Source organism: Centruroides vittatus, unplaced genomic scaffold (assembly GCF_030686945.1).
Source record: "Centruroides vittatus isolate TY-2023 unplaced genomic scaffold, ASM3068694v2 contig_391, whole genome shotgun sequence".
NCBI classification, from domain to species: Eukaryota; Metazoa; Arthropoda; class Arachnida; order Scorpiones; family Buthidae; genus Centruroides; species Centruroides vittatus.
The window spans coordinates 3631031-3700053 of NW_027122207.1; the positions used below are offsets into that span (position 1 = coordinate 3631031).

The window sequence follows — 69023 nt, forward strand, 5'->3', positions numbered from 1 at the left end:
ATTCTGGACAGGTCGGTAGTCTGTCAAGCCCCGTCTCCGTTGTGAGCCTGGCCAAACCATCAATAGGCTGAACTAAAAGGTCCTCTTAGTTCCCACAGGACAATCAAAAAAGATAAATATCTGGGCCAGACAGAAATTCAAATGGAAAAAGTCAACTCAACAAAAAGAAAATCGGGCAGACAAAAGCCCATGTATACATAATGTTATCGAACATAATATGTTTATCATTAACATTATAACAATTGTTTTATAACCTTTCATTTAATTGTGTACACTCATTGCCATAAAAATTAGTGCACCAAGAAGTTGTATCGCAGCAAAGCTTGGTATGCAGATAAGTCTCAAGCAGATATGGAAATAATTAGATATAGCATGATGGATCATGGCTTAAGGCCAGCAGAGAACGCGCAAGTGCGTTCCTCTTGACCTATTAAAAAAAAAACAAAAAAACAAAGGTATCCTGTCTGTAGTTTTCCTGTTGCAGAGGGATTAACTGTATCACTCGAGGTGCCTTTATGTCTCAAAGATTATAACGAGTTTGATAAACTGCTTGGAAAGCTGTTATTCTCACCCTTCGTTTTTGTTCTAAGGAAAACTGCTCCCGATAGGTCGTCCGTCAGGCTAAATTGGCGAGAGTTCCGTTAGCGCACATTTTTAAAGGGGTTTTTGTATCGTTTTTATTTATTTCAGTTTTATTTTCTGAGTTTATTTGTAACACGATTGTTGCTTCGGCTTCAGATCGTCTGTTTTTAAAGAGACGAGGCTAAAATCGTCGGTTTTACAAAGAGGCGTGTGAATTTAAAATCGGGGGATTTCTATCAAGTGGAATGTGTAATATAAAGAGACAAAGACGTTACCTTAACAAAAGGTTTTATTCGTGTCTAAAACGCACGACTGTTACAATTCAAATGCAGCGAGAAACAGTGCTGCCAGTCCAAGAGACTAGCTACTGTGGGAGAAGTGTTGCCACACTGTGACACTACTACAGAATGAAAATGCCAGGCACAGATTTGCTGTAACAGCAAAAAATGCACATTTTTACATCACTTGCAGACCTTATAACTTTTTATGTTTTTAATCATTATCGGATGGCCGAGCAGTTAAGATGGCAGCCTACCGCTCTGCGGGACCCGTGATCGAATCCAAACGTCGAAAAACCCACAGGAATTTTTCGAGGGTCGATCGTCCGGATATGTCGTGGTCCTGTCTCTCATCACCCGGCCGTCCCATTGTGGGCATGGCCGAATCCATAATCAGCTTGCTAAAAGACGCCCTCTTAATGCCCACAAGGCGGAAAGAGTTAAAAAAAATTATTATCGAATGGCAAAAAGCTTAATTTTGTGGGAGGCGATGAGTTTTATAAAAGTATTGTAAATGTTAATAACGAATAACATTATTAAGTCTACCCTTTTTCGAGATATGACACGATACCCCTCTATTTCCCACCCCTTTAATCACGACGGCCGGATGGCCGAGCGGTAAAGGTGGCAGCCTACCGCTCTGGGGGACCCGGGATCGAATCCGAACGGGTCGAATAATCCCCAGGAATTTTTCGGGGTGGTCCGTTCGGATATGTCGGGCCCCGTCCCTCACCACCCGGTCGCCCCATTGTGGGCCTGGCCGAACCCATAATGGGCCTACTAAAAGAGGCCCTCTTAGTGCCCACAGGGCGGAAAGAGTTAAAAAAAAAAAAAAAAAAAAAAAAAAAAAAAACCCCTTTAATCACCAAAATTTAATAGCATCAATGATCCTTGTACACAACCTATCATGCTAAATTTCGTTTCTTATAGACGTCAACACATACACGGAATATTTTTTTGAGTTCAGGAGGTGTCAAAACGTGAAAATCTGTAAAAAAAAAAAAAAAAAAAAAAACTCTGAGGGCAAATTTGACATGATTCCAATGCTCTGTCTTGTCACCTATACATAACAACTGAGAAAGTAAAATTAAGTATGTTTAGAAATGCATTTAACTTGTTGTTGCCTTTTGTTTGTTTATAAACGTGTAAATAAAGGATTAAAGAAAGAAATGTCTTGTTATTTATTTTCAAAATTAAAAAAGAATCTAAGAAGGGTCATTTTGACTCGCACCATCTCAGCTAAAAGAAAAACGCTTTCTTTCCTTGGTACACTTACAGAACAAGTTAGCATATTCTAACTCGTTGCCTTTACATAATACAAATGACACGCACTTTTGACTAAAAGGAAAATGGCGGACGCGTATTCAATTTTTTAAACATGGCGTTGCTACAGCCACTCTATGAAATACATTCTGGCTCATTGAGTACAACAGACTAGCAATTCTAACGGAAACGTCTAGCCAATGTTGCTAACCAGAGCATATCATTATGAGCAGGGCCGGATTTACATAAGGGCATTTGGGACTAGTGCCCAGGGCCCCCACAAAACTATGTTTAAACATAATTTTTTTCTATTACCGCGACAGCCTAGTGTGGCCTAATCATGAGGGCCACAGGCAGAGAAAATCAACCCTGGGAAAAAACCTATGAAACATATCGGAAAATTCCGGGAAAAAATTTTACATAGGTATTTTTTATTTAAATCAAAATAATTAGTTTTACATAATAAAATATTCATATGTTTACAATAACCTTATTTTTAAATGAAATTTACAACTTCCTAGTTGAAATCTTGTTGAAAGTACAGTATTTTGTGTAAATTTTCTAAATCATCAAATTTGCCTACTCTTAAAGGGGGCCTTCACCGTATTTGTGCCCACGGGCCTCTAATTGTTAAATCCGGCCCTGATTAAGAGCATATTGTTATGTACACTCTTGCTTATCTATGTGGCCGCATCACACTGTTGAGTGAGAATTGTAATACAGGTACTCCTCACTTTACGACCTATCTGCTTAACGACCACTCGTACTTACGACCTATCTGCTTAACGACAATAACGACCACTCGCACTTACGACCAATCGAGTTTCGACCTGCAATTCGGGGAATCCCCTTTCTCAGCTTGAGGGTCGGTCAGTGGTGAATGGTGACATGCGCACTAAGCAGTGGCGTAGCGTGGGTGTCAGCCGCCCGGGGCGGAGGAAAATTTCGCCCCCTTAAATAAAATACGGGGAATCCCTACAACTCAGTACAGACGGTGTTGTCAGTCGCTACGATGAGCAAGATGTCATTATTATACATTTATTTAAAGAAAGGGAATTCCCCAGTTTCGTCACAGAATAAGTAATGAAAAATTCCGTGCTCATTTCAATCGGTCCGAATCGTAGGTGCGACAAAAAATATGAAATGAAATGGTTCAAATTTTTACAATTTTTACAGCTATTTATTGTGAAAAAATGCCGCCCCCTAAAATATCCGCCCGGGGCGGGCCGCCCCTGCCGCCCCCACTACGCTACGCCACTGGCACTAAGCGTACTATAATAGGCTTGCGCGTACTATAATAGTCTCATAGTACTATAATAGTCTCATAGTACTATAATAGGCTAATAGCGTACTATAATAGTCTTTTTATGAATAAATTTAAAGTTTGTTGCATAATTTGTATAATTTTACAACGATCCCATATTCCCAGCGCAAGCGCTTCGCTTATCGACCAATTCGCTTAACGACGTAGTCGTCGGAACGGAACTCGGTCGTAAAGTGAGGAGTACCTGTAAATATGCCTGCCGCTTTGGGGTACAAGGATCAAGAACGTCAAAGTTTTTTATGGTAGCTTTTTCACGGACATTTCCATCTTTCACTACACGGCCTCACTCATTTTAAGTTTGATAGAACTTATGAGAGGCTTAGATAAAAGGCCCACATGGCGGCAACAGATAAAAAATTCTTCATTGCGAAAATATACAGTAATTTTTTTATTCAAAAATTGTTTCTATAAACTTTTTGTTTTAATAATTAAAATTAAATAATTTAAGATGTTTCTAGCAGAATTATTAATAATAATTTGTAATATGAAATTAAATTTAAGTATCTTTAATTGTATCATTTTTGATTGATTTAAAAAAAGAATTATCTGGCAACACGTTTGTGGCGCGCACTTTTTCTCAATTTAAAATGGCGAATACAGGAAGTATAATAGAAGAAACGGTTGACGTTTATACTCAGTTTCCTTACGAATTATTAGAAGACGATTGGGTTAAAGATCAGTGGGACAATGGATTTTTAAACAGTACTATTGAACTAACATCAACAATCGACCACGACCAACTGGATAACTTGTTAAAAGAAGCCGTTAACTTATGCCATTCGTGGATTAAGCGTTCTGAATGTTCGGATCAGAATCAAAGCAGTGATTTAAATGTAACTCTGTGGTCTACCCTTTTAGATAATAATATACAGTGGAAGAAACTGCTTGCTCTTATTTGTATGTTAACGCAGAGATCATCCTCGCATGGTTTTAATATTTCGGATAAAATCACCAGTTTAAATGCTTCTGGACTATATTTTGCTCTCTTAGCGATACCTGGTAGTAAAGCATTTAGAATTTATCATCCGAATCTATTTTCTTTGGCATTAACAGCTTTGCGTTTACCAAGAGCAAAAATATTATGTAGAAAAAGAGGTGTTCCAAAAGGAAAAACTAATCCTTCGAAAAAATCAAAACAAGATAATTCTGATTCGCAGTCTAAGGGACGCAGAAGAGAAAAAACAAATAATTTAGCCAATGAAGTTTTTACTCCCGAAGAATCCGACGATGGAAGTTCGGATAGGCAAAGCGATAAATTAGAAAATGATTTTGATGTTGAAGATGTTGATTATTTCGTTAACGTTCTTACTTCTGTTATGAAAGATTTTTTATATTTAATGGAAAATTTTTCGCTTAAAGACGATAAAAATTCTGTAGAGCAAATAATTCAAATTATGGTCGAATTTGTTAGATTAGATACAGAAAATTCAGTGATTTTATTTGATCAGAGATTTGAAGATACATATCATAAAAAGAAAAATGATTATCATGCAGTAGCATTTTATGCTTATAAAATTTTGCTAACGTTATGTAATCAATTGCACGGAGATAATATGCAAAATATTATCGGTATTTTTAAATATATAATGCCAAATATTTTAATGTCAGATGCTGGAGGTTTTCAAACAATTCCTCATAACATACAAATAGTGAAAGATCATTCTACATCGTTTATTTGTTACATAATTAAAAATTTTAAAGAAAATGCTATTAAAGGTGCTCGTATTCTTTTACAACAACTCTCTGTTCAAACAATAGATAAAGCTGAATTCAGGGCTAAAGTTTCTCAGGCAATTACTGTTGTTCTTAATTGTTTTCCATTGGAACCCTATGCTCAAATGGTAGAATGGTTTTTTAAATTAGTCAGACATGCAAAAGTTAACTATAGAGTATGTGCTTTGGAAATATTTTCACATTTACTTTCAGAACAGGAAAAAGAAATAATTGATGAGAGTTTACAATCTTTAAAATCTGTCCTATCTCATAAAAATATTATATATTCTATTCTTAGTAAATGTAATGATAAGGCACCATCTGTGAGAGCAAAAGCATTAACAATAGTAGCATCTCAGGCTCAAAAACTTGTGCATATATTAAATTCAAAAAAAAATTTAATACAGAATGATCAGAATCATAATGCAGGTAAAGAGGATCCTATGGATGAACAAGATGATGCTTTTATGCAGCAAGAATACGATGTCAAATCTGTAATGGAAATGCTTTTGAAAAGAGTAAAAGATACAAAAGTTAATGTAAGAAAAACTGCTATTCAAGTGATGGAAAAACTTCTATGTTTGGATAAATCATCTGTTAATGAGAAATATTTGCAGGTAAGAAAGAATATATAATAATAATAATAATTAAAAAATGAATTTGTATGCAAGTTGTATAATAAGTCTACATAGAAATATGTATTGATTTCATTTATGAGATTTGGATAAATTTGCAGTTTTTAGTTAATAGCAAAAGATTTTTAGATGAAATCCTTAGTTTTTACTTTTCCAATGTTATGCATACATAACAAAGAAAAGTATGGGAATCGTTTCAGATTTGACCCTCCAAGTTTTTAGACCTGTGAACCCAAAAATCACAAAAACTTCCATGGATGTGTGTTGCGTCTATTTCACTTAATATCTCAGGATGTGGTGAAGATAAAGAAATGAAATTTTGCATGGTAACTTGTATATAAGGGTCATTTATGCTATTAAATTTTGGTTGTGAAAGGCCAAGTGGATGGAAAGAGAGGGTGGTCATGTATATCATATCTTGTGAGGGGTCAGACTTAATGAAGATTTTACTTGTTAGCATATACAGTGTTTTATAAAATTTCATCTCTACCATCAAAATTAAGTCTTTTGTTATTTTATAATAATTAAAAATATATAAAGTTTTTATAACATTTTGTAACAGATGACACCACTTATAATTTTAGTTATTTATTTTGATTAATAATACAAATGTTATTTTTAAATAAAATCTCATGAAAGCCAGGAAAGTTACAACTTGTTGCTAGATTTTTATACTTTCCTGGCTCTGTTATATATAGCAGAGTATGATGATTGGTCAAAAAATGACCTCCAAGATTTACAATTTTACAGGGAGATTTGTGTATTATGGGGATTGATGCTATTAAATTTTGATGATTAAAGATTGATGGAATGGAATGGGTAGATTGTGTCATATCTTGAGTTGGGTTGGATGTAATGAAGACTTGTTGTTAGCATTTACAATGTTTTATAAAACCTATCCTATATAGCTGACTAATAAAAATGAGAAAATATAGTATATTCTCCTGGTACATATTTGAATTTTATAGATCTAAAATAAACATTGGATTTTATACAAAATTTTTATGACAACATAACATGTTTTGATGGTAATTTTGAATAAAAATAATTTTAATTAAGCTTTTTTTTCTTTTTACTTTTTATTTTTTTTTAAGCAATTAAAAAGATAGAATTATAAATATTTTTGCTCTAATATTTGCTCTTATTTTTTCATTAAATTTATTTTATTATGAAAATTTATGGATAATTTGAGTTATTTTTCACATAAGAAACAAAATTAGTATAAATATGTTTTTCTACTACATTCATTTTAAAATTGTTTATTTTATGTACTTAAGTTAAAAACAATGATTGAATTCAAAATTGAACTTTTTAATGCATATTTCACATGACTTGATTTGCTTTTTGCAGGTAATACAGGAACATTGTCGTGATCCTGCAGTTCTTGTTCGTAAACAAGCTCTTCATTCTTTAACTATTATATTTGAAACATATAAAGATTCTGATGTTACTCAACAATTTTGGATGAAAGGTGTTTTATGTCAGCTATTTGATGCTGAAGCATCTATTCAGGAGAAATGTTTGGATATGATAGATTGTATTTTATTTCAAAATTTGACAGTAACTTCTAATAATGTACTTCAACATGAAGTTGCATGGAAAATTTTAAATTTTATTGCATATGGAAAATATCAAGATTTTCAGCGTTACTTGCAGAAGGCTATTCATTTATTGGTCAAAAAAGGAAAAATAAAGTAAGATTTTTAAAAAAAACTTTTTTCTGTATATTAAATTAGTTTTTGCAATATATATATGTTACCGGCAAAGCCCGATTTTACACCAAACTAGTTTTGCCTAGGCCAAACTAGTTTAGAATTATTATTCAAGTATATTAATGGTTAAATATATTAATGGTTAATTTAAGTTCATTTTTAATTTTAGTTTGATTTTAAAAGTTATTTTTATTATTTTGTTTGAATTTTTGAAAATATTTTTGAAAGTGCATGTCTTAATAAAAAAAAAAAATACAAACTGATAAGTATTGATTATCTTATTTTTATTTTATAGTTTTGTACAAGTGTTGTGCCACTTCTAATCAATACCGTTTTTGGTTAATGTTACCCTAGGTATCGAAGATGGTGGCTTGTTTCCGATTCCAGCGATCAGAAGACAGGGAACAGTGGGGACGCACATTCTAACCTAACCTAACCTATTCTAATAAATTACCATAATTATTAGTAAGCAAATTATTAGAATAGGTTAGGTTAGGTTAGAACGTGCGTCCCCACTGTTCCCTGTCTTCTGATTGCTGAAATCGGAGACGAGCTGCCACCTTCGATACCTAGGGTAACATTAACCTCGCTTTTTATAATTAAGTAGACTATGTTTAAATAAATATTGTTCATCTAATTGATTGCCTTTTAATTTTATTTTAACCATTAATATACTTGAATAATAATTTTAAACTAGTTTGGCCTAGGCAAAACTAGTTTGGCGTAAAATCTGGTTTTGCTGGTAACATATATAATCAATGATTCTTATTACGTGTAAAAATCATTTTAGTATTATATTATTATAAGTAATATGAAAAATTAGTTTTGTGTTTATTTTATCAAAGCTTGAAATATTTAAAAAAAATTTTCATAAATATGTTTAAAAGATGTGGTAGACTATATTGTATCATACTGACATAATGCACTTTTTATTTTATTTGGTAATAAATTTCTAGAAAGTTAATTTAGTAGATGGAGAAGTAAATCGTTATAGTAAAAATGAAAACAAATATTCTTTATGTGATTTGTATGATAGTGATTTAACTTTACCAAAATATTATAAAGAAAAGCATCGTTACAAAAGACTATAAAATTTAGAACTGTCTTAAACATTATTATTGATCAAATGTTGTGTTGTTTCTTATTGAGGATATCAGATAAAAATTTATTGTAAAAAATTTAATACTACTACACTAATAAATAATTTACGAATATTTAATAGTTAATACAATTGCATTAAATTGCTTTTAAATGAATGAAATTCAACTAAAGGTAATTTATAATATAGGAAATATCAAATTTTAGACTAGTTGGTCTTAAAAGATAGAAAAAATTTATAGGCTACTGTCTTTAAAAGCTAGTTTTTTAAACAAATAAATGTTTTCAGCTTTTTTTACAAAGAAAAATTAAGAGATGTAAGATGGTGGAAAGACTGTTGTCTACACATTTCTGGAAGATGAGAGAATCTTTGTAAGAAAAAGTTATCCAGAATTGTATTTAGAGAGTTCATAGCATCTCTCAAACAAATTTTTAGCCAATCAATGACTGATTTTGATGTAGGCACTACCTGTCAAAGATGAGAGATGACTAGAATGTAGCTCTTGGAAGCTTCTGGCAGAAAATACTTTTAAAATTATTTGATGATATATAAAATGAATCATGAATTCAAAGATATTGAGCTGTTTGGAATCAAAAGTACAAAACTTATGTAATTCTCAAAAAGATAAGTAATGAAAGGAAACCTATATTAGTGTAAGATTGAATTTAATTTCTAGCAATAATATTTTTAAGAAATAAATAAAGTAATCTCTTAATGCACAGCAATTTGAAAATTTTTGGTATATTGAATGTTTAAAATTTTAATAACTATGTAAATTGGATCTTTTTTCATGAAACTTGTTTATTTTACTAAATGTTGTGTGTTGTATTTGTTTATGTAATTATGATTTATTTTCTAAATTGTTTTTCTTATGGTTTATGGGAATATGTTTATTTTGGAGAGACCAAATAGCCATTTGATGTTGCTGCCTGCAAAATAAGTATTTTAAAAAATGAAGAGAATTTCGTAACAATTAGACAAATTCCTAGAAATAGCATATGCATCTTAATGTTACAAATATTAGAAAATATATATTAAAAATTAGTGGGAGTCTAGACTTGTAGCAGAAATCCTAAATTGATAAGGTTCTTAATACTTTAATTAATAATTTGACTTATAGCATTAGAACTAGAGATGTTCATTTGTATAGTATAATATTACTGATTATTCTACAAGAGGACATTAGAGGTATCTGTTTTCTGTCTTATTGGGCTTATTGGTAGTTGAATTGTATTCTTCAGTGTACACAAAACTGTTATTAATAATTGAAGCCTCAACAACATTGTAGATGCATATGCAACAATTTAGAAATTAAATCACTATAGCAGACTTTATATTATATAAATGCAGGAAACTTATTGGTGTTCCAATTCAGAATTTGGGATCGTGAAATGCATATTGAATAAAAATTTCTTTTGCCAACTGACCTCTGTTTCCTGATTAAAACAGACTTGGTTACAAGACAAATTTGGATTTACCATTTGATAGTCTGAATTGGAACACCAGTTTTTTGCATTTATATTTTAGATGAGCTTTTTTTGTGACTGCTTGCATAAAAGTCTTTAAAACTTTGACTATCTATAAAGTTCTAGAGAAATTGAATTTAGCTAACAGAATAGAAATTTATGATATGTACGTACAACATTAAAAAGCACATTCAATAAATTCTTAATTTCCAGAAAAATCATAATTAGTTTGAGAATTTAAGCTAAGTAATAGATTTAATTGGTAGGCAGATAATGATTTTATTGAGAAAACGTTGTATGGGAAAGTTTTTTTATTAATGATGATCTTGTTCTTATAATAGTTATCACTTTCATTGCTTTGCAGTTCTCTATTTCATCATACATGACAACTTTTTTAACATATATGGTACTGGAATTTTTAAAAATAAGGAAAATGTTTTGTTATAAATATCAATTGCATCTCATTTTGACAATGATCTTCATTCATTTTATATTAATTATTTTTACAGATATTTTCTGTGACCAGTATATAATGAGATGATGTATGTTCTTTCAGAGGAATATGGATACACTATATATGGATTATATTTTTTTTAAACAAATTGAAAAAACTTTCATAAAAATTGTGCACAGTAAAAACCCCCACTGTCATAAATGTGCATACAGAAATTGCTTACACTGAAAAATGATGGCCGAGTGCTTACACTGAGGTTTCTTTATATGCAAATTTTCAAAACCAGAAATAGAGTTCTAGTGTTTCTTAGTGGTTTGCTTTTGGAACCAACCTTATCAGCAATACAGAATGATAATCAGTTTTAGAGTGATATGAGTGATATGCCTAAAGGAATTGCAGATGCTGCACTAAAACTTGTTTAGAAGTATGAATGTGGATTTTCTCAATGATGTATTGCTAGATTTAAATTTAATACAGTCAACAGTGCAGGGCATTCTTAAAAGATATGAAGAAACAGATAACATCTATCCTGGGACGGCACCAGGTTCTAAAGACGGCAAAAGTTCTAAACACTCTGATATATGACTGATTTAGCAGCATATGTTGAAGAATAGATAAACTTCTGTACAAGAATTCATTCTGTATGTAAGAGAAAGCCTTAATACAGAAATTTCTGAAATTACAATCTGCGGACACACATAAATAAATATAATTATTGATTGTACAGGTCTTGGAGTCACTTTTCTCACTTGTACCCACTTTTTTGAAGTATCCTCACTTTTCTCACCTTTCCTTGTCATTTTCCACTTTTTTGTCATTTCCACGTGCTTAATTAAGATGTGGTACCAATTAAAAATAATTTTAAAGCCAAATGATTTGCCGAATTATCAGACTATTGGACTAGAATTTGCTGGAAGAAAATACTCGGCCCTGAATGGAACTCAAAACCACAACTTCTGCTTAGTGTTGTTAGGTTATAGGAAACAAAAATTCCTTTCACGTATGTTAAAAGTCTTTCATGCACTTAAAAATTGCTCTCATTACAAATTCAGAAGCCAGTATTGAGTAAAGTTATGTACTCATGCCAAATTGTTGTTATTAGCCAAAATCTAGTTTTTCAGAGTTCCATTTCTGTCTATGGGGGATTAAAAATAAGTACAGTGGGTGATCGGTTAACAAACACAATCTGTTCCAAGACTGTTTAACCGATTATCAATTTACCATAGGTTTTTATGGGAACTTGATTAATTCATTCTGGAGACTCCAAAAAATAAAAAATATATACTTTTTTACTATGTTTATTAATATGTAATAGTAAAAATACATATATATGCAGTCTTGCATTTTTATTAGTCATGGAACTTCATTTTTTCCATTTGTGGGAGTTAAAGAATCTATCCAATGTCAATTGCTTTTCTCTTTTCTTCAGGATTTTTCAGAAGTAATTAATAGTATTGTAATTGTAGAGATGCCCAATCCCATTAACCTTATTCTGGTTTGGATGCCACTTGGATGACTGTTGTTCTGACATCCTCCCACTTCTTCAAAAGATCTTTAGTAGCAGATGTCAACATTGGTCCTCTGTTGTCTTCATCTTTTTCAAAAGAAAACACATCTTGCTGAGTTTCTTGGTATTCTTCATTTGAGAGTTCTTGGAGTTCTGTCATCAGATCAGTTTCAGTTTCCATTATGAGTTCTAAAATGCTCTTTATTTCTCAGATGTGATTTTCATTACTCCATTAGCAGCTTGAGACGTCTTGATATATCTTTCATTGCTAAGATTGTGTCTACTGTAGACCTGTTCAAGCCATACTGCCTAGCAACATCAGACATCTTGTACCCACTCTCTACCTTGGCTATTATCTCTTACTTGATTTCTACGGTGAGCACAATTCTTGACTCTCCTCTTTTTAGGCTTCATAATATTATCAGTTTTTTTTTTAAAATAAAAAGTTCAGAAAAGCACTTACAAAAATTCAGAGAACAGAAATCAACTAGCCCACAAAAAATTATTTAAATGAAAGGCCTGGATGAAATTCAAAATTTTTGGTATTAAAGCATTAACAAATATCTGATGGGACAGTTAAACTTTCACCTTTTGTAAATAAACCCCAACGAAAAACTTAACAAGTGCTTTTCAGACAGTCTTGCGAAGACTATAAAAAAATTATTTGTCAGAAAGGTAAACAAAAAGCTGGAATTACAGGGGAAAGTTTCAAAATTCAGAGGGATTCTATCTGATCGGTACTGGGTTGAGCATCGATGTTGACGTCTCCCGCACTCCAAAAGGTTTCGAATTGTTACCCAAAGACAAGGGAAAATCAATCTGTATTCGTTATTTTCCGTCGCTTCTTTTTATGTTTGTTCAGTAAAGTGTTTGTTGTCTGATCATAAAAATCTTTCGCGAAAGTGTTCGTTATCCAATTTGTTCACTATCCAAACTGTTCGTTAACTGATCACCTACTGTATTTTAAGCATTCCTATATTTTTGGCCGTTTTCTAAGAAAATCCCTAAAATCCCTTTGTAGGGGAAAACACACTATGCCGAGGGATTAATCTCTCAAGCTTGACAACACTGCTGCTGCTTCTAAATTTAAACTATATTATAATTTTTAAAATTAATACGAGATAGTGGCATAACCTCTCACCTCTAGACAAATTATTTCATTTCTGACCATTTAATTATTATTGTTATAGCCCAAGGCAGATCATTTGGTTTTAATTAACAATTGGTTTATGGAGTTGTTGTTTATAAGAATATTTTTACTTTATTTATCTTTAAATAATTTCATAAATGTGAGTTAAATAGAATAAAGTTATTTTAATGATTTCATAGCATATTGTTAACGTTTAAACCAGAAGAAAGTGAAATACATGCAACAGGTCAAGTTTTCTTAAAAGCAGCAAACAAAAAAAAACTGGAGAAGCCCATTAACAGCAAGAACATGAAAGAAGTATGGGCAGCACATGTAATGCTTGTTAGTGTTAAGTGTTCAAAAGCAAGAGGAATGAAAAAAAGAAGGAAGCTGAAATTATGCAGTGAATTTGAAATTTCACAGAAACTTGTAAATGAGGAGATGGTACTTAAAACTAATAAATAAACAATATTTAATATCAAAAGGAAACAAATGACAATTGATATATCCACCTGTTTTGCATATTTAGATCTTGATGAATTTATTGTTTCACCTTCAGTGCTAGTTTCAAGGACAATGGTAGAAATAAAATACTATATTTCATTGCAAATAGAAATTCACTGGCAATTGGTAATTTAAAATTTATTGACGCGAGTGCTTTTAAAATTTGGAGGACCAAAAAAGCATGATATATTCGAATCTGCGATATAACTAGTGGCTACTGTATTACAGTACAGTAGAGCATTGATTATCCGACCTCCAATTAACCAACTTATCGGTTAACCGACTGCGTTCTAGTCAGCAAATTCAAATGTTTGCTAGTGATGCGGCGCTACAACATTTGGTCATGTCTTGGCTATTTTAATATTATTTTTGTTAAATTTTTGCATGTTTAGCTGGCAGCACTGGCTCGACCATGAAAGAGAGGCTAGTATTTAAACCAGGCCTAATACACTATACTAATAATGTATTTTTTCATACTTTTCGGTTATCCAACTTTTCAGTTATCCAACCAACCCCAGTCCCCAATTAAGTTGGATAATCGATGCTCTACTGTATATACAGAAATTTTTAAAATGTATTTAACCATAACAGAATAAAAAGAAAAAACTTGTGCTGCTATTTTGCTGAGTTTTCCTTCCGTGTTTTCACTTTGTTTTGTCACTATTGCACTCACTTTTTACTCACTATTTCTGTATTTCAACTCACTTTACTCGCTTTTTTTGGAGGGAAAATGGCACTCTGTTGCCTGATTGTACAAAGTGAACAGAAAGCCATTCATCAGTGTATTTAATAAATGCAGACATGTTGCTTGGGCTAGGGATTGCTTAAAGTGGAGTACAACTGCACATTTTAAGAAAATTCTGAGGTCAGATGAACTTACATTTAAATTAAACACTGGGAAAAATTGAAGAAAAGTTATATGTATGAAAGAAGAAAGTAACAATTCATCTTATTATGCATGAAAGGTACAAAAATCTTTATCTTTCATGGTATGGGACTGCATGGCCATAGGTGAGGTATGAAAATTACATTTTAGTGAGGAAAATATTACCATATTTTCATGGATTGTCTGGCAGGTTTGTCTGTCTGGAGGAGACCACAAAATGAGATATTTCCCTATGTTTAAAAATTGGTGCTCTCCAGAAGGCGTGTAAAAAAAATGAAAGAAGTTATGTCATTTGGCATCTCACAGATGCCAGTTTTTATTCTAAAATTGTGAAACTTACAGCATTACATCAAAAACTATGATTATGTGTTTAATTTCTGCATTAATGAAAGCATCAATCCACTTAGAGCCTTTTTCTTATTTCTCATATTGTTAAACTACAAAAAGATGAATGTTTTCGATCAAAACGAGATTTTCAGGTCTACTTAAAAAATGGAATGTTAAAATGTTTAAAAATGCTTTTTAGAATGTTAATAAAATTTCAAAAGTAACAAATCTTTTGAACATATAAAATACAAAAAACAGTGAAGTACCAAAGTAACTACAGGAAAATTACAAGAAAATGTATAAAAAATAAACATTAAAAATCGATGTATCTGGAATATTATTTACGATGTCGCGATCCCTCCATGTGCTTGCATCATCGTTATTTCTATGTACCGGTGCATATAGTGTTTTCCGAGCCTGCAACATGCATTGATCTTCTTTAAAGTTAATATAGGCTAATGGCCTTTATTTTCAAAGTGGATTGATGATTTCATTAATAAGTTACTTTCCAGTCTATGTGAAGATATTTCTCTGTTGATTTCTGTATTTTATCATCAATCTAATGATGTGAAATACTTGTGGAATGTTGAAAGTGGTTTTTTTTAATGTTTGTTTTATTATAATTTGATCCAAAAATGCAAAAATAAACATCAAATTTTAGAAACTTGCTGTAAATTATCTCAACTTACACAGATAACATCTGTTATGTGTGAAATTTGAAAGAAAGGTATTATGTTTCAGGCTAGTACAGGTAAAACTTTATTACTTTTGTGGCTGATTGTCAGTATAGCCCACACTAACTACTACTACTACTACTACTACTACTACTACTACCACTACCACCACCACCACCACCACCAATAAGCTGCGAATTACCCTGTAAACAAAAACTCTTTTTGGTTGTAAGTCAGACAAATTACAATGTTACAATTTTATTGTACTTAAAAAAATGTTTTCTTTAACATTTATTTAACAATTTAGTTTTGTTAGATCTGATTAATTTTACTTTTTGTAGTTTGTTGCAGTTTAACTAGTATGTCTGTAATCCCAGGGTTTCCAGTGTGCTGGTGTCTCCTGGTTATGTGGCATGCTGGTCAATTTGTGAAAATACAGTAAGGCATGTGATTATATAGCAGTTCTTGAGCAGTATCTTTGCCCATCACGGAAAACTTTTCAGTAGCCAAGCTAGTGTGTTCCAACAAGACAATATGAGACTACATACTGCCAAGGAAATCAAAGTTTGCTTGAAATGAAGGTGTGTTTATGTAGTTTCTTGTCAGCAGTAAGCCCTGACCTTTCTCCATAGAAAATCTGAGAATATTAAGTGTAAAATCACTCAATGATGTCCCTCACTTTGACTTGTTTGTACACTATTCTGATCCAGGAATAGGAAAAAATTTGTGTAGAAATATTGGAAAAATTTGTTACTTCAATGTCCCAGCAACTTGCTTCTGATATTAAGCAAAAAGATGTTACAATTCCATGAAGTGTTGGAAAATAAATGTGAACAAACTTCAATGGTGTATATTGCAGGTTGGATTATTGATTTCACTCTTTTTTCTAATTTTGTTTTTTAAGCATAGTAAAAGTTTTAATACCAACATTGTATAATCATAATTTGTTTGAATAAATGTTATTTTCTTAATGATTTAACTTTATTTGTGTATATTTCTGCAGGTTTTTGTAACTGAATGAACTTCATTGATAATGGGTTTTTAATAGAAATTAAAAGATGATATAAACAAAATAAATATTCTGAAAAAATAATTAAATGTCAAGATCTCATTTAATCTCCCATTACTATTAGTTACAGTATGTTGCAATTCTATGGAATCATGGTAGTAGAACCTTCAACTAGGTCCTTTATATCTTTACAAGGATTCAAAAATATTTTTTGGAGGAAAACTAGTGAGATTTTTTAAAAATGAGATTAAATCCTTAAAAAGTATTAACTTTTTTAGTGAAATTAAATTTAAAGTATTTAATTTGTCAATCTTTTTAATGTCAATATGAAGTGATTTTTAAAATAAAGACAAAACAATATTATCTTAAAATTAAGTGTAAACTGTCTAGTATACACAACTTTTTAACAAATTTATGGCTTAAAATTCTTCAAAAACTTAATATTATTTATTGATTTCATTATAAAAAATTTAAAACAATAACATTTAAAACTATTAATATACTTTGCAATTTTGTAGTTTGATTTCTTTGTACTCGTATGAGAATCTTATCAATTATCTATATGGGAATTTTTTGTGCATGCATTTTTTTCTTGTGTATATGTGTATGAATGTGATTTTTCTGTGTAATTTTTAAGTGCTTTTTTCATGTGTTTTTATTAGTAATATATGTATTTAGATCATTTTATTAAAATATAATCATCTTTCATTTTTATTTCTCATTAGACTATCTGTTTTCTGAAGATCTTATTTTTACCATATCTCACAAAATATGATTAACCTCAATTACCGTATTTTATGGACTATATGACGCATTTTTGTCTTTGAAAAATTGCCTCCAAAATTCAGGTGCGTCTTATAGTCCGTAAAATATGGTATATACCAGGGGTGGCCAACAAGTCGATTGCGATCGACCGGTCGATCGCGATGCCAATTTTGGTCGATCACTCGCGATGTCTTGACTTAATGTGTTACACTTGTAACTGAATGCAACGCGTGAACGTAACGTGCAAAAGCAACAATATGCATGCAGTTGTGACTGGACTCGTAGAAAACACAGCCATTTAGCTTGAATATTTGATACTGTCATGCGGTAGCTTCTCTTCTTTAGTATTAACAATATTATTATTATTAATCAATATTGTTTATCCACGGTGACAACGTTGAGTTTCAATTTTTCATTTGTTTAAAATGTAAGTACCTGTTCTTTATGTTTTAAATTAAATTATGGCTTTTCTTACCTATCTATTTACTTGATAAGTGAGCGTTTTCGGCAACAGACCTCTATATTTTTGGATTTTTGGAAACACGTCAATTGAGAAAAATATCCCAGTATCACCAAATGTAGCAAATATATTTATTCCTGTTTCGGAACTACATACCTGTGTGAATTGGCATTTTCATACTTAAAGTTAACGAAGACTAAACATTCTGTCCGGACTGATTTCCATACTGAAGAATCATTATTATTATCTTTGTCAGGATATACACCTAATTATGTTTCCTTGGTAAAAGACGTGCAAACTCAGTCCTCTCATTAATGTAACGTAATAAAATAAATTCTAAATCTGCCTTTATCAGTAGCTAATTTGAATTAATAAATATTGTTAATAATTACTCATGTTGTTTTAATTTTCCCGGACGTGAGTATTTTGGCCCGTTAAATAATTACGTTGTGTTTTACGTAGGTAGATAAACAGGGTGTTTCAGTACAAAGAGCACTCCCCCGAGCTAATGATAGATTAGCAAAAAATAAGTCTAAAAGTCTTATATCATTCTTCCATGATAAATTTTCCTCGCCAAAAAAAAAATTGCGAAAGTAAAATCTTATAATCAAATTATCAGCCGTACTGTGCAGTTTTATAACAACTTTTTCAAGTTTAGGAACAAATAGTACCACAATTTATACATTGTAATTGATAAAAAAAATTAAATTATATTTTAAGTTAATAAAAATCTATCTTGAAAGTGTCGAAAAATCGATTTTTTTAGGTGCCGCCTGTACGGAATGAACTCGTAACTGCAAATATCAAAAGTTGGGTCTGAAAATTTAATTTCTTTATGAGCCTATATCTTGAAAACTTAATAAGTGATTTAAAAAATAAAAAATAGTTTTGAACATATATTTTCCTTATCTACCCATAGCTCGCGGGAGTGCACCTCGTACTGAAGCACAGTGTATAAACATAGTATGTATTTCACACCCCCCTCGCCACTTAGACTATGCCTACGACAAGTCGATCGCGACACATTTTTACGATAAAAAGTAGATCTTATGCACACAAAAGTTGGCCACCCCTGGTATATACTTTGAGGTTAATGTTACTCTTGGTGCCAAGATGGCGGCTTGTCTCTGATTCCAGCAAGGAAACAGTGGGACACACATTCTAACCTAACTTAACCTATTCTAATAAATTACCATAATTATTAGCAACCAAATTATTAGAATAGGTTAGGTTAGGTTAGAATGTGTGTCCCACTGTTTCCTTGCTGGAATCAGAGATGAGCCGCAATCTTGTCACCAAGGGTAACATTAATCCTTTATGAAAACTTGTTTTAAAAGTTTCATATTTGTGATTGTTTTATTGTGTTAATGTGTTCTAATGTTTTTCTCATTTCATCTTTTTAGCTCTTTTTATTTCTTATTGTTATGTGAGGTATAGAAATCTTTAGTCTGACTTTTCCTAATGTAACTGAAACAAATAAAAATAAATTAATTTAGTTTTTCAAATTTATAATTTCAGAGAATCCATGATAACTCATTTGAAATGTCATGTTGGAGGTTCTAATGATCCTGCTGTATGGTTACTTCTTGCATCATTTGCTCTTTATTTAGATTTTCATGACACACATTTTATTTTAAATTATTGGGAAGAATGTAAAGAGAATAAGAAAACCATTTGTACTTCAACATTACAAAGAATAATAAAAGTAATTGGATATCTTGCTAATACATTTCATAAGGAAAAACTAGAAATAATTAAAGGTAATTTAATAAATTTGATGTGATAATTTAATTAAATTTTAATAATAGTTTATAATTATTATTTAATAGATTGCATTTTAAATATAGTAGCCCCTAGTTATATCAGGCTTGTCAGGAGACAAAGAGAAAGTGTGACATATTCAGTGGTGTGATATAATTGAGTATTAAAAGTTCTTGGGCTTTTACTGAACAGATTATACATGCTATGGAATCTCTATTCTCTATTCTTTCATTAGCATGTGTTTGATATAAAATAAGTTTAGTTTTTCAATACTGAATTTTATTTGTGGTTATATCATATTGACATTTAAATGAACATCGATACTATGAACACCCATTTAGCAATATTGTTTATTTAACAATGACATTTAAAGACAAATACTGTTGATATAAAAATAAAATATCAGTTGCAATTTTATTATACAGTACTATATTTCATAATAAATCCCTTATATTATCATCTCTGTGCAATTTATATTTTGCAATAAAAATTATAACTATAGTAATTCAAAATTTAAAAAGTAAATATTGAACATATAATAGAACATCAAAACTTCTAAAATTACAAAGAGTGAAAATTCTCTAAAAAGCAAAGTTACTACTGTATAAAAATTTTAGAACTTCAGAAATAAAGACATCTTTTCCCTACACATTACTCTGTCAGTTTGAAATTTCACGTTATATGAATTGAGGCAATAGGGTCAATTACGAAATTTTGAATTGACAGAAAGTTGTAAATGAGGAGACAGTACTTAAAACTAATAAATAAACAACTTTTAATATCAAAAAGAAACATAAATGATAATTGATCTGTCCATCTGTTTTGCTTATTTAGATCTTGACAAATTTATTATTTACCGCAGTGGTAGTTTCAAAGACAATGGTAGGAATAAAGTACTATATTTCGTTGCAAAAAGAAATTCAATGGAAATTGATATTTTAAAATTTATTAATTCAAGTGCTTTTAAAATTTGGGGAACCAAAAAAAAAAAAAAAAAGCACAATATATCCAAATTTGCAATATAATGAGTGATTACTGTAATATAATTTTTAATGTTGCATGTTAATTTAAAAATAAATTACATATTTAAATGGAAATTCACTAAATAAAATAATAATAAAAGATTAACCTTTTAACATTATTTGTTATAGTGAATCTCTTAAAAATCTGATTGATTATAAATTAATTTATCATATTCAATATGTCATAAATTTACTTTTAACTTACTTATGTGTTTAAAAGTCTTTTGGACTTTGGCAACTCTAGACATATTTTACTCAAAGATAAAAACTGTTAAAGATGTCTTTTGAAAATAATCAAGGATACTTGTTTGTTTCCTGTTGATGATTTGACATATCTTCATCACTGAAGTTTCTAAGTTTAAAACATAAAGAAATATATTTTCATCAATATCATCATTGCTATTGTGCATTAAGTATTTTGTGTTTTGTACTTGTTATTGTAATCAACGTTTGTATCTGCACAGGAATACTGCATATGGACCACAGTGAATTATAGTGAACTTCAAAAACTGATGTTCTATCATTTTACTTTAGATGCTATGCCAATTTCTGGGTCTGCAGTGGCTGCCAAGATTATACAATGATGTGGATTATCTGCCAAATTTAACTAAAAACTGTGAACTCATCAAACATTTCCTCTGTCTAAACTTACCAAGAGTCACTAAAAACTTAAAAAATCTTTTCTGCACCACAGACATATTCATCTGCTATCATGATTTTTCTTGAAACTATCCATCAGTCCTTGGCCAAATTATTAGAACCACTAAAGAAATCAGTAAAATGACAATTTAGACGAAAATTTAAATTTTTAATTGTAAAAAAAATTAAATTCAAACTATAGCAGGCATGGGCAAATGTGGCTCTTTTTGAGTTACATGTGGCTCTTGCTGAAAGTGTTAATTTCTGTTTTTTATTATTATTTTTACAATTTTATTTTTATAATTTTGTGAAAATATGTTTATTAAAAAAATTCAATATTTGTTTTATATTATATTTATGTTATATAATAAAATCGCGTGCCTTACCATACTATCTGCCACGACAGTACAGAACTGCAGCTCCCATGCATTTTGCAAAACCTACATTTTGGCTTCCACTGAACTCTTGCTTGCCCACCCCTACTCTATAGAGTAGTAAAATATTTCAATTGTAATGACACAAAAAATAACAAACATATAACGAAACATAAATATAATGTAAAACATTATTTTGCTGCACTTCTTTTTGTACTGATTACAGCTTTGATGATTTAGGCAGATTCTTAATGAAACTCTTATTGAGAAATTAATTTTTCTCAATAAGAGTTTATTTGTTACATTTTCTTTTGCTTTTGGAATGTGCAGAATAAAGAAAATGAATAGGAAAGAAGCATATGCACAGTTCTTTTTCATTCATTTTCTGCACATTCATTCATAAAGATGGGGCTATACATACACATACAGTACAGTACTATACATGGCCAATTATTACAACCAATGAGGAAATCAGAGTAAAATGACAATTTTGACAAAAATTTTGTATTGTATTGATTTTTAATTTGAATTTTATTTTTTGTACATCTCAATAGTATATCTTTTATCAAAACTTTTTTTAACAGCCACTTAGACTGTTAAAAAAAGTCACTTAAAAGTTTTAATAAAAAAATTTTTTAGAACATTTTTAAAATATTTTACATAATTTTATTTTTACTTTGAGAATGGGAAGTCTTGTAATCAATAAGAAATTATATTGCTCAGACTACTTTTATGTTCTCTTTGCATGCTTGTCCACTGGGCTTTGCCACTTATTTCAAGTGTAGACTATTCATAACAAAAATTTGATTCATCAATTTGTAGTGTTGCTATTTCTAGTTTTTGATGGAAAAAAGTGTTGTGAGGATTTTAAGCTAAATATTTTATATATACAGAGTAGATTTGAAATGAAATTAAAAATAATAGAGTTTGATGATAGAAATTTACAATGGAATTAGGAGAGTTTTCCCGTAATAGTTTTAATGAAGTTTTAAATTGTAATTATTTTCATTTATAAAACAATTTTAAGTCAATTTTCCATTTTATAAAATTTAATCAATTCAATATTAATAATTCTAATATAATTTTATTTGATTTTATTATTTTTCTTTTTTTAGATATTGACTTTGATAACTGTGTTAGTTTTCTAATACACTATATTTTTTAAATGATTTTTCAGAGATCACTTCCTCTGAAGCACTGAATATTTATAATTTTTGTATTGTATTATTTATTGTAATAAAAAATTTTTATGCATAATGAGTCATAGTTTAGATTTGAAAATTACTGAATTATAATGAGCATAAAAGTATTATTTAAACCTATAAACAAAATATTTTTGAAAAATGCATTTTATTTGGAAAAAAAAATGTTTCTAAATCTTATTCTGAAAGTCAGAATATGTCATTAATTTTTTAATGGGTAAATTATCAAATGTAAGAGTAGAAAAATATTTTAGTGTTATCAATATTTTTATTATAAGTAAATGAAATCTTCATTAAAATATTTTCTCATTTAGATATAACTTTTTTCCAGATGATCTTGAATTACAGATAAAAAAATTTCTATGTATACCAGAATTAATTGCTTCAAGTGTTGAAACATTATGTAATATTTACATTGCATTATATAGTCAGAGCACAGAAAATCAAAAAAAAATAAAATCATTCAGTAAGGAAGTTATTACGGTAAGTAAATTTATATAATTTTTTATATTATATTTGAATGTTAATACAGTTTAATCCGTTTATAACGTCATCCATGGGACCGGCAATTTTTTGATGTTATAACCGAGTGTCGTTATCTGCGGGGTCATAATTTCAGTCTGATAAAACGTACCAAGTGTGTTTAAGAATCTATTATAAACTCCATTCTAATTTTACATTGTATGTTTTACCGTAAAATTATTTCTTAATGATAATACAGTATACTGTATCTATTATGATGTATCTATTATGAATAATTTATTATCGTATGTATAAAAATGCAAACTACATGTTTAAATAAACTTTATTTACATTGATGTAATTAAAAATTTCAAAAATTACATTTTATAAGAAATTTCTATTTGTCTTAAGTTTCAATAATGGCGGAACTTCCAGTTTTGAGAATAATGTTGAATCAAAAGGCAACAAAAGGTTAAATTAATGTATGCCAGTTAAAAAGAATTCAATTATTTATTTATAAACTATTTGATATTATATGTTATATTAAAAATATTAGAATATTTAACAATTTAGCATGAAGTAATTTAAAAATGATAATAACCAATCGTCACGTCATTTAAAAGTGGCGAATTTCACCCCACCGAAGTCATGTGGAAAGAGCACCACCCACAGTCCTTCTAGGAAAGTGAACTCTGACCCTAGGACTGAACACATAGTATTTTTTTTGTTAAATAAAATTTGGAAGTGCTTCAAATATGACATTAAAACAGGATTTAATGTCGTTACAAGTGGGTTTTTTAACATTATCTAGTATAGTAAAATCATGGGACCGATAAAAGTTTGACATTATATTAGGGTTGTTGTTATATTCGATGACGTTATAATCAGGTTAAACTGTATTATATATATCTTTGAGATATATCTTCAGATATGATATATCAGTTATGTATTTCATAATTTTGTGCAAGTATAAACATCTAAAACCCAATAGTTATATATTAAAGTCAAACAATTGTTGGATTATGTTGGGCTATATATTACTGCTATTATTATTAATAATACTAGTAGTAATTAGTAATTCACAATATTATTCAAACAATAATGAAACACAACATACTCACACTTTATTTTAAGATAAGGTAAGAGTGACAACACTGGAGAGAATTTGATTTTTCAGTGACAATAAGCCTTACTTCTTCCAATAGACGGTGTGCTCACTATTAGAGGGCATCTATAATATTTTTCCTCTTGCAACTGCACTGTTTATTAGAGGATGTTTACTGTTAAAGGATGTCATTTCTTCAAATAAATGTGGTATTTTTACATATTTATAATAATAATATATTTGGAAAATTGCCAAATAATTTTATTTAAGTTATCAGACTTTATTTTTTAATTACTAATTACAGTAGAGCATCGATTATCCGACTCAATTGGGGACTGGGGTTGGTCGGATAACTGAAAAAACGGATAACCAAAAAGTATGAAAAAATACATTATTAGTATAGTATATTAGTATATCCCATGTAATTATTATATTATTGATAGTATATCGTTATTAACCTACTTCACGAAGTTTCATCGATGTTAAGCCTAACAAAATTTTTTTAAAATAATAATCGTTGCTATTGTATCCTTAAAAATTATTTGTTTTGCAAAAATAAATACAAAAAGAAAAATAGAAAATTAAGCCTGGTTTAAGTACTGGCTTCCCTTTTATGGTCGAGCCAGTGTTGCCAGCTAAAATACGCAAAAATTTAACAAAAATAATATTAAAGTAGCCAAGACATAGCCAAATATTGTAGCAACACATCACTAGCGGACATTTGAATTTGCCGACTAGAACGCGGTCGGTTAACCGATGTGACGGTTGATCAGGGGTCGGATAATCGATGCTCTACTGTATTAAAGTTTAGATGATATACAAAATGTATATCTTGCATTTTTAACTTTTTTTGATTAATTTGAAGATGTCATATATTGGGTCAAGAACAATGAAAAAAGAATAAAAAAAGCTTTTGCATTTATCATATATTTCATACTCTGTGTGCATATTTGGTTAAATATTGCATACAGATGCACATTTCTTCAAATTATCAAATTTCAGGAATGTTTGGTAAATTTCTCAGAAATTTTATTACAAGATTACATTGCATGCCTGTAAAGTACTCAACTGTATAGTTGCCCTAATTTGAAATGTTTGCAATACTCTATTATCTGGATATTGTAAACATTTCAATGAAGTAATGATTTTTCTTAATGCAGTGTTTTGTGTCACTATAATTTACAAGTTACAACTTAGATGAAAGTAGTGTCAAATAAAAGTGCTTTAGCTACACATTCTCTACCAAATTTATTCATTTTCCTTAAAATGTTAACAAAAAAATTAAAAACTTTTATATAGATTTTTTTATTAAGTAAAATAACAAATTTTGATCTTAAACATTTTAGATAAATATTTGTGTAGAGAGATTGATGTCTGATTATTCATTTCTTCTGTAGTTTCTGAAGTGATCATATTGATAATGAATTTACAGTAGAACCTCGATTATCTGGACCTCTATTATCTGGATTTTCGATTATCTGGATTGTTCAAAATAAACAAAAATTGTATGAATTTGCTGATTTGCACTTGGCGAATTGCGACACTATTTATGTACTTACGTGATGGAATGCATGGAACAAAATTTTGAAAAGACCATTAGTAAATTCCAGTAACAGTAGAAAGTGGTATAGGAGACATTGCAGAAGCAATAGTACAAATTTCAATATGTGTTGAATGTGACAAAGAAGATGTAACCGAGTGGTTAAATTGCGATGCGAACTGATCCTGGATTCCAAATTTTGAATGATGAGAAAATAATTAAAGAAATATCTGCCTCAGATGAACAAGATCGAGAAGACAAAGAGATTTGCGAAGTAAGAGATATTGGTCCTACATATTCTGAAGCTTTCAGTGCTTAGATGTCGCCATGAAGTGGTTTGAGAGCTAAGAAGAGTGTAACTCAGGACAACTTATATGTCTTAAAAGTATTTGCAATTTAGCAGCTTCAAAAAGAACAGCTAGTTTTAAACAAAAATCGTTAATTGAATTTCTTAATAAAAAATAATTTAATATTGAAGCTATGTGTAAATCTAGACAAATAAAAATTATTCATACTATATGCACTGTCAATTATTATTTTTTCTGATTATCCAGATTTTTCCTTATTCGGACTACCTTCATCCTCAATTAGTCCGGATAATAGAGGTTCTACTGTATTTAAGCTATATTTGAAATAATAATTATTGAAATTACTTCATGAAAAACAACCCTAATGTAATGTGTGTTGATTTCAATGTATAGAGATGTAGTCAACCTTTTATGTAGACTATTCTAGATGGACAGTACCTTATTGCACTTATATAATAATTAACTCTTTCATATGTGTGTTGTGGAGTCTATTTAAAAAGCTTCTAGTTTTATTCTGTTCAAATAAAGATCTTTTGATTAGAAGGATGACATTTTTCATCAGTCTCTATACACATTACTCACTCAAACAATAATAGCTGGTAAAATGGGAGGTGTGCGGATGACTTTTTGTGAAGAGCTAACTTGAGATCTTAACTACTCAATGTTTAACTGGAAAATGTGTTTTATAGATCAGATCACTATGTTGTGATTTGTTCTAATTATACGATTTTACACTCACTACTTTGTGTTTTAATGTTAATGGGAAGTATTGAACCCAATTCTGACCCAATGTCTCAGACTCCACCTTCTTCCCCTCTCTCAAAGTCTTTCACATCCAGTAAGCATCAATGGTTTCCTAGCGAATCTGTATTAAAAATTCAGTCTTGGACTCTTTCCCCTATGTTGAAATCAGCCCCATCAATTCTTCTAAATCTTGTTACATTTCTTGCGGAGTTTTTTGATATTATTTTATTGAAATTATTGAGTTGTTCAGAAAGTAATTTCGTTTTTTTCATAGAAAAATAAATAAATATTTTATTGAATTATATATTGACCATTTTAGTCAAATACCTGTTGTCATTGTTTCTGGTAGTAGCATGATTTAACATTCATAAAAGTTTTGATCATTGTTTACAAAAAACTGATCCAAGTGATTTTTGACATTGTCATTTCAAGTAATACAATGTCTTACAGTTAAAAAAAAATTTGTATAGACCGGAACAAGTAATAATCTGAGTGTGCCAATCTGGCAAATATGGTTGGTGTGGTAACACATCCCATCTAAGCTATAACAGTTTCTGACAAGTTACCAAACTTGTGTGAAATTTGGCATTATCATGGTAAAACAATACACTTTGTTTGTTGATCAATTCTGGCCTTTTCTGTTTGATGATATTACTCAATTTGTTTACTCGATAGCAGTACACTTTCAAGTCAATTGGTTAAATTGTCTGGTAAAAGCTCAAAAAAAAATTTCTTTAAAATCCCACCATAGAGAGCATCTCCCTTTAATAACATGTGGAACCCATATATCGAGCTTTGAAACGAAACCAATTCGTTTTAAGTAATAATAAATGGTTCAATTTAACAGATTTAATCTTGTAGTGATTTCACATGTTGTTATATGGCAGATTGCTTCAATCAGTACCTTTATTTTGTTTTCATTGGCTTCAAATGGCCATCCAGAATGTGGTGTATCTTCGATATTAAAACTGCTAGAACGCAATTTTGTAAACCAGTTTTGGCACTGTCTTTCTCTCAACACATCTTCTCCAAACATGTACCACAATTCTTTTCTTGTTTGAACAGCATTTTGACTTTTTAGTTATAAAAAAGCAAAATATGCCGAAAATGATGCTTTCGATTTTCCATATTTGATTGGTCACCAAAAAAAAAAACAATTGTACAGAGTCAAACAAAACTTTTTACAAATAAGCCTTAAAATGTCAGCTGTAGAAGTATATAATGAAAATGTGGTTTAAAATCAAATTGGCTGATAAAAATACATCTAATTCCTCTAGTAATAAAAAAACGAAATTACTTTCCGAACAACCCAATAGATGAATTATCAATGGAGTTTGACTGGTTGGCTAATTTGCATAGGGAACACAAATACCATAAAACAAATTTATTTATTTTATGATAGATGAAACTGCTGATGTTTGTGGTTGATACATAGCAAATTCGTTAATAGGTATTTTACCTAATAAAACTGTTAGCAAATTATATTTAATATGATATAAAACAACTAGATAAAATTAGTCATGCTATATGTAGATTTACTCAAAAAAATTTGTCAAATTTCTTTTTGTCAGAAGTAATTCCTTTTAATAAAATCATGCTTATGGTCTCTGATGCTGATAGCTATATTATTGAAGCTGGACAAAATTTTAAAATATTTGATCCAAATTTAATTCATTTTACATATCTAGCCTGTGGACTAAACAGAATTGCAAAATAAATCAGTTTCTATTTGTAAGTGAGTTAATAGGCAATATGTAAAAAGCTTTTATAAACCATCTTTTGTGAGTATAGTTATATAAAGAAAGACCTCCTAATGTTTCTTTGCCATCAAAGCCCATACTTATTCATTGGAATATATAGTTAGATGCTATTCTGTTCAAAATATTTTACTGAGATAAAGATCTTAATTTATAATTTTGAGGAGAGTACCCCTTTAGCAATTACCAAATCAAAAATAATTTTGCCAAACCAATGTTAAGACAGTAATTGACCAATATAAGTAGCAATTTTAACTTAGTTTCTGAGACTATTTTAAAATTAGAAAAGCAGTCCATTCTATTAGAAGAATCTATAAAAGTGGTAGAAGATTTATTGAGATATGTAAAAGCAGTCCTAGGTATTATTGGTTATATTATATCAATGAAAGATGATGTTTACAAAAAAAACTGATCCAAGTGATTTTTGACATTGTCATTTCAAGTAAATGTCTTACAGTTAAAAAAAATTTGTATAGACCGGAACAACTAATAATCCGGTCAACAAGTAATTTTATCATTTTCCTTTTGTTTTAAACACAAGTAACAAAAATTTTATCTGGTGAATTTTTTGATAACTGGATATTGCTCCTGAAGCTATAAGCTGTTTAAAAATGCCCTTATTATTTTGGTGGACTTGGAGAGAAGTTTTTCTTTATATAAAAGCATTCTAAGTGACTGAAGACAATCAATTAAGATAGATATTATTGGAAATTATAGCTTATAATAGAAATATAGAATCAGGTAGATATGTCAAAAAATTTATGTGAACAATAATTTTTATATATGTAATTTTCATTAATTTAAATAAAAATATATAAAATTATGTCAACTGAATTACATATTTAGCATCTGTTAGTGGATATTTTGAGGAAAATGTTTGCATATATTTTATTACTATTGATGTATAATAATGACATTATTATAATATATATATCTTAAATTGAGCTTTACTAATTATTGGTTTAAAATTTTTTTACAGGATTGTGATACATATTTATCTAGTGTAATTTTAGAGAAGTTGGATGATATGAATTCTTATACCGAAGAACAAGTAATAAAAAGACTGTTTACCTTGGGTGAATTAGCACAGCTCTCTCCCAATAGCATACCATCACGTTTATTTTTAATAATTCAAAGTGTTGTTGCTTCTGGTTTCAATGATGATATAGGTAAGAATATTTCTATATTTATTTAAATATTTTTAGAAAATTTATTTATTGAAATTATAGGATAAATTAAAATAGTAAACATGACTTTTAAAATTAATTTTAGAATATTTTTAACATGTTTTTATTGTATTAACATCAGGTATAATAAAAATATTGGCTTATATTTTAAACATGTAAAAGCATTGTTTAAATCATTTATTATAAAAAATATGTGAAAACATTCCAATAACAAATAATAGAATGTAAAAAACTTGAAAAATTACAGAAATTGAAGACTAAATATAAAAACATTTTGAAGTTTTTTGTAAGTTTATTCACAACTGTCAGAGCCAATCTACACTAACAGAATTGACATTTCTTTAGAGGCTCTAGAATTTTTTTAATACACACTATTCTGAATTTTTATTTTTACAAAGGAAAATTTTTACCATGGAAGAAAACAAGGTGTTCCAATGAGCATACTTCATGATGTCAAGAATGAACAGAGGGAAAACAATCGTTAACAAATAATCTTTAGATGATGTTTTTTAAATTTAATTTTAAACATTTCTTTAAATATTTGAAAATATTTTTGATATTTTAAAATATTTAATAAATGTTTTAGCAAAATGTGTGTTTTTTTTAAAATTATATCCAACATTGCTTTTAAAATATGTGTTTATTTATTAAAAAAAACATCTTAATCTCACACAATATTTTTTACATAAGAAATCAAGTACAAATGCAAATTAAAACTAATAGACAATTAAAAAGAATTCATACAAAACAATTTTTAAAATGGTTTTCTTTGATTAACATTACATTAAAAAAGACTAAGTATTTATAAATTTTATTTTCCTTTTGTTTTTTTTTTTTTTGTATGTTAATTTCACTGATCTTCATATTAAGGTCATGTACATGTATTAGTGTATTATTTTAACAGGGCTTAAAGTGACTCTCTTTTTTAGCTTTTTCTGAGAAAAACTCACTTTTTTAGCTTTTTTCACTTCCCATGTGAAATTTTTTTTTTCGTAAATGCGCTCAGGAGCGAAATAGCGACCAGCACGTCCCCATATGCCTTATGGACCGTGCGCGACATGATAAGGCACTGTCGTATACACATGTAGTGTACTACATTTATATAAACTAACAAAACGAGGAGCTTCCCAAAGCTTGATACTCTGCACATGCTGTAGGAATTTGCACGTGGGTTCTCCTTGCTTGTATCCTTGTGAAATACCGATCTCCGCGGCACTTTGATATAATCACGCTGCATTAAGACATAAGTACACTTCTAGTTCAGCGTTAAGAGTGATTTTTATACAGCATTATTTTTAGCATTTGTATTTATTTAAGCGCAGTGGACAAAAGAAAGAAATAGATTTTATTTAATACTAACAGTAGAAACTCATGTTTTAGCAACAGAAAATCGTATAGAATCCATTACTTTCTGAAGTAAGTTGCTAAGCAAACTTCTTCCCAACCGCCTGCTATTCTTTAGCTTAAATGATGACATTACTTGTTTTTGACTACCGTAGAAAAACCAAAAATAATAATTGTTGAGCGATAATAAATTTGATTTCTACTGTTATTATTAAATAAAACGTTGTAGGACACTCGTTTCAAAGCTTGTATCTTTCTAGCACTCTGTAAAATTAAAGATCGAGCGAATCTCGTGCCAGGAAATACAAGATTTTAAACTAATATCCTAAATATTAATAACTTCTGTAGAGACAATCTTTAGACAAAGACAAAAGTTTGGTTTTAAGTGGGTGCTTATATATTTGGCATGCACCATGGTTTTCTGCATTCTAACGGTGTCCTTCATTTTCCATTTCGACAGAAACTATAAAACTCGTCATGCGCGTGCGCATTCGAACAGCTGTCGGTCAATCCGGCACCAAATTAAAAAATTAATTTGTAAATATTTAGCATCAAAAAACTGCTATTTTCACTTTAATCTAGCTTTTCAATATGCTTCTAGTCAAACTCAGTCAAAAAATTAATTTAATTATAATTTATTGAAGATTTTAATTTTTTAATATTAGAAAGTAATTAGCACAAATTACATGGTGTCATGTCTCATCTTCGCTCCCGTTCAAGTTTATTGTCCTATATACATTGTGAACATGCGCCGATGTTCGTTTTTACTTCTGCTGGGGTTTTATTTCAACTTCGATTGTTTGGTTACACAAAGTGGGGAGATGGGCGTCACGTGATCGCATACCTGACTTTTTACAAGTTTCCTTACCTCAAAAGAAACTTATATTTTTTCTGGATTTTAATTATTATTAATAACTTTTTTGATGGATTCTTATATCCTTGTATTATCTAAAGTTGCAGATATCAATGCATAAAACTTTATTTAAAAAATTGTTTTTCTTATATTTTAAAATTCAAAAATTAAATTAAATATCGGAAATGCTAAACTATAAGTACAGTGTGTTTTACATTATCATTGCGAACAGATGCAGCCAATTATTTTATAAACGTATTTATTATTTTAATTTTTATAAATTATTTAATTTGATGCAACGTGATCAATTAATTACTGTGGCGCATTAACATGGGTGTAACCAGGAAGGGGCATGGGTGGGCACGTCCCCCCCCAGTTAACCTGGTGCCCCTCCCCAGAAAATTCTTCTTCTTCTTCTTATTTAATTTAATATGGAGATTATAGCCTTTGCGGCTCTTTTTCCGACCGACGTTGCCAGTTGCTAAGCGAAACGGCTAGTGAGGCTAATGTAGCGCTCCAGCGCCGCCACGTGTTGACTAGGAGTGATGGAGGCCGGCAGCCAGTAGATAGGTGTCAGCGTGCGCACCAGAGACATGTTTAGGGTCATCGTGTTGCCTAGGTCCTTGTGGACTATAGTGTATTTGGGGCAATGTAGCCAGTAATGAAGTGTAGTTTCCGCTGCGCCACAATGGGGGGACCCCGGGGAGTCATGTAGATGCCGAGAGTAAAGGAAAGCATGTAACGGGGTTGTCTCGGTCCAGAGCCGGGCCAAAAGCGTCTCCACGTGGCGAGATGACACGCAACTGTACCAACAGGGGGCGAAAGGGCGTAGGTGGTCCTGGCCTTTGTTGTGGAGCACTGCTGATCAGGAATCCGTCAGGATGCCGGCATGATGGTGGTGTCCTGCAAAGCCCGGGTGAGGTCGCGTGGCGTGAGGGGTTTCCAGATGGAGCCACAGAGCGGGTCCCCAGAAAATTACAGCCTCTAGGCCCCCCATAACAAACTCTGGCTACATCAATGCGCGTTAATTAATATGGAGGCGAGACTCGATTTAATTACTTTTTCATTTCAGACGTTAATTACAGTGTTATTTTAATGTAATTTTATACATAATGTATGTTTATTATAATTAATAAATCTATATAAGAATAATATCTGTGTCTAATAAAACAAAGTGATTATAAAAATAAAAAGCGTGCGTTCCATCTCGATCTTTTGTAAGCGAAATTTTATGATTTTAATTTTTAAAAAATGAGATTTTTATTTATAATTTCTGTAATTTGTTCTATAAGAGCAAAAAACTAAACTTATCAAATATCAACTCTCTGTAAATAATTTCATCATTTACTTATTAACGTCAGATTTGTTAAATTTCATGGGATTGTATTATTTTTCAACTTCAGGTAGTAGAAAGCTTTGTATATTTTCTCCCATAAAAGTAATAGACTCTGCCGGTTCCCCACTGTGAAGGACAACAAACTGCTTACATTGTTTTCATAAACTCTCTTCTCATTCAGTTGTGGGTCGAATGACTAACAAATTGTTTTATTGTATTCAGGGGAATAGATTTGTGAGACTAGTATTACCAGTAATGAATTCTGTAATTTTATTTTTAATCATTTAAAAAATATTGATAAAATTACCAAATAAATGATTGGGTCACAATTACTAGTGGTATTGCTATATAACAGACATGGGCAAATGCGACTCCGAGAGCCGCATGTGGTCTCGGAGTCGCATTTTTGAGTTTTATGTGGCTCTTGCTGAAAGTGTTAATTTCTGCCTTTTATTATTATTTTTACAGTTTTATTTCCACAATTTTGTGAAAATATGTTTATTAAAAAAATTCAATACTTGTTTTATATTATATAATAAAATCAAGGTACAGAACTGCAGTACAGAGTAAAAAAGTACAGAACTGCGGCTCCCATGCATTTTGCAAAACCTACATTTCGGCTCCCACTGAACTTTTGCTTGCCCACCCCTGCTATATAATGAACATGCAACCCACTGATTCTGCCAGAAGTTGTTTTTTTTCTTCTTTAATTACATTTTTTTATGAAGAAATCAAAAAATGTACCTTGAAATAAATGGCATTTGAAATTTGGCATGTTATATGGAAACACATTCTGGTAGTTATGTTACTATTCCATTTGCTTTGCTGTGTAATGGTGGGAATTCTGTACGGGGCACATGAAAACTTAATGCGGGCCTGTTCTGGCTTAATGCAGTCTTACTGGTCACTTTTCTGGAGTATAAACTCGGCCTAACTATTTTCATATTTAATCTTATCAGTCCACTTAATAATCAATCTAATATCATATGCAATGTTATTGATACAAAATATGTGTGCGTTTGTGTTTTTTTTTAATAATGCCTGTTTTCGTTCATTTTAACACTATTAGCTTTTTTAGCTTTTTTTCAGTGTGAACTCTCTTTTCTCACTTTTTTTTATTGCCATGACTGCTTTAAGCCCTGTTTTAATTATATATTTTATTACCTTTTTGGATAAAGCACAATTTGGTTTCATTTGGACTCACTAAAAACTTTGTTTCTTACTTTGTAATCTTTTTTAATATTGGACTGATGAAAATCTTCAAATATTGAATTAATATGAATCACTTGGGTATATGAGATTTCCAATAGAAATCATAAATAGTTAATCTGTTGTATCGTTTGGTGGCTCTGGAAGACTATTTGTTGGATTTTCTAAATGGATATACATTTTTAAATTTATAGGTAATGAAACCTGAAAAATATCTTAAAGCTTCTTCTTTCATGCTGTCACCAATAATTTCAGATTCAAATTTATGAAATAACTGTGAATATTCCAAATTGACTTATATAAGTTATTAAATCACATTCAATTATTGGCTCTTTGAATTGTATATTCAACCAATCTTTTCCTACAGATTCCTTAGAATTTGAAATTGAAGGATCACTACTATCAGCATCCAATTTGCCAAATATTTGACAACTTAAAATACTTTCTTCCCCAACATTATCTATTTGGCTGAGACATTTGTTATTTGCTCCTCCTATTCCCATTATAGCTGAGAAAAAATTCTCCAGAATATCTTGATTCAGGATCAATATTATATATTTCTCTCAGATGACAAAATAAACCTTTTACCAAGTCATTTGTAACTGAAATGCCTTTTGAAAGTGGAGGAGTGTTTGTCCACTTTTATACAATGAATGATCATTGACATATTATTTATAATTTGCACCTGGTTATCATAATCTATGCCAAAAGCATTCTTTTTTGGATTTGGATAATATTTCATGCTAGAATTAAGGACATCAAATAAGTCATTTATACTTTCAATTATAAACGAGGCAGTAAAAGCAACATTCTAATTTAATATGGTTTTCAATTCTAAATATTTGACAGCTTTTGCAGTTGTGTTAGAAAATAATTGAACTGTGGGGTGAACTTTTTGTCTCTGAGTGCTTTGAACTTTTAAATGACTATATGTTAATTTGTGCGCAGTCTTCATGTCTGATACAGTAATAAATTTGTGAGAATTTGTTTGATACATTTTCTATCTATTAACACATTCACGGCATTACGAGGCACATGTGACTCGTATGGATATGTCTAGTTAGGGCGACAAACATAATTGCTTGTTTTTCCGTGGGGCGGCGCATATGTTTTGATAACATAATTCTACAAACATCATACTTGATATGTTGATATTATTTTATTAGGTGCAATAAAATACAGTCAAGTTCGCATAAGTCGACACCATCGGTTAAGTAGTCAGTTTCTGTAGTCCCGGACGACTTAAATAGGCATTAATGTTAAAAAAAGTCCGGTTTACTTGACACCGTTTAACTTGTCACCACTGGATAAGTCGACATACTTTTGCTGTCCCACACTCCGATAAGTTGTCACCCCCTCCTGAAAAAATGAATTCACTCTGCACATGTGGTGCGAACTCATTTTTTTCAGGAGGGGGGGGGCGATTTATTTATTAATATATAATTAATATATTTAATAATATATTAATATTATTAATATATATATATATATATATATTAATAAAAAATGCCTTAACATTTTATGTATTTTTATGTATAAAATAATAACAGATAAACAAAAAGAAAATATACAATCTACATCAACGTCACACCAGAATCCAATTTTGCATTTTCTCACGCTAGAGGCATTAAGAATCCCTAGACGTTACTTGCCGACAATTGCAAAGATGATGTTTTTAAGGCGTTCGTGATCGTTGAAAAAGAAAGTCGAGACAGTTTAGTGCTCAAAACCAACAACACTAAACAAATTTTTCAGTTTTTCATCTACAGAGTAATTGTAAATGGAGGACACAATGTATTGTAAGCCTATACTTCTGTATAACGCACTACTGTATTTTCCTAATTGTAGTTTTTGTGTTTTTTTTTTTTTTTTCCAACTTTGCTTTAGTTCAATTTGGCACTAGAGCTTGGCGTTAGGCGCCATCTCTTACTAAACTTAATAATTATAATTAGTTGTCACATCAGATAACTCGACACATTTCCACTCCCCCTTGGGGTGTTGACTTATGCGGCGTAGACTGTATATTAATTTAGTAGTACGAGGAGCACCGGTGACTCGTGCTGCTCGATATTAAAATAGACTACAAGTCACAGGTGACTCGTAACACCCAGCAGCTGCCTAAACATTTATCTACTGACGCCATGAACCTGTTAAAGTGTGTATACCAAAAGCCATGATCCAAGAAATGGTTCTTTGCCAACTTAAGGAGGTACCAAAAAAGTAAACTTTTCTTAGATCATAAGGATGGCTACTGAATATAGTGTCATCTTGGTTTGGTCCAATATTTAGGGCCTTCCACAGTTGGAGATGTTTTGGTCCCAGATCACAGGTGATAGCAACTGTAGAAAACCTACTGAAAATAACTTTTCAATAATAATTATTAAAAATTCTTTAGTTATAATTGAATCAAAATTGTAGTAAATAGGTTGCTTTCACTTCCCCACACAAGGCTTTGACCTTGACAGTCAAACAAGACTTATGGGGGCCCCCATACCTATTCTTTATAAAAATGTATATCTCATCAAAAGAAATAACTAATCTATCAATGTCATTTAATAAATGCTGTTGGTGTGACATTAAAATAAATACTTTATCTAAGAAACCAGGTTCAAAGTTAAGTTTTGCCACCCATCTGCATAATGTGGAAACACAAGATAAAGGAAAGTGAAGTTTGTCTTTCCAGAATCTGTAAGCCTTTCAACTGATGCATCTTAGTGTTATAGCATGTACAGTACAATGTTTTCACATGACCATTGTTTGCTTTTTCTATTATTCATTAGACAGTAAATCTGGCCACAGGTACAAGTTTTTGTTAATTAATTTTTTAATGTTTCCAGTTGCTTTTTCAGAGAGGCAACTTTAATTTCCAGGGCTTTGTTGTTGATTTGTAAAGACTCATTTTCTTTCTTGAGACTTTATTTTATCTTTAGAGTTAACATATGCTTGTCTTGTTGGATGTCTCCTTCAAAGTTCTCGAATGATTTTATGTCGAGTAAATCTAAATAAAGAATTGGTTTGTGTGGCTCCATGTTTATTGGCTATTTTGTTATTATCAAATGATGATTTACTACAAGTTGTTGTCTTCAACCTAAAAGTAAAAATTGGTAATTATAACATTTTCTTCATTGTAAAGGTATTATTAATATCATTATAATAAAAAGATATTAATAATTATGTTCTTTTTCTAACATCTCATCAAGATCTGTTCATTTGTTTTTTAGCTCTCATACTATGTTTTGTTTCCTGGTTTAATTCTTTATCTGTATTCAAATTCAATGTATTCAATGTATTCAAATTCAATGTAGGAACTATTTGTGATTTAAGACAAAGTGATGCATTCATCATTTCCATTTGTAGCCAGTTTTCATAATCACCTGGTTGAAAATGCTTTCAAAAGATAGCAGCTATGAAAAAATAAAAAATTAACATTTAAAATAGATCACATGAATTAATGAGGTTGAAGCAGCTTAACCTCAAAAATAACTAACTGAATTAAGCTAATTTATATTTATTTTTTAACTAGTAAAAATACTAATATTTAATATGAATTTTAGGAAACATTAATCTTTTAAAATTATTTTTATTAACCGTAAATTACTGCTATTAAATATCAGTTTATTATTTTGTTAATTTTGATTATTTTTGGATTAATTACTATTTTAAAATTTCTTTTTGTACACACAAATTAGTTTGTACTTACCATGCTTCAGATTGATTTTGTCTGTATGTTGGCAGTCAAAAATCTACTGGGGGCACATTTTTTTGTCTTGAGAAAAACAATGGAAATGCAATTTTTTCCTTTATTTTGATTTGATTGATTAGAACAACCAAATACTGCAAAAATAACCATTTCCAAAATACAAAACTTGGCTATTCTTACTAATTTTATACCTTATAGCAGGCTAATGCACGAACTGACCATGGGCGGTTGTTCTTATGTGATATGTGCAAATCAGCACTTTTTCTGATTTAGAAATGGAACACCTTGTTTCTTTCCACCATGATATTTACAAGTATCCATTGCCAGAGGACTTTTAAGCAATTTAACTTTTGTAGGTGAAGAACCTCTGAACAAAGCTTAATTCCACTAATAGTAATTGTGTTCTGATGGTTGTGAATGGCCACAGAAAACTGCAAACTGTTTTTTGTATTTAGTTATCAATTTTTGTAATTTTCCTAATACATTATCCTGGATTTTTATTTGTACAAAAGAAAATACTACTTAAAACAGTATAATTTTGTAGCATAAATAATACAATATTTTTTGTTGATTGCAATTTATAATTGATTTTCTATAAACTGAATTTACTAATTGTGGTGAAATTTTCCTGTAGATTGATCTGATAATTTTGCATGGAGATTACTATTTTCTTGTGATTACTAAGACCTGGATTTTTAGGCAGTTAAAACTGCCATTTTATGCATATATATATATGACACAAAAATAATCAAAATATGCACTTAAATATTTTCTAAAAACTAGCTACATATTATTTAATAAACATTTATTTATATAGTATGTACAGTACATTTACATACAGTGAAATATTTTGACAAATTTTCTTCAGTGAAAGAATTGATTGTCTAACAACAGTTTTGTACCTTGAAAATGATCTTGAAAATTACATTGCAAGATATAATTGAGGCACACACGAAAGATACTATTTCCCTTGGACTTAAAATCAGAAGATTTGCTAGATATTGTTTCATCCAAAATCACACCATTTATGCCAATAGTTTCCATCTGGAATTCCTATCTAGCATATTTTTTAACTTCTTTGAAGTGGTTCTTAGATATATACAGGATGTCTCAGTTAAACGCTTCAGAACTTCTAAGAGGGGTAGAGTGCATCCCAATGACTCAGAATCATATAGCAATGTGGGGTCGGAAATGCTTTCCTTACGCAGTAGATGGCATTGCACGAAAGTTCTGAGCATTCTTGCAGGGAATCATTTCGCACAAGGACACAGAATTAGTAGGATGGCTTATTATACGAATGCAGAGTTAGCCGATATGCATTTGGTGTATGGGGCTGCAGATTGTAGTGGGCCAGCTGCACTGCGCTTGTACGTGGAACAATATCTAATGAGGCATATTCCCAGCCATAATTCCTTTGCAAGCCTGCACCAGAGGTTAGCTGAGACATGTTCATTTCAAACAGCTGCCAGGGATCGGGTAAGAACACACAGACTCAGGCTATTGAAGAGAGAGTGCTACAGCAGGTACAGGAGACTCCAAGTGTGAGTACGTGAAGTGTAGTGCACACAGTCGGGGTTTCCTGTTCCAGCATCTGGAGGATTCTTTGAGAACAAGACATGCATCCGTATCACGTGCAGCGTGTCCAGGCACTGCAACCAGATGATTATGCACCTATATTGCTTTTGCACAATGGTATCTTGGAAAGTGTGCTACAGATCCCCGTTTCCCTGCTAAAGTGTTGTTTACTGATGAGGAACCCTTCACAAGGGAAGGAATATTCAACACTCATAACGCCTATTTCTGGGCGAAGGATAACCCGCATGCAATACGTCGTCATGCAGAACAGAGTCAGTTTTTGGTTAATGTTTGGGCTGGTATTTTGGAGGATCACCTCATTGGACCTTACCTGTTGCCGTTTCATCTAACCGAAAGTAACTACTTGATCTTTCTGCAGCAAGTATTGCCACAACTTTTGGTGATGAACAGATTTCTGCATTGACGCAACGGATAATGTGATTTTAACATGATGGAGCCCTTGCCCATTTCAGCTGTAACATTCGTAACCACCTAGACGTCACATTTGGCCAACAGTGGATTGGACGTGGTGGTTCTGTGTGTTGGCCTGCTCAGTCACCAGACCCATCGTGTTTTGATTTTTATTTCTGGGGGCATATGAAAACACTGGTTTATGACATTAGGACACCCCCATTGACAATGCTGAGGAGCTGGTTGCAAGAATCGCAGTAGCTGCTGGAGAAATTCGAGATGAGCCTGGATTATTCCAGAATGTTCGGAATTCCATGCGCCATAGATGTGAGGTCTGCATTGCAGTCAGTGGAAGAAACTTTGAACACTTCTTTGACCCATGTTCCTTTTGTTTTTGTATATTAATTATTAAAACAAATATTCACTTATGGTCTTGTTCTTTATGATGTTTCTGTGTACATCACTGCTTCAGGAAAGCATTTCCGACCCTGCATTGCTATACGATTCCTAGTCGTCAGGATGTCCCCTACCTCTCTTAGAAGTTCTGAAACGTTTAACTGAGACACCCTGTATATATCACACTAACCTTATGAAGCTTTTCAATGCTTCGTAAGGTTAGTGTGATATATATATATTTGTCCAACACTTTGTTTTTAAGATGGTTGGTTCCTAGGTAGACTAGATTTTATTAATTGTCAAGTTGACTACATGGATTGATTCATTGAGATATCTTCCTTCCAATTTCATAATTATGTCTTTAAGAAAATTTGAATTGGTGTTAATGTAGTCAAGTTCATGGTTGATGCTGTTACTTTCAAGGCCTTCTAGAGTTTCTGAAATATATACAGCATCTTCAGGATTAAAAGTTTTGACAACTTGATGTACATTGTGAATATTGTCAGCATAATAGGTGACAGCAGATAGCCATGTACCCCGTGTATAGATACAATCTCTGGCAGAATAGGCACATTTGGAAGCAACTTTAAAAATTCCTGTTGTCATTTTGAACACTTCTTTGCAGTTGGCAATCAATTTATCACCAGGAAACTTGATGTAAACAGCTTCACAAATTCTGCTAAATGCATGTGCAAAACAGCCTACATAGCTCATTTTGGTATAAAAGACTTTCAGCACATTGGTTGTTTTAAGCATATAGCTAGCAGTATTAGACATGAAAAGGAGCATTCTACCACAATGTATTCCGTTTAACCATAAAATTTGTCACCATCAAGCATGCCAACTATTACATTATTAACAAGTGCATCTGTGGTTTTTATCAATAGATAACTACAAATTTTTCTTCAGTGTTCTGATTGTATTAATGATTTCATTGCACTGTTCACCAACATAGTTTTTTTGAGGAGTCAATTTGTCTGGTATGTTTTCATTTTTGTATATGTCAAGGATATTCTTAAACACATCATTGGTGAGCTTGTGAAATGGAATTTTAGTGGCAACCAGTGTTTTGCATAAGTTTTAAGAAAACTGTGGTCTTAAAACTTGATGGTCTTATCCTGATGGTCTTCTTCTTTATCTTTGCCTTTTCCCATGTTTATATGGGGTCTGCGTTTCTTTCTCTAATGTATTTCCTCCATTTCTTCCTATTAAGGGCAGCGTTTTTTTCTCTTAACTCCTCTCTGGTTCAAGTCTTCCTCCATCTTATCTTTCCAATGCAGCCTTGGTCTTCCTCTCTTCCTCCTTCCTTTCACTAACAGTTTTCCAACCCTCTTTCCAACATAATCTTCACTACTTCACTCTATGTGGCCAAACCACCTCAACCTACATTCTTGCATCTTCCTGCTCAAGGGACCCACTTTAACAGAACCTTATTTCTTATTTCTTTATACACTTATTCCTTATTTTATCTTTCCTTGACACTCCACATATCCATCTCAACATTCTCATCTCTGCCACCTTCATCTTTCTTTCTTGTGCTCTTGTGATTGCCCGTGCCTCAGCCCCATACAACATTGCAGGTCTAACAACTGATTTGTACAATTTACCTTTCAGTTTGCAGTGAACTTTCTTGTCATATAACACACTGCTTAACTTTCTCCAGTTCAACTGTCCACATTGAATTCTATGTTGCACTTCTGAGTTCAATCCTCCCCCATCTTGACAGAGGCCCCTAGATATTAAAACTCAGAACCACAGGAAGCGGCACATTTTGGATTTTAATATTTCATTCGTCCTTGCCATTCAGAATCATATAAGCTGTTTTAATTCTGCTAATCCTCATGCCCCTTTGTTCCAAAACTTTCCTCCACTCTTTTAGTTTCTTCTCAGCCTTTGTTTGGGAAGGTTTACACAGCATGATATCATTCGTAAACAGCATACTCTATGGAGACTCCACTTCACGTCACAAACCAACACGTCCATTATCAGATCAAACAGATAAGGGCTAAGGACCAATCCCTGATTAAACCAACGTTAATGGAGAACCCTTCTGTAGTGCCCATGCTTCTCTTAACTTGAGTCTCCGCTCCCTTGTATATTTTCTTGATGGGCCTTACATATTTTTCTGGAACATCATTTTCCCTCAAACATCTCCATATTTTTTGCCTTGGTCTGCAGAACATGGGTGCTCTGTGAAGCCACTTCAAGTGTTCTGTGAAAAAACTAATATACAATTAAAAATTGTTGCAAAAGAAAAATCAATACAATGTAAAGTAATTTTTGTATGGGAATGTCATTAGCAAATGCCAATGTCGTCGTCTACTAACAGAGTGTGCTTTATTTCAAAAAGATTTGCCACCACTGTTTTAAAGCTGATGTATTGTAAGTGTTCCACAGAAAAATTGTGAAAGTTTAGTGTTTTCCGACTTCAAAAAGGTTGAGAACCACTGCCCTATTATACGCCTTTTCCAGATCTATGAACATCATGTGCAAATTTTCCTGCATTTCCCTGTGCTTTTCCATCAGCTGTTTTAGAGCAAGATAGCATCAGTCAGACCCCTTTCTGGCATAAAGCCAAACTGTCCCTCTCCAATCAAAGATTCCTGCCTAATCCTTCTTTCTACAATTTTCTCCCAAATCTTCATAGTATGGGACAATAACTTTATACCTCTGTAGTTTCCACAATCCTGTACATTCCCTTTACCTTTAAAGATTGGCACAAGAATACTCTTCCTCCATTCTTCTGGGGTCTTCTCCTGCCACCAGAATTTCTTCGTAAGGTCCCAAAGGATATCAATCTCCTCCTTACCCAAACCTCTCCAAGCCTCAACTAGAATATGATCAGTGCCTACTGCTTTCCCCATCTTCATTTCCCTAAGCATCCTTTCCACTTCTTCTCTGCTAATATCTTGCACCACTCCTTCATTTGCCTCTCCATCCTCATATAAAGTTCTGGAGTTTTCTCATTCAATAAATTCCTGAAATATACTTTCCTTTTTCCTTGACCTTTTTGTAATCTCGTAATACCTTTCTTTTATCATCTTTAATCAGTTTAATAGAGGTAAAATCTTTTGATGCCTTATATCTTGCTTTTGCAATTCTCAATAACTGTCTTTCTCCATCTTTCCTTTTGAAAACTTTATAAGCCTCTTCTAAAGCCGTTTGCTTTCGCAATAGCCACTGCCTTTTTAGTCATTTTATTTGCCAAATGGTAAGTTTCTTTATCTTCAGGCCTTCCCATCAAATTTTGCCTTTTCTTTCCCTCTTTCTTTTGTTTAACTGCAGATTGTACCTCAGCATTCCACCATCAAAGTTCCTTTCCTTCTGGTGACTTCTTCCCTGAAGTTTTTCCCAAAACCTCTTCTCCAACTTTCAAAATGCAATTACTATTCGTCAGCCAGCATGCTTGCACATCATCCGGGAATTGAATTTCTTTTAATGCTTTTACCTTAAACTTTTAATTCCTCCTCTTTCAATCTCCGCCATTTAATCCTTTGTTCAATCTGGTTAACACTGTTCTTACAATGGCCCATAAAAAAGTCACAATCCATTAGAACTCTGTGTTGTTCAGCAATACTTTCTCCATTTAACACCTTACTGTTTCTTACTTCACTCAGATGTCTCCTGTGGCACAAGAAAAATCAATCTGGCTGGATCTACCTCCACTCATGTATGTAACCAGTTGATTCACTTTCTTCTGAAAGTAGATGTTAACTAATGCAAGGTCAAAAGCCACAGCATGATCGACTAGTCTTTCTTCTACACTCCAACTCCCAAGAACTCTTCTTTCTGCATTCTTCCTCTTCCCAACATGCTCATTTAAATCACTCCACAGATTAACCTCTTGTTCACAGGAACACACATTATATCTTCGTAAAGATTTGTCCAAAAGTTTGTCTTCTCTTCTTCTCCACTACCTGGCTGAGGAGCATACACACACAATTGTAATGAAAATTCCACCAAAATCCAACTTAATGCTCATAATTCTATCACACCTTCATTAAACTTTACAAACTCTGTCTTTTAGAACTTTATCAACTACAGTATCCTACATATAATGCTCTTGCAGCACTATTAAACTGCAAGGGCATTATACAGCATCATGACAATGCAAGACTGTGTGTTGCCAAAGTAACCGAAGAAAAAATAAGAGAATTGCAGTGGGAAGTTTTGCCTCATTTGCCATATTCTCCAGATTTGGCACCCTTAGATTTGTTTAGATCTTTATGGAATTATTTAGATAGAAAAAGTTGGTTGAATTGATGAAGTCAAAAATGCTATTGTAGAATATATTGTCACAAAATCAGGAATGAGGAATTTTTCAGAAGAGGAATTGAGAAATTGATAGAAGGAATTAGTGATAGAACAAAGTGGATCATATACAGTTTAACCCAATTATAACATCATTGGATGTAACAACAACCCTAATATAACATCAAACTTTTATTGGTCCCATGATTTTACTATACTAGATAATGTTAAAAAAAAACCAGTTGTAACAACATAAAATCCTGTTTTAACATCATATTTGAAGCACTCCCAAATTTACAAAATTAGATTACAAATTTTATTTAAAGAAAATACTACACGTTCAATCCTAGGGTCAGAGTCCACTTCCTAAAACGACTATGGGTGGTACTCTCACCACCTGACTTTGGTGGGGTGAGATTCACCACACTTTTAAATGACATGACGATCAGTTATTATGGTATTATGTACTCATGACAATTGGTTATTATCAGTTATTATGTACTCATTTTTAAATTACTTTATGTTAAATTGTTAAATATTCTATTATTTTTAATATAACATATATCAAATAGTTTATAAAGAAATAAAAATTGAACCATTTTTAATTGGCATACATTAGTTTAACCTTTTGTTGCTTTTTGATTCGACATTATTCTCAAAACCAGAAGTTCCGCCATTATTGAAACTTAAGACAAATACAAATTTCTTATAAAAGGTAATTTTAGAAATTTTTAATTACATTGATGTAAACTTAGACATAATAATGTAAATAAAGTTGATTTAAACATGTAGTTTGCATTTTTATACATATGATAATAAATTATCATCATCATAATAGATACAGTATTACCATTACATATTACCATTAAGAAATAATTTTACAGTAATACATATGATGTTAAATTAGAATGGATTTTATAATAGATTTTAAACACACATGGTACTTTTTATGGGATTGAAATTATGACCCTGCAGATAATGATACTCGGTTATAACGTCAAAAAATTGCCAGTCCCATGAATGACATTATAATCGGGTGAATTGTATATACAGGGTATGGTGCCAAAATCTGGAAAATTACAAGTTTTTTCCAAACCTATTTTTTATTGCAAAAACAAAAAGGTTACAAATTTTTTTTAACCACATTTTTGTAAGGCCATAAAGAATACATTTACTCAATATATCCCCCTCCTGCTTGAATGACCACCTCCATTCTTGGTCTGGAGCATGCACAGGTGCACTTTAAAGTGTCACGGTCCGTATTGGTGAATGCTGCTTCAATAGTGGCTCTGAATGATGCAACGTTTGGATGTCTGGACTTGTTCGTGACCCTTTCAACTATCCTCCATACATAGAAGTCCTCCATACATAGAAGGGTTAAATCTGGGCTGTTGGGAGGCCAGAATTCTTTTGACCAAAACATGTTGACGTTGTTTAGTGACCAATTTTGCACCAAATGACTTGTGTGGGTGGGCGCACTATCCTGCTGGAAAACATACGGCATTCCAGATGACACAGTTTCCATCCATAGCTTTACTACATTTGTCAGAACACACAAATAAACTTCTTTTGTGACATTTTCCCCTTTGTTAAAGAAATACAGTGGCATGACATTACCCTCACTGGACACAACACCTAGCATGTGAACATTTGCTAGAAATTTCATTCTTGCAATAATGTGGGACATCTTCAGGGTCATGGGTGGTGCAGTGGTCATTCCTTCAATTGATTTTTGCGTTGACAGTAAAAATTTTCTTGTCAGTAAAAAATCTGAGTCGTCCTGCAGCATTGTTTCCGAAGGAACACAAAAGCAGGTTACAGCATTCAACTCACTTTGTCCTAGCGGCTTCAGAAAGCATCTGTTTCACTTTAAATGTGTAAGACTTGTAGCAGAGGTCCTTCTTGATGATTCTATGCATAGTTTTCTCACTCACTCCAACAACCGACAACAATTTTCAGATCGAATGACCCAGATCCTCAAAAATCAGCTCCTGAGCCCATTGAATGATTTCGAGTGTCCTGGCAATGCGCTCCTTTGAGTGAGTTTTCCTCACCGATGTTGTAAAACCTTCATTGGACTTCTCCGACTCATTGTACTTTGCGATGACATCATACACAGTCGATCTCAGGTGCCCGAAGAACCAAATGATTTCTGTCGCCAAGTGCCCAGCACAAATCGTTGCTCTTCAGTTATACTCCGTACTTGGTTTCAACATTGTGACTGTTTCGAGGTTATGATGGTTTAGTACATGTGTCAAGCTATTTGAACACCAAACACATGGTATAGAATGGCAGAAATTTGAAATTGAATTTTTGTCCAGATTTTGGCACCACAAATTTTTTTGTTTTCTATCCACTCCTAGGCCATTTGACCAATTGCTACAAAACTCGGCAGTTACATTTACATACTTCTAACTTAGATAATGTTGTACATCCCAACCCAAAATATTTATTGAATTTCTATAAATCAGTTAATTTCTATCTGTATTTGATTTGCTGGTTTACATGTAGTGCCATCTACTGCCAAAAAATTTAACAAAATAATAAACTAAATATGAATTCTTATAAAAAAAAGGATATAATTTTAAAAAATATATATTATATTCACTTAATTACTGCATCAATGATATAATGCGAAATAGCCACACCATTGTCACAGTTATCAAGTGAATATAATATATCATTACTGAGACAGGTAGCACATAGCATTTGCCTGCATGGAATCATATGTTACTCTGTGAAAAGTTTGTAGTAATTATATAAGTATTTAATTTTCCAAATCTAACGACTCGGGTTTTTTTGTTTCTAAACGATGCTTTTTTAATTCTAAAAAGTGCCCTCTAGTAGCTGAGTGGATAAAACCACTCTCTGAACTCTGATATTTGGCTAATAGATTAATTGTTTGTTTATATAAGGTCCAATAGAAAAATGGACACTTATAAATAGACTGCTACCAACTTTTGAATATTTTTAAACATACAGTGGACCCTCATTATAGCGCTGCTCACTATACCGCACACTCGGTTATAGCGCGGGCAATGTTCATGATGCAATAAGCTCAAACACATTTATACAGGTCTGTGCGGCGTTAGTGAGTAGCGCATTTTACTGTTACTGCATATTGAATAATTGTGTATGTATTGAGTTCCTGCATGTATTTTGAATAGTGTTTAATTATTGTATGCATTGATGAAAAGCTTACAGTGTGAAAGGAAAGCTTGAATTATTACTAAAGTAAAGAGGTGAACCGTGTTACAGCACGTCGCTTGGTATAACGCGGGTGCTGTTTCCCGCCCGACGTGTGCATTATATTGGGGGTCACTGTATTTTCATTTCCAAGATTTCAGACACTCTTCACATATTTAAAATATGTCATACATAAAGCAGTGCACCATATTCTCAGGCATGTTAATTACATGACAAATTTTTTGCCTTAGGAATTTCAATAGTTTCTGAACAATCTTCATATACCACATTCAAAGAAATCTTGTACATGAATATTTATTTTAAAATATTCAAAAGTTAATAACTGTCTGTTTATAATTTCCCATTCTTCTGCCAGATGCTGATTTATTTTTCATTGAATTTGCAGATTTTTATTTTACTTATTTATATTTAATTTTGACTGTATATGTTGTTACTCATTGATTATTTTAGATAATACAATACTTTCTTTGATATATTTTTTCTATGATTAGATATTTATATAATAATTAATTTAAAACAAAAAGAAATAAAATTGTTTTGTTTTAATGAAAACTTTTAATGAACTTTTTTGTTTACCAAAACTTTTATCATAATTAATTATCTGATATTAAAACATAGTTCTTTATTACAATCAAAATATTTCATTATTTCAGATTCTAACCAAAACAACCAAGCAAATACTCAACCTAATACTATAGTTCCATCTCAATATAATGGAAACAAAATTACGTCTAAGGTACGAGCACATGCCTTCATTGCTCTTGGTAAGCTGTGCTTGCAGAATGAAAATTTTGCAAAAAAGTCAATTGCAGCTCTTGCAAAAGAATTAGTTTCTTCTTCTGATCCTATTATCAGAAATAATATTGTCATCATTATGGCAGATCTTAGTGTCAGATATACATTACTTGTTGATCCTTATATATCTTCAGTAACAGCATGTCTGAAGGATTCTTCACCCTTTGTACGAAAGCAAACTTTGATTCTTTTAACCCAGCTTTTACAAGAAGATTACATAAAATGGAAAGGTACTTTATTTTTTCGTATGCTAATTACTTTAATAGATGAAAACAATGAAATTCAGAATTTTGTCAGATATAGTTTGGGCCATTTGTTATTACAAAGACATCCTCATATGTTTTTTCAACATTTTGTAGAATCTATATTTTTTTATAATTGCTATACTTCTCATTCTTCCTACAACAAATTCACACAGAGGAAGGAAGAAGCAGAGTTATTTGCATTGAATGGTTCTAAAAATAAATGCAACAGGATGATATTATATAAATTTATGTTAGAAAATATGAATGATGAAGAGAGATTTAAATTGAATTTGAAATTATGTCAAGATATTTTAAGTGCTGTACCAGAGACAATTCCTTTAAATCAGGAGAGTGCAGGTCTTCTTCAGGATGCACTTTCAATTTTATGTTGCGATGAAATCAAATTAACAACACTCACATCATCTGTCCAGGATGAAGTGGAAGATGGTGATGTAGCTGCAGCTATTGTAGCTACTGCAAAAAAGACAATTATTTCACATATGGTAAAGAAGAATGTTATTGAAAATATTGTCCCTATTGTGATAGCATTAAAACATGTATTTGAAAAAGTTAAATCTCCTTTACTGAAAGATCTCATGTTGTTTTTGAGAGAATTACTGAAAGATTATAAAAATGAACTTAAAGAGATTATGGCAGCAGATAAGCAATTAGCCAAAGAAATAGAATTTGATCTTCGTAGATTTGAACAAGAAGAAGTTACTAATGTGCAACAAGAAGACAAGAACAAAGGAGAAAAATCAATAAAAGAAAAAGTTCCTCAAAAAGAATTAGGAACTGTAAAAACACCACAAAAAAATTCAGGCACACAACAGGATTATCCTGATAAAACACCTGTAAATGAAGTAATGAATAGAAGGAATAGTTCTGCATCAATTTTAAATTCTGTTAGAATAGCAAAAAAATTAGTTGAAGAAGTAGCTAAAAGAAAAAATGCAACAACAGTAATTCCTCATCAAAATGAGAAATCCAATATATTACAAAAGAGATTTCGTTCAGAATTATGTATTAAAAATCCAGTAATATCTTTGGAAAGGATAGATAAAAAAGTACTAGAACTGTCAAATTTAACCCCACGAATTTGTTTACAAAGAAATATTTTATGTCAGACACCTAAAGCTTTTAGTAAAATCAATACAAAACCAAAAACTTTATTTCAAGTTACAAGCACACCTGCAGGTGAAAAAAACAAAACCCTTCAAATGCAAAATGACATTAGTGCCATATGTGCCTCACCAAATACAACAGCTCAAGATATAAACTGTAATGATTTGTCTCACATAGATTTTACACTTTAAGAATTATCAGAAAATGTGAATGTGTTATCCAATAAAATATGTATAATAGCACTTGTATTTATACAAATTTTTTTTATTCATTTTTGTTACTCAGTTCTCTTATTTTAGTCATTTGACTTTTGTCTTTTTATATTGTGAAAATTCAAAATTTATATTTAAAGAGTTGGATAATAAGTTGGGGTTTTGTTAAAAGTGTATTAAAACATAATTTTTTATTTGTATTATAAATTGAATTTTTTCATGTAAGTCCAATAATAATTTATTTTTTAATACAATAAATGACATTTAATTTTAAAATTTATTATTTATATCTTTAAAATAAAATTTAATTCATAAAAATTACATTTAAAAATGTTTTTCAAATTAATGTTTATATCACATTTGTTTGTTAAAAAATACTTTCAAACATTAAAAAATTTTTATGGTCTAACTGATGATTTATTATTCTGATAAAAGAAGCGTTAATAACATCATCAATACACCTGTCAAACCTGTCTATAACGGAATCTGTATATAGCGAAAACCTGTCATTAATAGAAAATTTCTTCAGTTCCTTGAATTTTTTCCAAAAATTAATGTAAATAAAAATATTTGTTATTAACCGAAAATTTGTTTTAACCTATGGTGACTGCTGGGTTGAGTACTGAGGTTCCACTGTATTTGATTAGCGTGATTTCGATATACAGTACGCGGTACACATCGAGAAATTTATTAATCGCATTAATCAAGGGATACATAGAGTAGGTAACGTGTATATAGCGGAAACCTGTTTACTACGGAACAGTTGTTTGGTCCCTTGGGGTTCCGTTATAGATAGGTTTGTGTTAATATTTAAATATTATTTTAGATTCTTTTCATATTGATTTATCCACCATAGCACCGTAATAGGTTGTCAGATTATGGCACAAACTGACGTAATTATCAATATACTACGTATTTAAAATTTATATGTATATAATGTTTTATATTTTGTAAAATTAATGCTCTTAAATATGATTGTTTAGCTTAACATGATTTTCATTTATTTTTATTTAGCTATGAATTTTAAAATAAATTTTTCTATGTAACTATATATGTATGACAATTATTTATTTTGGTGAATAAATGTAGAGAATTTTTCATTAAATGTTATGATGTGTAAATTATTTTTACCATTTGAAAGTATTTGATTCTTCAGAAAAATAATAGAAAATTTTCAAATGAAATAAAGATTTTGGTAATGATTGAAGAGATAAAGTTATCAATACTAAATCATTACAGAAATATTCTGGTAGAGAGAAAAAAGGGTGAAGTTGGAAAAGATATTTCCCCAGAAAATGGACTGTATTTGTTATACACAATACAACAATTTAATTGATGCTTTTAACTTGGGATTTGACCAATATTTTAACGAATAAATTATTTTAAACTATCATTTGGTGTTAAAATTTTAGGATGAACCGTTCTTATAATCATTTTTTTAGATGACTGAGATAAAACTTATTTTTATGAATATAAGAGATGCTTCTGAAGTTAGAAATTGCATAAGCGAATTTAAGATTAGCTGCAGATAACATTTATTTAGACTCTCAAATTCATACAATCATGAAATATTACTTAAGTTTAATTTACAATATCTGCGATTATTATTATTATTATATAACATATTAAAACTAGCTGGAATCAAACAGCCCGGCTCCGCTATGACAACGACCTGACAGACCCAATCCCAATACAAAAAGGTGTCCGGCAAGGCTGCCATTCTCTCCCATTCTTTTCACATCTATTCGGAAATGATTTTCGACCGAACGCTGGCCGACAAGAATATCGGCATTAAAGTTAACGAACAATACATCAATAACTTAAGATATGCCGACGACACAGCACTAATAGCGGATTCCGAACAAGATTTACAGACCATCCTGAACGAAGTGGACACAGAAAGCCAAGCAAAGCATGGGAGCTACGAATCAACAAAAAGAAAACAATGATGATGATCAGGATTCCAAGTGAAATCACGATTAAATTAAAAAACGAAAAGTTGGAGCAAGTACACTGCTTCAAGTATCTCGGAATACTCATTGATGACCAGCTGAACCACGAGGCCGAAATTAAGAGCAGAATCGAACAAGCCAGGCAGGCATTCACCAAATGGAAAACAGTCCTTGCTGACAGAAGATTAAACATCATGCTTAAATTATCGGACATTGAAATGCTACATCTGGCCAATCCTGCTCTATGGTGTAGAAACCTGGACTCTAACATCAGCCACTACAAAAAAGCTCCAGGCCTTCGAAATGTGGCTGTACCGAAGAATGCTGAAAATCCCATGGACGGCCAAGATAACCAATGCACAGGTCCTGCAGGACATGCACATGGACCGGGACCTGATCAAAACCATCAGCAGGAAATGCTAATACCGAGGAACCACCAAAAATACCATCTACTGCCACTAGATAGTAGGTGGTATTTTTGGCGCATCTACAGAGAGTTGGGCTAAATGTAGTCGTTGTGATAAATGGGCACATGTTCTTCTCCCAATATTAAAGAAAACGACAGTTTAACCATTTAATTTGTCATTCTTGTATATAAAAATAATATCCCCATCTTACCCCATGGGTGGAGCAATATGGTGTATTTACATGTATGGATAAATACAGTATTAACACCGTTTTCTATAACTTTGTCGTAACATTATATATTGCGATTTAGTTAATTTCATGTGAGGTAATTAAAGTCAGAGCTTTCTCGGGAGAATATATATGTTGTACCGATGGTCGATTATATGCTTTTTTCAATCTTGTCGCTCGTTTTGGAGATTGCATAATACTTTTTACTATGTTAGTTGCGTATTTTTCAGATAATCTTAATTTTATTATCTCAGCAGCATGAGTAATTTCATTCAAGTTTCGATCATCAATGATTTCTTAAAGTTTTCTCATTTTTGCTCTCGGTCCAGTTTTCGAAAAATCCTTTTTGGGATATCCCAAAAAGGATTTGTGTTTGTGGCAAAGCGACATTTTCGATAATCATTGAGCCCTAAATGATTTTTTGTTGAAAAATATTCGATATTTCGATTACATCCCTTCCAGCTCAGACCAATGGAAAATAAAGAAATGATTCGACGTAATTCATTTTCCATAACTTGACTAGGATTAAATTAAACTTTTCTTTAATGTAGTCGCGATAATATTTTGTAATTCGGATCATTTTATCTTTTTCTTTTTCAAAAAGTTCTCTCCTATAAGCCTGATGATAGATACATCTAAACGTTTTTAGCCGTTTGCAAGGCTAAAAACGCTTAGGCTATTGTTAATAAGTATGTCCGCGGCCACTCGCGAACTTTTCCATTGCCCTATTTGTTTTATTAGTTACGGCAACGCAACACTTGAGCGATGACAATTTTTATATATTTTTAACAACTTTGCTTATGGCCGTTTTGGTTTTAGGTATTGAAACTGAACAATATTCAAAAACGAAAATGCGACAATAGAAATAGAATTTTTGCGGAACTTAACATCTGTATACGTAAAAGGTAATATAAGAAAAACCTGTTACAGGCATGAAAGATTTGGCGATTGTTTTCTTTTTCTATTCTACTTTCATTATTTTGTTGTTCGTTATAAATATTAAGATAAGGCACATTCTTCTATGTAATTCTGGGAAAGATTATGATAATTATGGATAACAATTATTCTTATTTTTATTTATACGCAATGACATGTGCGAAGAAACTAGTATAGTAAATGCTTTTCGCATTATTTTAATAATAATAAATAGCAAATCACTAATGTTTATAGGACAATATGAAAGTAAGTCTTTGTTATTAATTAAAAATAAGGATTTAAAACTTTCAAGAATTTGCTTGATCAAATAATAATAGCGATAATAGTTTTACTCTAATTTTTTTTAAAATACATAATTATATATTTGCTGAATTTTAGTATATTTCAGCTTTTGTTTTCTTACTTTTACTTTAATAACTGTTGTGTTTCTGGAGATTAGTGTGCAGACATACGTCAAATTAACATAAGCCGACCGTCGACGTCTGTAGTATGCCAAACCGTGGGAACTTTTACGCGATGACTGATGTCAGATCCTGCTTCACAACTAATTTGCATATGTAAATTAGTTTTGAACTATTCTGAATTGTCATATTTACTGAAATATTTCGAAATTTGCATATATATACATACATACAATATAGGATTATAAGTGAAATGCGTACATATCACGTATATATTTAATTTGTATTTATATATTAGTATTATATATAATTTAAAATTTTGAAAATTTGACCCAGAATTTCTGAAATTTAGATGATGACTCCCACCCTGAATTTCCCCGAAAATATTTCTATCAACAACTTTAAAAATAATCAGATTTATATGCGTCTTTTAATTCTTAAATATTTGAGAATTAAAAAAACCGAATTTAAGATGATAACACTTATAAAAATATAATAAATCTTTTACGCGAATTTACTACTAAATTTTAATGAGTTTATAAAAATAAAATTTCGAAAAAAATTAATGAAGTTTTCTGCTATTTGAAAAAGTCGGAAGGCTTTAAAATAACGAAAAGGTAGTTTTAAATGAATGAAACTGGAATGAAGAAAGTGGCTGTCCTTCGTCGGTGTCGTTACGTTTTTATTTATTTATTTTTTTGTATTTCCGGTAGCTTCGCAATTCTTCCTGTTATATTGCTATTGTCCTTATGGAATGAATGGTAATTATAAAAGTTTCTTTTCTTGTGTTTGGATCTCGATGGAGAGAGAAAAATTGTGGAGCCGTGAGTTTGAGAAGCTAGAAGTGAAAATAAATCCAATTAATTAAATGACTACACGGACCGTTGTACCACGTTTGAGCCGTTGTATTTTTCGTTCGGCAGAGGATTGCTTAGAATCAGCGGAATTTTTAAAAATAATTTTTTACATTTAATTAAATGTAAAATTGTATGAAATTATAGAAATAGTGAACATACAATACAGAATGAAAGTTTGAAATTTTAGGTCGATATTTAGTTTTGCCTCCTCATTATTACTTATATTTTTCGGTTAATGTTACCTTAGGATCCAAAATGGCGGCCGGGGAAATTTTTCCCTACTTCGGAGACTGCGACGGGAAAAAATTTTTCCCTAGAGTCGAGACGTCGACGACGTGGGGATTTTTTCCCCGTTCGGTTTCTACCCTGCATTCGACGTTGCCGAGCATCCTGTAACCTCGAAACAGAGACTGTAGTGTGTAAATTTTCGACGGTAGAGGGAGCCTTTTCGTGACGTCGTGCGAGAGTAAAATCGGCGGGAAATTCGTAGGGGTGTTACGAACGAATATGCAAATGCATGATCTGCGACGTGAATTCTGTTCATTTGTGAGCAATTTTATGCAAATCGACTAGTTTCCTGTTGGAATCGTTTACTGCTGTGTTGCGACGAATTACGTATTGGATTAATTGCTGTGTTTTTTTTTTCGTAACGATATTTCATTTGCACACAAATTGCTATCTGTGAATATGTATTGTTATTAATTCCTCCAGTATTAGTATTTTTCTTTCTGTTTTTACAATTTAATCATAAAAGTTAGAGAACCAAGTAATCAGAAATTAAGGAAAGACCGTGTTTTTATCCTCTCCTTACCTCCCCGCGTTTAGTTTATTGCCAATTGTTCGATAATGACTAGTTTTGCCGATTTGAGTTGCAACGACGAATTTTGGTCGCGATGCACTTCCCGTGATTTCTACAAGTAAATGGAAGACGACTTTTCGGAGCTTGGTTTGCCTCCCCGTATCGATAACGCATCGAATTTTGCTGTAAAATTAAGCATACAGCCGACCTAGTCCATTTGAATTCGTTGCGATGAAGATAAGAAATGCTTCATATGTCAGGTGAACGACAGATCAGAAAACACTGTGAATTGGATCGTTTGTAAATACGTGAATTCCGGCAGTACGATAATAACGGACTAATGGAAAGGATATATGCACATTGACGACATAGAAGGAGTAGCGGTCGAACATAGAACAGTCAACCATTCGAAAAATTCCGTCGACCCCCAAACAGGAGATCATACTCAGAATATCGAACAATCGAAAAGTGAGTAAAAAACTCCTCTTTTTGTTGTTTTTTATTGTTTATTTCGGTTAAAAAATCCGCGGAGTCTGCAGAGAAATTCAAGATGGCGTCCGGAACCGCGGCCATCTTGAATTGCGGGGAAAATTTTTTCCCCGTGGCAGTCTCCGAAGTAGGGAAAAATTTCCCCGGCCGCCATTTTGGATCCTAAGGTAACATTAACCTATTTTTCTTTCTTCAGTTTTATCGACGAATTGTAAAATATAATTATTGCATTTAAAAAATATTTCTAAATAATTTCGACAATTTATCACAAAAATTATTCATTTTACTGTATTGTTTCACAAGAAATTAATTTTCAAAAGTTATTTACAATTTAAATTTTTAATTAAAAAAATTACTTATGAATTATTTAGGTACGAATTATCTTACAAAGTAATTGAAAATAGTAAAAATAAACAAACTAATTGTATTATATTTATCATCCTGTTTCAAAGAGCACTAAGATGTAGATAAAACAGCATAGGTGATGAGACTACTTAGAGTTTACTGTAAGTTTAATAGATTAACTCGTATCTGTCAAATGAATTATGTATGAACAAAATGCGTAGTTTATCCTTCATTGGTGAATAATTTGATCTGGAATATTTCGCGTGGTGAATAATTTGATCTGGAATATAATGTTTCGCGTTATTAGTTAATCAATTAACAATAGTTTAATACGATAAATCCAAGCTTCGATTCAAACGATTATTTTTTAAAAGTTATACACATTTGAAGAAGAATCACCGAATAACATCGTTAAGTCATATTAATTCGTTAAAACATGTAACTCGCGAAAAAACCACAAAAAAATTAAATACATCAATAAATTTTTATCTAACTAACTACTGGTATTTGTTTTCAAGTTGTGTCTCCCCCTGGAAGACGTTTTATTTTGACATTCTAAGTTATTTTATTTTGATTTATTATAAATCAAAAACAATTTATTTATATTACTGAAAATTTCTTAATCGAAATTCTTCCGAAAAATCTTAAAAGAGAGGGACGAAAAGAGGAACTTTCGAGAAAATCTCCCACTGAAGATCGACAATAAGATATTAGCGAGGTTGAGGCCGAAGTTTTCAACGCGTAAACGTGTACGTCGAATGTTCAGCGTCGCTTTCCTGTAAGCCTAGAAGTTTGACAATGGCGTTTGGAAAGTCAGTGGAATCGTGCTCGACATTACAAACACCATTGTCAAACTTCTAGGCTTACAGGAAAGCGACGCTGAACGTCCGACGTACACGTTTTCGCGTTTAAAACTTCGGCCGCAACCTCGCTATTATTTGTTAGTTTCGAACGTTGAATGTTAAGACACATGCCTCATGCATTACGTCGAAATTTCTATAACAAAATGTTTATCATTTAAAATTTTTCAGTTAAAATAGTAAAAAGTGTGGTCCCGCTTTTTAATAATTCGACATTTGTAAAAATGAATTCTTTCAAAAGAAATATTTTGAATAGTTCGTATAGAAATTTGTATTATTTATTTTCGACTATTCAATGAATTTCTTCGTACTGCCTGTGAATAATCTTTATATTAGAAGTTTAATTCCATTAATTACATCGACTTTTTAAATATTATTTAGTTATGCTTTCAATAAAAAAATTCCCCTTTTACTTTCTCTCGAATAATCTTCGAATCTATCTTTAGTTTGATAAATGTTTGTACAGTAGAGAGTCGTTAATCCGAATCGCCGGTTATCCGAACGATTTTCAGTCGGACTGTGTCGTGCTGAATCGAACGTTTTTAATACTAGATTTACTTCTAAAGTATAATTTTCATGTTTTTATATTTTTCAATAAATTTATTTTGTTTGTACAAAATAAAGAAATAATTTTTAACGATATAATAGCCTCGATTATTATTATAAAAATTTTCGTTAGGCTTAAAATCGACGAAAATCCAACACGAAGCGACACGCAACGGAGAAAAATTTGAACATCGGACAGATTAATATATTTTTTCGTACATAATCCGTTATCCGAACAACCCCAGTCCCCAATTTATTCGGATTAACGACTCTCTACTGTATTTTACATTCGTCTTTTATTTTAAAACTTTTCACACTATTAATTATTATAAAATGGCAAAAAGCTTGAGTTTTATATTAAAAAAAAGTTGTAAGTGCTAATGTCCAATGACGTTTTGTTCGCATAAGAATGTCTTTGCGTGCGATTTGTCTTTGATCTTTTGTCCTGTGAACTTTTTCTGTTTGCGTTTCTGTCCGGCCAAGATATTTATCATTTCTTTTTTTGACTCTATCCTGCGGATATTAGGTTTTTAAGGAGTGTGATGAGGGACGGAGTCCAACATATCCGGGACAGACCACCTCCGAAAACTTCAAGTGGTTTTTCGACTCGTTTGAATACATTCTCGGGTTCCCCCGTTGCCAGATAACAGGAAATTCAGAGAAATAGCCATCTTGTTTTCCTCAGACCGATGGAGCGACTTTTTTGAAATACCGTCAGCTGTGCTTAATTGTTTTTGACTGCATCGTAATGCATGCTCGACGTTCGAATACATCCGAACAGTAGATAGCCTATACTAAAAATTTTGAACACAGTGAGATCTTTTCCATAGGATATATGATAGAAAATTTAAAGTAGTCAGGTGGCATTACCTGGCGTGTAGTCGCACCACAGTTGTAATCATTTACATACTGTACGTTACCTGTCTGAGACAACATTATGTTGAGTTTTGTAGCAAACGTACACTTTAACTGGGTGCATAACTTTTTTCAATGAAAGTACTTGATTATTTTCAAGAATGATTTAGAATTACGATGTTCTTCCGTCCCTTCAATTTTCACGAAAATTTCTGAGCTTGGGTCTATTAAGAATTAAGATGTTTTCTTAACTTAATAAATATTTACAATTAGAGATTTATCAAGATTGGAGACATACAACAGTTTTCATATAGGGATTAAACTGTAGGAAATATTAAGACATCCGTAATACAATAATCTTATATGCAATTTTTTCGATGATATTGGGAAGAACTCTTTCACGTACGAGTAATTTCCAACTAATAAAGGCACTAAAGCTTGACAGTGCACAAACTATTGGCCTAATGGAATATGAAGTTATTCTCTAATCCCAATTTCTATACATTACTTTTAAATTTTCTTTTAAAATATTTAAATAATAATATCTGTTCTTTGTGCTATCGATGAATTTTAACGTTCCAACTCCATCAGCTTCCACACATCCCCCACACCACATTACCATTTCTCCATATTTAACAGTGGCACTTGTATTCTTAGCTTGACATTCTGTGTTAGGTTTTTGCCACACATATTCTCATCCATCAGAGCCAAATATATAATATATGAAATATATCACTTAAGAGATATTTTAAAGTGAGAGTTTGAGAAAAAAATCTACTTTTACGCAATTTTTTGGCACGCATTTTGTAAACAGGTTTGTTTTCTGTTTTATCATGTTTATATACAATGCTCATTGTTTAGAAAAGTGTATATATTCATAAACAACATATCAAGAAATTGTACGCTGGAATGTGCCGAGCGGTAAAGGTGGCAGCCTACCGCTGTGGGGGACCCGGGATCGAATCCGAACGGGTCGAATAATCCCAGGAATTTTTCGGGGGGTGGTCCGTTCGGATATGTCGGGCCCCGTCCCTCACCACCCGGTCGCCCCATTGTGGGCCTGGCCGAACCCATAATGGGCCTACTAAAAGAGGCCCTCTTAGTGCCCACAGGGCGGTTTTATCATGTTTATATACAATGCTCATTGTTTAGAAAAGTGTATATATTCATAAACAACATATCAAGAAATTTATTAAACACAAAAAAATGGAAGTAACGAACAATATCAAGGTCTTGTGGAACATTTAAAATATTTTTAACTGCTGTACGCAGACTTTTTTGAGTCACTGTATACAGTAAATAAACGCGCTTATCAGCTACCATCTTATTCTGATAACAATTGTCTCTATTTGCACACGTTGGCTATCCTCGTTTCGAAAACGGAAGGTGAGAACCGAATTCGTTAAGCGAAACTAAATCGGTTTTCGCATTCCGCTTTCGCTAGCGAAGTCTGTGTGAACTAAGCTTTAAGTATAATTACTTTGCGTACTTCGTTCTAATAATCATTTATTACGTAATGAAGTACAGTTTACATAAAGTATTGGGTTAATGTTACCTATGGTTCCAAGATGGCGGCACTTCCGGAAATCTTGAATCGGTGCGGAGTGCTGTAGTGAAGATAGAGGGAGCAGACTGTTAATGTAATGACGAAAATTGAACTATGACAAACATGACGTATTAAGAGTTTGCAAAGTAATATGCAAATTTGTAAGGCAAGGCCGTAAATACGTAGTTTGTCACGGATTTACGCAAAGTATACAGTTGCAAATCGAATTTGACAGTGTTGCGTTGTAGGTATATTGGATTATTCGAAAAATTTCAGATCATTTTTTTTTTTTTGATTTATTTGTTAAATTGGTAAATATATTTTTATAAACTATAGTGTTCTAATATAAGTTTTAAGTCTAATCTTAAATATTTGTAAAATTTATTCATTCTAGATTGTTGTTAATACCGTGAAAATGAGTTTAGTAGACTTAAATTCTGATGTGTTTTGGTCAGGATGTATTACTCGTAAATTCTATCAACTAATGGAAAATGAATATTTGGAATTTGGGTTGGAACATGATATTGATAATGCATTCAAATTTGCGGTGAAATTAGGAATTCAACAAATAGAAACAGTATGTAAATCGTATGATGATAAACGCAAATTGTGCTATCGAAGTGATCGAAAATCTTATTTTCTAAGATGTAGCAAATGTGGAACTAAGTATTCAGCTTTTGAGGGAACATTTAAGAGCAAATTTGACAATATATCTTGGGGGTGTGTTCTGTCGTTCATTTGGCACTATCTTTGTCTCGAATGCACTGCTACTAATTCTACAATTGCTGCAGGTATATCTAAAAAGGCAAGCGTCAAATCATATAAGATTAGTCATGCTTATAGCATTGAGTAGTATGACTTCTTTTAAAATAGGAGGTACAAACAAAACTGTTGAAATAGATGAAACTGTTATCTGCAAACGAAAGTACGAAAAAGGTCGTTTATTGAAATCGGCGGTTAATGTTACCTTAGGTAGCCAAGATGGCGGCTCGTCCAGCAAGGAAATAGTGGGACGCACGTTCTACTTTAACCTAACCTATTCTAATAATTTGGTTGCTAATAATTATGGTAATTAGAATAGGTTAGGTTAGAACGTGCATCCCACTGTTTTCTTGCTGGAATTAGAGACGAGCCGCCATCTTGGCTACCTAAGGTAACATGAACCCATTTGTCTATGGTATATCCAGGTAGTGGGATAACACGAAAATAGCCTGAACCTGAAACAGTTCCATCTGCACCTGTTTCAAATATAAATAAAAATAAAACTCAGGAATTGAAGAAGAAAAAGGAAAAGTTAAGATCAAAAACGAATACAAAATCAAAGAAAAGTTCGTCAACAAGTGTAAAAGAATGGACAAAAACAGGGAAGAAAAGACCTTCAACTGGTAAAGAGGAAAATAACAAGGTTGGAAAGAAATGAGGATGGATAAAAAACAGGCGGATTAATGTGAGTACTATTTAAATTAATTTACTATTTTGTTTAATTTAGTTTTGGAGTCACGTGATCTCCAATTAAATAACCGGTTACAGCTCAGTCTCGATATTAAATTAAAATGGCGACCGGAAGTTCCGCCATCTTGGAACCATATGTAACTTTAACCGTCATTTGACTAAGAAAGGTTTGATTTTATAACGCTTATTTCTGTATGAATTAAAACAGCAATATTTTTACAGTAGAGGTTAAATTACAAATTTCAACAGTTGAATTTATAGAGGATTTAGATTACTTCAAGTAATAAAAGGTTGTGACGAAAACAAAAAAGTATAGACAAAAATATTAAATATATAAACGAATAAAAATACAAGGAGCCAATTAAAAAACTGAACATATACGGTAATTAATAATAATTGGGTTTCAATTTGAAAAAAAATTGTAGACAAATTCCCACTGCCGTCCGTCCGTCTGTTTTTTCTTAATCTTGAGAACAGAGTTAGATAGATGAAAGACCAGACGTGGAATCCTTAGAGGCAGGATGTCCCGATTAACTATATACGAACTTCCAATGCAAACAAGAAGTCGTGTTATTTCAATTGAAAAATTTTCCCCTGAAAGCTGTTAATGGATGACCGGTACGACTCTATTGTTAAAGGAAAAGTATGATGTACAGGGACAAGACATTACAGTACTAATTTCAGATGGAGAGCATATATTTTAAATAAAATAAATTATAAAAATATGGCCGATTTCTAAAATTATTGTGCTTACAGAACGGGTTTTTTTTTCTATATCAACTTTGTGTCTTTAGTAATAAGTACTTTAGACTCAGGTAGAAAAATGAGAATGTCTTACGAATCCGTACGTATGGTTTTAATTATTGTAAATTTATTTCATTGTAAAAGCCCGAAGAAGGACGTGTAGCATCCGAAATGCATAGCATTAAAGGTTTATAAAAAAGTTGATTGTATGGTCTTCGTCTTGATTAAAAAAAAATTATATTAGGCATAAGATAAAATTACGTGTTATTAGCCAATATAGTGTTTCTGATTTTTGTTTTTAAAAATAAGAAAGACAAAGTTTAATATAAAAATAGAATTAAAAATTGCTCATTGAAATTAAAAATTCATTAAGTTCTATTTAATTCTTTTTTAATTTAAGATCATTCAGTCGTCAATAAGCACACAAAATAAAGAATTTATGACAAAATATCTGAATATTCAGCATCGTAATGCAGTGGAGTTTTTGACCTTGTGTGATTTTTAGCTTATTTATTCATTTGATCAAACTAATAATAAGTGTAAATAAAATAAATCCGGAAAAAATTCGCGTATTAATTACTACTTGCATCATATTAATTATTATTTGACGTCTTTTTAACGACGAATCTTCTATTATTAATTGTTATTTTTAATTATTTCATTTAATTTTTGATTAAATACATTACATCAATGTTATAATAATGCGATGATGTCACCATGATACTGACTTGGCTTTGTCGTAGATCTATAAAAGTGTTATGCAAGTTGCATTCTTTTAATTGTTTTGCTAATATTGATTTTACTTTTGTTCAAAAACAGTTTTTGTATTTAAAAAGTATTATATTGGTTATACATTTATAGATTAGTAGTTTTTTCCTTCTTTTTTTGACTAAGGTTCCTTTAAATAAGTAGTTGGACTTACTCCTGAAAATATATCAGATTAGTATAGAAAAAATAGTGAAAAAAGAAAATACGGATTTATTATGAGAGAATTATCAATAAGTATTCCGCTTCTGATATTGTTAATTGATGTCTAGAGGCGGATTTAGAAAATTTCCAAGGAGACGACTCGAAAAACAGTTAAAATTCAGTCATAAAAAAACGTAAAATTTATTGATTGGCTATAAAAACAAACATTATTCTTTAGTATTTGTCCTTAGAATAAAAATAAGAAAATAAATTACATATAACAAGTAATCTCCGGAGGGCAGTTGAATATAAAAATTATTGAGTTCTGAATACATTGAAAAGTTTTAAAAAAATTTTGAAGACTATAGAAATTGCAATTTCATTTAACAGAAGTTAATACCAAACTGAGAATATTTTTTACTGGTTTAAAAATGATTAAAAATGTATCTTTATATATCAGTTTATTTTATACCGATAAACATTATATACTGCTGTATAAACGGATAAAATTAAACGCTTCTCAATTATGCCTAATAGCAGAAAAATATAGCAATGTACCTAGAAGGAAAAACACATTTAATAAATTGCTAAGTTTCTGCAATTTATAGTAGTAGTATTTTTAGCATGTTACATCATAACATAGTATAAATAATGTTACATATTCTTATATGTTCTATACATCCTATATCGTTACTACCAAATCAGCAGAATTTCCGCTAAAATTTTAGAATATTAAGTAATGATATGTTACCTTTTTTGTTTTTTCTGATAACTAAACTGCAAAAACAATTCTTTTTTTATTAATTATGGAAATTTTACACAAATGTTACTGTAATGAGTCATATACAGGGTTCATACGCACCTGGGAAGTCAGGGAATTTGTCAAAAATTGTCAAAAAGTCAGAGAATTTGTCAAAAATTGTCAAAAAGTCAGAGAATTTGTCTGCTTAACTGCCTTGTTGATTTCGTTTGCAGAATATGGCTGACCAAGTGTAGCCATCTGCAGGCGGCAAGAAGTAATGCTGCAACCTTTATTACGAATATAGTAGAATCCATTTTTCTATTGAAACATTTTTAGTAATAGAAGACACCCATTATATGTACAGATCCGTCTTTTATAAAATGTCTTTCTTATGTGCATAACTGCTTTCCTTAACTGATACCATCGAAACTATCTTCCAAAAATGCTGAAAATTTTTCTGGGCGCTTAGTGCTGAATCTTGCACAATCACGTGTAATGAATTAATTTTAATTTTATGCATGTAATAAGTTTTACTTACTGTATTGTAAGAATATATTTTAAAATCACTTAATCCTTTCCAAACCTCCAACAATTATCGTTTACACCCTCAATTTGAGATAAAGTGTCAATGAATCGATTTTAAAAAATGAGAACAAAGGGCAAAAATTGATAAATAATACCAATAAATTACAAATATTTTAATTTTTATTGTGTAACAAAACATAATAAATTTTATAAAAAATTTATAAATTAAGGTATAGCCTAAATTTATACTTTTTTAACGGACTACAGAATTTATTAATTTCCTGCACTTTGATACATAGTTTAATAGACTTAAAGTTGAGTAACAAATATCACTGATTCTGGCGAATTTAGGGCTTAAAAACAGTCAATATTGATCGTACCTGTAGTAATACTGTGGTATGTTATAGTTTTGAATATCAACTAGGTAGCCCGATCACTTTTTTACGTGGGCAAAAAACGCTTTATTTGAAAATTTATAAGTTTATGTTAAAATTATGTTGCTGTTTAAAAACAGTTGTCTTTTTGTTGAAAGATTGGTTTTAAAATTAAGTGTTTCTAAGTCAAGAGTTCATCTTTTTTTTAAGTACTATTTGTATATCAGAGAATATTGTTGATTTTATGCTTCCTTGTGTTTACTAGATTTACAAACAAATAATAATGATAAATGATGATAAAATAAAAAAGCTCATGTTTCGTTTGTAAATTGCTTATTTTTTCATTACATTAAAGTTGTGGATCCTATTAAACATTTTTCTACAGGATGCATGTACTGTACTATACTTTTTTTGCAGTCCTTGGAACGTATCAACTGTGCAAAAATAGGGATAGATGTACTCGATGTTCACAGTAAGTAAAATGCTGTTTTATTATGTCGATATTCCACACCGTAAGAAATGTGAGGGTCAGGGAATTTGGACAAAGTTGGTCAGAGAAAGTCAGGGAATTCAAAACAAAAATCTGAGTAAGGAACCCTGTATATAAAATGTCAATATTAGAAAGGAAGTATTTTTTCCTATTATAAAAACAAAAGCTGGTAACGTTGTATTCTACAAATTTACCATACTAAACCTAATTCCGGAAATTTATTGACAAACTATCCAAAAATGTACTGTTGAAGTGTATAATGCAGGAATTGATAAATTTTTTTGTAAAAAGCTTAACAGTCTACTGTCGGTACTAATTTTGGATATAAGGGTAGTTTTAGGTTTTCTAATGTGTAATTTTAGTCCATGTTGCATGCTGTATAGATATCTGAATGGATCTGTGGTGGGTTTGATACCTAAAATCTGTTAATTTTGCAAAAATACAAATTGATAAGGGCCGTAGAAAAGCCGAAATGCATTCTGGTTGAGAAATTTTTGGATAGTTTGTCAATAAATTTCGATCCTTGGTAATTTATCGAACCCCAGGTTAACGGATTCACAAAAGTCGCTAGCGATTAGGTCAGGAACCCTTTATATTAACCTAAAGCATTAATTATTTTATTATTGATGATCAATCATTTATAGGTTGTTTTAATTCATTTGACCAAAACTAAAAGTGTACTTAAATAATTTTTAGTAACTTAGATTTTCATTGTTTCTATAATGCAAAGCGAAGTTATCTTTGTCGAAAATGCTATTTTAAACGATTTTATATCTTATTCATATCGCATACGAATATAATAATAATATAAAATAATACTTAAAAAAAATTGAAATGAAATTCTTTATTTTAAACCGTAACCGACGTTAAAAATTGCTACAGGAACATATGGAAACTTTAAATTTGTCAATGGTGTGAATCCATCGCAAACTTCTCCGAATTAATTTTTATATTCTTCCTTTTACTCTGTTATTTATTCGGATGTTTCGATTGCAATTTTAATTCTTTTATACAACAGAAAAATTCCAGAATAACATTTTCAAAATCACTCAAAGAGAACAAACAATGCACAATATTCAAGTACTGTATTTAAATTAACTTCACTTTATAAAAAAAAAAGAAAGAATGTTGTGTTGAATAATAATAAGCTTTCTTTTTTTTTATTAAAATGTACACTTTTAGTTTCAATAAAGACAAGCAGTTTCCTTCTAGAAGTAAAATGCTTTGTAACTGTGTGATGATGCCGAAAGAAAAGGAATATTTCTAAACATTTGACATTTTTAATAGAGTTTAAAATTAGTTTTGTAAAATAATACTGCCAGGACACTCCGTTTTGAATGCTAGAGAACAATTCAGAATTTATAATTTATATCATAAAACTGGGAGACTTAATTAACCGGCTAAGACATAACAGTATTATGTACTGAATGACTTAAAATATGGTCATATTGTAGAGAATAATTTCGAAAACTTTCTCGATGTCTTAATATACTCGCATACTAGTATCAAAAGATGTAATATTGACTTCTTTATAATTAACATCAACTGCCATTAAAAATTGTTAACGTCATTCAGATATTGTGAAAACGATAAAATCTAAAATAGATATTATTATACTCTTATGATAATAAAGTAATGGTTCCGTTTTTTTGTTTATTTTTGTATTAAAAAAAACTTGAAATGAAAATTTTTATATAAAAGAATTCAGGTTAGAATAAATTAATATCGAGCTTTTTAAAACACGAAGCCTTGTTAACGTATTTTTTTCGATCATTTGTAAATGCTATTATATTGGGTTGAATTTCGCATTAATTACAGTATACAATTTGTTGATAGGAAGGAGTGTTGTCGGCCGAAAAATAATAACTAAAGAAAAAACAATTATAATTGTTAAATTTTAAAGAAATTTCTTCTCTCGGGATTAATCTACTTCATGTTTATTATACTTTTAAACACTAGATCGTAAATTATCTTATTAATTTGAATTTTAAATAAAAGTTCATGTCTAAATTTTTATATCTAATGTTTCTTTTGTGGTAATTACAATTTTAAAATGATTTACATATATAATAAATTAGAATTCCACCCCTTTTTAAATATAAAGTTGAAACAAGTGTTCTAATAATACCAGTACTTTATAGATAAACGTCTCTTCAAGCGAATCTATTATTATGATTTTTTAACATATATTTAAGTTACAGGTTATTTTATTATATACAAGGCTTTCGTTTATGCATATATAACAAAAAAATAAAAATAAATAAATAAAATAAGAATAATTTAATACGTATGTCCGAGTTAAGATACAAAATTATTACAAGAAAAGGTGCCATAATTCTGTACTTAACACTGATGTTTTCAGTGTTTAATTCATTTTTTTCCACCTTTTATATGATTTTATACAGTAGGCACCTTGCTTTACGGGTAGATATTCTTTATCGTCATTTATGAAATGGTTAATTAAACGCCGTATTGTTTTTATTGAACATGTCGTTATGGTATTATATATAAATTACCAATGATAAGAAACTTGTATCGATTTTACTAATAGTTTTATATATAGGATTTCTAGAATAAAACCTCAATTTATAACATTGATCATATGAGAATCGTTGGTAATATTTTCTAATTTTTCCAGTTCAGTTAGTTTTTTTTTTTATAAAACTTTTTATCCCGTCTTCATAAGATATCCTCCCATCATTTTTCATTAAGACTGGTAGGCTTGATATTTACGAAATATTCCACGAAGGCGTAAAAACCGAGAAAAATAAAAGCATTGGGGTGACATCACTAAGGGCGTATCTCGAGTCACACCAAACATATTCCGCACGCGTGCAAACAGTTTCGGTGTCTTACTATCTACTTCGACCGCATAAAAACTTTCATGCTAATTATGCTGGAAATCTCGAGTTCCTCGAGGAAATATATTGTTTTATAAAACGATACATCCGATTTTATCGCTCGAAAGAAAAATTGAAGGTTACTCGACGTCTCTTGTACGTGAATCATTTGGCTTTT

At 31.2% G+C, this 69023-nt stretch overlaps 1 protein-coding gene across 1 annotated transcript; it reads left to right on the plus strand.

Moving 5' to 3' along the window:
• The first annotated feature begins 4003 nt into the window (after positions 1–4003).
• On the plus strand, positions 4004–50770 carry LOC136975909 (condensin-2 complex subunit D3-L-like). Its single transcript, XM_067271073.1, has 6 exons — positions 4004–5777; positions 7146–7489; positions 19306–19547; positions 23117–23268; positions 29681–29870; positions 48824–50770. The coding sequence occupies exons 1-6, from the start codon at positions 4035–4037 to the stop codon at positions 50524–50526; spliced, it is 4374 nt and encodes a 1457-aa protein (XP_067127174.1). The 5' UTR covers positions 4004–4034; the 3' UTR covers positions 50527–50770.
• Positions 50771–69023: the final 18253 nt, after the last annotated feature.

Bases quoted from the DNA above. Each gene is read 5' to 3' on its own strand.
- LOC136975909 (XM_067271073.1), top strand. From the start codon at position 4,035: ATGGCGAATACAGGAAGTATAATAGAAGAAACGGTTGACGTTTATACT. The intron at 19,548-23,116 runs GTAATTTAATAA...ACTTTTTTCCAG, and splicing joins AAAACTAGAAATAATTAAAG to ATGATCTTGAATTACAGATA. The intron at 29,871-48,823 runs GTAAGAATATTT...TCATTATTTCAG, and splicing joins TGGTTTCAATGATGATATAG to ATTCTAACCAAAACAACCAA.